Source organism: Malania oleifera, chromosome 1 (genome assembly GCF_029873635.1).
Source record: "Malania oleifera isolate guangnan ecotype guangnan chromosome 1, ASM2987363v1, whole genome shotgun sequence".
Classification (NCBI taxonomy): domain Eukaryota; kingdom Viridiplantae; phylum Streptophyta; class Magnoliopsida; order Santalales; family Ximeniaceae; genus Malania; species Malania oleifera.
This window is the reverse complement of record NC_080417.1, coordinates 125,174,524-125,246,612: the sequence shown is the minus strand read 5'-3', so window position 1 is coordinate 125,246,612 and position 72,089 is coordinate 125,174,524. Positions and strand designations below refer to the sequence as shown.

The 72,089-nt window shown below is 37.7% G+C and overlaps 3 protein-coding genes and 1 long non-coding RNA gene across 5 annotated transcripts; 2 read left to right on the top strand and 2 right to left on the bottom strand.

Moving 5' to 3' along the window:
* Nucleotides 1-3,865: 3,865 nt before the first annotated feature.
* On the bottom strand, nt 3,866-7,637 carry LOC131159141 (uncharacterized). Of its 2 annotated transcripts, XR_009137738.1 has the most exons (6): nt 6,887-7,637; nt 5,714-6,774; nt 5,209-5,297; nt 4,974-5,065; nt 4,390-4,854; nt 3,866-4,281 (listed from the first exon to the last, which is right to left on the bottom strand). It is a non-coding gene; the product is annotated as an uncharacterized LOC131159141 (long non-coding RNA). The 2 variants fall into 2 exon arrangements; XR_009137739.1 differs by having other exon boundaries at nt 5,714-7,637.
* A 15,759-nt stretch (nt 7,638-23,396) lies between these two features.
* LOC131160050 (uncharacterized) lies at nt 23,397-25,070 on the top strand. The gene is made up of 2 exons (XM_058115358.1): nt 23,397-24,451; nt 24,528-25,070. Exons 1-2 carry the CDS (start codon nt 24,122-24,124, stop codon nt 24,690-24,692), a joined length of 495 nt encoding a protein of 164 aa, XP_057971341.1. The 5' UTR covers nt 23,397-24,121; the 3' UTR covers nt 24,693-25,070.
* A 25,461-nt stretch (nt 25,071-50,531) lies between these two features.
* Nucleotides 50,532-54,365, top strand: LOC131148783 (subtilisin-like protease SBT4.15). The gene is made up of 9 exons (XM_058098704.1): nt 50,532-50,614; nt 50,923-51,020; nt 51,111-51,257; nt 51,373-51,478; nt 51,732-52,233; nt 52,325-52,425; nt 52,949-53,170; nt 53,264-53,372; nt 53,464-54,365. Exons 1-9 carry the CDS (start codon nt 50,532-50,534, stop codon nt 54,226-54,228), a joined length of 2,133 nt encoding a protein of 710 aa, XP_057954687.1. The 3' UTR covers nt 54,229-54,365.
* A 69-nt stretch (nt 54,366-54,434) lies between these two features.
* LOC131166872 (uncharacterized) lies at nt 54,435-70,148 on the bottom strand. The gene is made up of 6 exons (XM_058125486.1): nt 69,362-70,148; nt 64,619-64,783; nt 64,462-64,539; nt 56,051-56,116; nt 55,807-55,872; nt 54,435-55,738 (listed from the first exon to the last, which is right to left on the bottom strand). The coding sequence occupies exons 1-6, from the start codon at nt 70,022-70,024 to the stop codon at nt 54,824-54,826; spliced, it is 1,953 nt and encodes a 650-aa protein (XP_057981469.1). The 5' UTR covers nt 70,025-70,148; the 3' UTR covers nt 54,435-54,823.
* Nucleotides 70,149-72,089: the final 1,941 nt, after the last annotated feature.

The following is a 72,089-nucleotide window of genomic DNA, read 5'->3' as shown; positions in this document are numbered from 1 at the left end:
ATGATATGTATACGATTAACATATTGAAGAAATGAGTAAGTCTTTTGCCATGAAAGACTTAGGGCCAGCAATGAAAATCCTTGGCATGGAAATTGCATGCGATAGGAAAGCCAAAAAGTTATGGTTATCACAAGAAAAGTACATTAAGAAAGGTCTTAAAAGATTTAACATGGAGAGGGCTAAGGCAGTTAGCTCTCCTCTTGCTAATCACATCAAGTTGAGTTCCAAGTAGTGTTCTTCCACCAAGAAAAAGAAGGAAGAGATGAGAAAAGTTCCATATGATGTATGCAATGGTTTGCACGAGGCCAGACATAACTTATTCAATTGGTTTTGTTAGTTGATTTATCTCCAATCTTGGTAAAGAGTATTGGAATGCTATGAAATAGATTCTCAAGTATCTCTGAGGTACTTTTACCTTATGTGTTTGCTTTAACAGTGGAAAACCTGTATTGCTTGGTTATACAAATGCAGGCATGGTTGGAGATGTTGATATTAAAAAGTCTACATCAGGGTACTTGATTACTTTCACAAGAGGGCGATTGTCGGTTAGCAATCAAAGTTACTGATATAGCCCAAAAGTATATCACCTCATAAGTCAAGAGGAGACTAAGGCCTAGCATTGACTTGGGTAGTTACTGCCCAAGTCAATTGCTAGACCAGAGCAATTGACGCCATCGCTATGATGATTGAAGGGATTCACGCCAAACGTCATAAACACGCTTATAAATGGCAAATCTTCTAAGGGTCAAATCTCACAAATATGAAAGGGGAGCACTGCAAAAAGGTACGGAATCTCATCCTAACCCATATTTACTATTACTTACAACCTCTTTGAAGCAATCTCTTACTTAAACATCAGAGTGATCCCCGAGAGTACACACTGGGTCCTCTAAGCCACTCTTCCTTCATCTATTTTTAGGTGATCAAGATCGGAAAGTTCATCAGAGGTCATTTGACATTTTTATACCGCAATAGTAGTTACGTACAGAAATGTATTACTCTTTCTACTACTGAAACTGAGTTTATTGCTGCCACTAAAGCTTGTAAGGAAGTGTTGTGGATGAAAAGATTCTTGCAAGAGCTTGGGTCCAAGAAAAAGATATATGTGTTATATTGTGATAGTTATAGTGCGATTCATCTTTGTAAGAATCACACATTTCATTCTTGATCGAAACATATTGATGTGAAATATCATTGGATTAGAGATGCACTATATTTTGACTTGTTAGAGGTCAAAAAGATTCATATTGATGACAATGGTTCAGATATAATGACAAAATTTATATCAAGGGAAAAACATAAAACGTGTTGCATGATTGCTAGCATGATGAACTCCTCCACATAGTCAGGAGGAGGAGATTTGTTGGGTTTCTCTCCTATGTATAGGATAGTCTACATATATAAAACGATCCTCTTTGAAGTCTTGGTCAATGCCCAAGTGGAATCCATGTCCACGTGGAAGTGAAGACCTTTATGCTTAGTGTTGATTAAACTAGGGGAATGCTTATTTTTGGGTCATTGTGTTTTGGACATCACCATCATACCCCCCCACCCCCCCTTCTTCCTTAACAAATTTTGTTGTAGACAAATCAAACAATTTATCTTTACGCTATGCTTAGATAGGCTTTGAATTTGGAATAATATTTTATTTGAATAAAATATAAAATAAAATAGTATTAAAGTTTACTTAAATTCATCCAAATCCAAATTTAAGAGACGAAATTCATCCTCCCAAACACAATTTTGGAGTAAAATCTTAGAATATCTATTTTTGAGTTGATTGCTCGAGCAACAAGAAAAACTATCACTGTTTATATGTAGGATAGCACCCTACAGATTATATGTTTTCAGAAATGCTATATTTACCTCCTAAATATTACACTATTATTTATCTACTATTTTGTGTATATTATTATGTGCATGGCATAATTATATAAAATAACAGTAAAAGTATAATATATGAGTGATAAGTGTAACACTATTAATAAATTTTTAATTACTTTCTTCTCCACGTTAGTCCCCACATTTGTATCACTCTAATGCCATGCACTGACAAAATATATCAATATTATTTATTCATTGATTATAATAGTAACAAGAATAATTTTATATATTATTTAAAATTTAATAAAGTTTATGTTTGAATTATTTGCAGTTTTAAATATTGATAAATTAAAACTTCGCTTAATTTTACTTCTTTTATTCTCTCTTGGTTATTCTTATCTTTGTTTTCTTAGCTTTTTAAAAACGAGTTAAAGTGCACAAGCCTATTTGAGTAGCCATGAGTTTAAAATAATCTAACTCTATGTTTCTAGGTTAAACCTATGTTATTAATTATAATTTCTATCTAGCTTTCTTTCTTATGAATTGTATACATTTCATATTATAATCTTGAATGTCAAAATGAAAAATTTTATTTAATTATTTTTTTAATTTTATGAAAAGTAAACTTAAATTTAAAAATCTTGATTTGAAAATTTCCAATGAAATTGTTAAAAATTTTGTAATTTTGCAAATATATAAAAATTCCATTAACACAATTAATTGCAACCGCAACATTCAAATCGGATTCAGTGTCTCGACTGAGAAATGATAAATGATAGAAAATTAATTGGACTGGAAATGGATTAACCAAAGCTAACAAAGTTGCTTTCTTGTTTAATTAATTTATTTAAAATATATATATATATATATATATACTTTTTATGTCGTGTTTAGTAAAGTTTGTGTGTTTTTGGAATGTCGACCATCACCTTTCCTTTCATATTAACTTTTATTACTAAAAAACTATAACACATAAATTTACGTCATTGTATGTGTTCGATGACTCATGACGAAATAATATTCTCTACTTTCACTGTTCATTTTGAAAAATTAAAATTGTTGACCTTATAGGTCAGATCTCGTTTTGATTATGACAAATACCTTGGTACTTAATGTTTGATGAGTTTGTGTTTAAAATCAATTGGAGGTTTTTATATGATGCACATGGATTTGAAAAAATAAAAACTTGAAATATTTATCTGTTGTATTTCTATTTTAATCGGGGTTTATAATATTTAAGGCATTATGGTCTGTAATAATTAATGCATATCATGCATGATAGGGTTTAAACTCAAAAAGACCTAAATTGACCTTAAGTCCTCCATGCATGCATAAATGAGTATCCTGTTAAAATTAAATTAATTATCATATGAATAGGGACAACATTTCAAAGAGAAAAGGGTCGAAAATGCCAAATTGACATGTTCGGTTGACTAAACTCAGTTACATTGAGATCCTCAGTCAACCGAACTCCCACCGGGTCAAAAAGTTGACCGCTCGGTCGACCGACCAAGATTATACAAGCAACGCCCTAGTTGACCGAACTCTCACTTGGGAAATGTCAACCGTCCGGTTGACCGAACCAACTAGTTCTAAAAATCAAAATAATCAACTTACCCAGATTTTAGGATGGTGTCTAAGTTGACTTAAACAACAATCTATTCTGGAAGACTTGAAGAGAATCTTTTCAAGAGTAACGTGACGGCTTCTGATCGTCGAACCGGTGAAAATCGAAGCCAGAAATTTAGAGAGAAGGAGAGAGGAATGGGTTTGGAAAGAGAGAGAAGGATTTTGCATGAAAATCTTACTGAAAACTCGAATTTTGCATATTTATATAGGCGGCTTCGTCGACTAGACACGTCATTTCGTTGACGAGTCTCGGAAAGAATTTCGTCGACGAACTCCTAACTTTCGTCGACGAATTTCAGGCTCTACTATAACCTCTCTCGCTATTTTCCCGTTGATGAGACACATGGCTTCGTCAACGAAGTAAAGAAGGTGCTTCGTCAACGAAGAGAACAAATTCATCGACGAACCCTGCTTAATCTCCTTTAAATTTATCCTTCTTCTCAAATTTAATTATTAAAATTTCTGGGTCTTTACATAGCTTCTGTACCTTCTGATCCATAATCTGAACTGGTACCTCCTCGTATGCTAATGCATCAGCGATCTCTAAAGGTTCATCACCTAGCACGTGCGAAAGGTCTGGCACGTACTTCCTCATCACTGCTACGTGAAACACGTCTTGAACTCTGGAGAGTCTTGGGGGTAACATCACTCAATAAAAAAGATCAAATGTCTCAAGTGCAGGCTATAGAAGGGAAATGATCATGGTTACATGCATAATGCGAACCATTTGCCGCATGAATTTGACAATCTGGAAAGTTGTGGAACTGTCCAGCCCAGTTGATATGTCATCCATAAAAAGAGCCATTGCTGGTCCTACCAACATCGCTCCTGCACAGATTTAAGTTCAAACCCAAAATTATCAGAATGCGGGAAATAGGTTTTAATTGCTCATGATCCAGAAAAAGGGAAATGAATGTGTTTAACACATAAACGAACCAGTTGTCACACGCTTCTTCCGTCCACCAGAAATTCTTCTTCTCATTTCGTCACCAACCAGAACCAGCACAAATATCCAATTCAAGTATCAGTTAAGTTTGAGGATTTAACCATAGTTTAAACTCGGCTCCTTGTGTAAGAAGACAAATGTACCAGTTTTTGGAATTAATTCACCTTGAGAACATAATCAGTAACCAAACTGGCTTTTTGGCCTGCCGATGCTGTGGCCTTCATGAATGTATCTATCTCAGGATCTGGTTTGATTCCCTCTTGTTTCTCTCGCCTTGAGAGTTCTTCTGGCATTTAATACCTTGTGCCAACCCCCAAACAGCGTCGAGAGAAATCCAATGTCTGTCTCACTGTCATTTCTCCATAATGAAGATCACGCTGACTAATATAAGCACAGGTCCTCTGAGGGACAAATTCACTCGATTCATGACCGCAGTAGGTGACTTTTCCCATTTCCTGTTGACAGCTCCGAGTTATCAGCAGGCAAAAGTAGAAAATAAAATCTTAATGCCAATACAACTTACTACACAAACAAACAAGCATATAAAAAACTGTAACAGGAAATGGAAACACACCCTAAAGTTCTTATCAAGCTTCACTGCAAGTGCCAGCAGGCAGCAGCAATGTTGTTTTACCTGAGGATGGCGGACCCAGACGCAGGGTCATCCTGAAAATTACCAAAATATATAAATGACATCAAGGTTCAAGCAATGCTAGAAAACAAAAGCATAAGATTGTGGTTTCATTAAAAATAAACAAGTGATAGCAATGGAGAATGGCGTCAATAAAAAAAAGTTCAGAAAATGTAACCTTGATGATTTCACTACTCCACTAACATCTTGGAGAATGTGGATTTTTCTCTTCTTAGATGGGGCAAGCCGAACCAACCTGAGAACTCCCTGTTGTAAACAACAGATTATTAGAGGTGCATAATCAAGCAGCATCTTTGTGAAATTTTGCTCGGAACAATTGTCACAAATATTAAAGAAAACGTTTAGTGTTAGTTCACAACTAAATTAATAATTTCAGAAGAGGGTAGAGCTAATTTCTATGAATATTTTTTTTCAGTAAATTTGACTTTAAACAATTTTCCACCCAAAAGAACAAAGGTGTTAAATAAATAAAATTATATATTCCGGAATTTATTCAATATGCAAAAAAGAAGATTACAAGGGTATGTATATATAATAATCCATAACTGAACTTAACAACTAAGACTAACAGCTGAATTAACAACAACTAAACTGACAATTCAAGAATACACAACTGAATTAACAACTAAAATAACAACTGAATTAACAACTCTAATATTCACCATCTCCATCTTGCTATCAGAGAAACTACTTCACAGATCTTGAGAGGAAGAGTTGGCGTCGGCGCGAGAGAGACGCACATTCGACATCGGCAAGATGAGAGAGATACACAGTTGGCATCGGTGAACTAAAATCTCAGATTCCAAAATTATTATCATTGTTCAGGATCATGTTCTTAAAAAATATGTACAATACTTTCGGACGATGGTATGTTTGCAAGTCTCTTATAAAAAATACACAAAAGAAAGAAGGAACACCCAAACCTTTAACTTGTGATGGGATACTTTGTGTTGAGATTATGGGCTTTTAAAATAAGAGAAGGAAGCCAGGGTTGTGTAATCTGTAAGTTTCAATCACTGGTGGGCTTGGGCTTGGGTTTGGGCTTACAGCAGCCTGGCTTGAAATCAGAATATTGTGAGACCTAATTGGTTTGGAGTAACTGAAAACAAGAAAATGATGAGAAAGACAACTACGTCGGGAGAAACTGGAGATTGCTCTGAAACTTCGAGAAATTCAAAGTTCTCAACTCCGACGATTGAATTAAAATGTGCCGGTGAAGAAGAAAATTGCTGCGAAGTGAAGACCAAAACAATATCGCCAAGCTGAAGGCAGCAGTGAGACAAAAACGAAGGAAAAACCTGCGAAAAACTTCCTTCAAAATTCAAGAAACTCCGGCTCGTTTAGAAGGCGAGTTCTTCAATCGAACTCAACGGACTTATAACACGAAACAAGAACCATTGGAACTTGACGCTCAAGAGAAAAAGCTCGGAGTTGATCAAAGACAGCACCATCTATCAGAAAGAAATTTCTGAAGAAGAAGAAGACAAAAGCAGATCTAGATATCTGCAGTATTAACTGAAATTTATCAAGGCAAGATCTAAAGTTGCTTCAGATGAAGAGATCAACTGTCTCTGAGGAGGAGTGACGAGACACGGCATAGCCGGAGCAACACAACAGGCAATCGGAAATAAGAAAATCCGATCAAAACAAAAAAAAAAAACAAAAACACTGAAATTCAGACAAACTCAAGACGATGCGAACAAATACACGAACACCATCCTCCCTGTCAAAATCAGCGAAATTAACATATCCAAATGGACATCAGAAAACCAATAAAAGATAATCCTTTACTGGAATGATAATAAACCAAATCTTAAACAACTATTGCTACAAACCATTCCAACAAATCTGCTACTGCAAGGAGAGGAGAACTCCTTTATCACTAGCAAAAACCAATCCTATACTGGAATGAGAAATACCAGTTCGACAAGTCTGGTACTGTAAGCCGTAGCAATGTGAATCACAGCTCCTTTGTGTCATTCTTTCGAACACTTGGAGCACACACAGGTGAATCCTTTGAAATGAAACCATACGAACAGCAGATCAGACCAAATATGAGCTCCCTGTTTCTCCCCTCTCTATGTTTTCTCTTTCTTCCTGGTTCTCTGCATGAGCATAGTTCAATTCCAATCTTCGAGTCCTACAAGAGGAGAAAGAGAATGCCCAAGCTCTTCGCGTTCCATACATTTGCAGAGTCGGGCTGTCTGATCAAACCCACGGGCCCATTTCGCGACAACATTCGTCTTTTTTCTTCAAGAATGAGCCAGCAATGAAGATATCATAACTATCAACGCCGATGACGGCAGCGACACCGTCATCTTCATGTTCAACAGCCACAGTCATGACAAGATTTCAGACTTTCAACGTGCGGACTCAGCAAGCTATCATGGCAGGCTGCAAATCACGATAACCAGTTGGAGTCTCCAGTGAATCTGCATGCAACGGCGCGATGGTTTGGGTTGGAAAGAGCGGGCAGCACCGCCACCGGGGAAGGAGAGGCTCGGCGCCGTCCAATGGAGGAAGGGAGTCAGGGTCAGAGAGAGACCTAGAGCGGGTGCGGAAGGAAAATGCACTGATAGATGTTAAATAAATAAAATGATATATTCCGAAATTTATTCAACATGCAAAAGAGGAGATTACTTTTTAGCTATGTAAAATACTCATATATTTAATATCTATCAAATTTGTGTACAAGTCTATATGAGCAAATCACTTGATAGCATATGAAAACTTTAAGTCTAAAGACCTAAAAGAATTATTTTTTATTATAATTTATATTAATTTGAGTCTGTAATAGTAACATAAGAAAAATGTTTATAATAATCTTTACATATCATGTAAGTTCTAATAAGCTCAAAAGACCTTAAGTCCCTACACATCCTTGGAAATCAAATAACCTTAGATAAAACTTCAGTCGACCGACGCCGAATTTTTAGGCTAAGTTAAAATGTCTAAAACCTTAGAAAAGACCCTAGGTTCTTGCACAAATAAATAAGAATGTCCCCAAAATCACTTATAATATTAGAGGAATTAGTTGAAGTGAAAATGGACTTATAGGGCAAAACTATAAGGTTTCGGGCGACCAAACCCTTGACGAGTCAACTTGTTGACTTGGGTTTCGGACAACCGAACCATTTTGAACATACCGTCCATGGGCGATCGAACCTTGTTTTTAACTTTTCCTACCAATTCGATAGTCCGAACTTATACGTTCAAAATAGCCTCGAGCGACTGAACACATAAGTTTGGTAAACCGAACTCTAGACCAGGCACCCGAATCTTTGATAGTGTGGGAATCACCTTGGTTCGGCAAACCGAACCCATGCTTAGGTGACCGAACTTCAAAAACTGACTTTTTTCATTGTCTCTATTCGGGCGACCGAACCATGGTTCAGTCACCCGAAAATCTCAGGTTGTTTTATTTTTACCACGGTTAAGCACAATTAAACGGAGTTAATATTTCTTAATGATTTTAAAAAAATATTAATAATTCCGCCCATGTCCTTAACGGTTAAAAGTTGCCCTACTTCTATAAATAGGGCCTCATTTGTGAAGATTAGTGAGAAATTAGCAAAGTGAATAGTGAAAAATCCTCTGAAAATTTCCAAAGCCTATATTTCTCAAATTCTCCTAAATACTCTCCTACTTCATTTTCTTTGATCATCCAAGTTTAGAGAGAGTGTTTAGATTATTAATGTTTCATTCTAAATAGTCATATACTCTTATTGAAATTTGTATTGTTTGATTTTTATATAGAGAGTTTGGCTAGGGTTCTTCCCACATATTTAACTTGATAAATTTAGGGTTGGAAAACTCATTAGCTTAAGGATCTTTACATTGTCATTGCAAGGTTCCTTAAGTAATATTTTTTGTGTGCAAAATATTTTAGAAAACTTGATTTCAAACAACTCTTGTGCTTGATACAATTTGAGAAAATATTTTTGAGTTCATTTAAATATTATTGCTAACATCTTTAAAACACTAATCTGATATTGAGATTTAATATACTTTGCTTTCAAAGATTAGTTTGTTTGAACACTCTTGTGCATAATTGAGATTGTCATTGTACTGAGTGTAGATTGCACATATACACCACTGAGTTTATCGTTCTTACATATTTAGTGTGCATTGATTGTACTGTGCATATTGTAGTACATATCTAGTTGGGTAAGAAACATTTTTTTGTACAAAAATTTTCATATTCGTTGTATTCTAGACGTGAGCCTAAGGAGGGAGATTAGCCCTATTGAGTAGTCTCGGATTGGCTTTGTAAGAACCCAAACAGCGATATATGGGTTTAAATAAATAAGAGAGAGGCAAATTGGGAATTTAGCAGGATTCGTCGACGAAGCCAAAGTTCATCGATGAAGTCCATGTAACTCTCGTCGACGAAGTTCAGAGGCTCGTCGACGAGGAGAAGCTGAGAGATTTCGGGAAACGAGTGATATCAGGATTCGTCAACGAATCCATCGTCTCGTCGACGAGCTGTCTATATGACCTCGTTGACAAGGACACCATTTCGTCAATGAGGACGCCCGAGTCAAAGGGCTATAAATATCAATTCTCTTTACTTCTCAATTAAGAAAACTAAATCCTCTCTCTCTCTAGAACTCTCCCTACTCTTCATCTCTCTCGATTTCTTCGTCGTTCATCATGAGAATCATAAATCTAAAGTTACCACGAGGATAGTGGAAGGATTCTCTACAAGTTCTACGGATCGGAATCTCGTTTCGGAGATTTTCAAGTTTTGGCGTAAAATCGAGGTAAGACTTGGTTTTCAATTCTGATATGGTGGTTTTTTAGGGAACAGTCTTGTGAGTATCTTCTGTAATGTTGTTTGTAGGTTTTGGAACTTCGTTCGTTGTTTAGGGGCCTTAGAGTTCGAGATGTTAACGGGGAAAAGGTAAGGGGAATTGTGTTTATATCGATTTTTTTTGAAATTGGATTCGGTGGAAGTGTGGTCCACGGTCCTGTGTGTGTTTTGACTACTCATTTGGGGGGATCTAGCAAGGAAAATTATGGGTTTTTCATGATTACAGTTTTGGGAAAAAAGGGGGCGATGGGCTGCATCCCTGGTTTTGTTGAAAATCGAGCGTATATGTTGATTTATATTGTGTAATGGGGATGGTCGTGCCTTGACTTGTTTAAACTGTATTTGTTTGGAAAATCATGATTTTAGATTGTCAAATGGGTGTGGTTTGTTTGGTTATATGAGCATGCATGTGTGTGTGATTGGTTAAATGGCTAGTAGGAACGGGGTTCCGAATTTGTTCCAAGTACTGAGAGTGTCCAGCTCTATATCCGAGGGCATGTGTTTATCGCCTACCACGGAAGCATGAGTGTCCGGCTCTATATCCGAGGGCGTGAGCCTATCCCGGCTGATCACCGAAGGGTATGGATCCACCAGTTTAGCACTGGTACGATGCCATGGGAGTCGGGGACTAATCATGTGCTGGTGGCGCCGTGTTTACTCGGGTTGGCTACGAGCCAACGCCGTATGTCATGGGCCAGCTTCGGGCCGATGGGTGTAAGACACGTGGTAGATCATGGGCGTGCGTATACGTGTGTGTGCATGTATGCACTGTGTAAAATTAATACTGGACTGCATTTAACTGCATGTATGTTGCATCATGATAAGACTCAAATGCCACACACCGATATAACTTATATTCTTCTGAGAGGTGTATCACCCTTACTGTACGTACATTTTTAGAGGTCCTTTGAGTAATTGAAACTAGCATCCTAGTGTAGGGAGCGTAGTGACCAGTGTACTACGGTTAGCGCTTGGGTAAGTGCTAGGACTGCATTTTGATGGGTTGCCATTTTGGGATGTGTTGGGCACCCAGTTGTACGTTGTATGATAGAGCCTATTTCTGCTCTTGTATAGACTCTGGTATGGTACTATATGTATATAGTAAGACCTTATTCCGCTGCATATGTTCTATTATGTTTGGATGTGTATAGGGTGCCTGGGAACCCCACGGGGTCAAACCTTTGTCCATTGTCCTGTATTTTTGGATGTTTTGTATGGTACAGGGACTGGTTGGTTTACATTTTCACCCCCGGGTCTCATTTTTGGGTTCAGGGCGTGACAGCTTGGTATCAGAGCTAACCAGGTTGTTAGGTCTTGTAGACTTGGTTAGGCTTAGCTGTGAGTACATACTAGAGTATAGGATGTTGGATATGGGTAAAGTTGGTTCAGGGTTGTTCGATTGCTAGACCGGGATTTGTAGTTGGTATTCTGTGTTTTTCTCAGGATGACGATTCCATTAAAAGCAGGGCAGATCATTGATGACTTTCGTATTGGTGTGATAGGACAGACCTGCACTTGGCAGGGAGTAGTTAACACGATTAGTGATAGATCATTGTCTTAACTGTGTGTGTTGTAGGGATGCTGATAGATTCCTATTGTGATACAGAATGGAGCCCATGGATAATGACCTGAGAAGTGGCTTTGAGGAGACTACGAGTGATGAGTCTTCTTCTATGCCTCGAGGTTTGACGAGGCAGGTGTTACGGGAGATCAGGCAAAGTGTGAGGAGACGCAAGCGCTCTCCTACTACTGCAGGGTGCACCATTGAGAGGTTTACATGCATGCATCCTCTGACGTTCTCTGGAGGACCTGACCCAACGATAGCAGAGGACTGGGTGGAGAAGTTTGAGAGGATCTTATAGGTTCTGCACTGCATAGATAGGCAGCAAGTCCTCTATGCTACCTTCCAGCTAGCTGGGAAGGAGGGTTGATGGTGGACTGCGGTGAGTCTGCTGAAGAAGCAGAGAGTCAGCCCTGAGGAGATGTCATGGAGCTGTTTCAAGGAGGTGTTCTTTGACAGATACTTCCCAACTTTAGTACGTGATGTGAAGGCGGCTGAGTTTTTTGCTTTGACTCAGGGGAGTATGACAGTACAGGGGTATGCAACTCGATATATAGAGTTGTCCCGGTTTGCATCGTGTTTGATCTCAAACGAGTACAAGAAGACTTAGAGGTTTGAGAAGGGCCTGAGGAAGGATATCCGCAGACTAGTGGGTATGCTTCAAATCCGCGAGTTCTCGGTGTTGGTAGATAAAGCCACGGTGATTGAGACCGGTATCCGAGAGGACGAGGTGGATTAGGAATCGAGGAAGAGGACAGTACCTTCTGGTTCTCAGACAGGATCTTGTCAGGGATTATGGAAGAAGAGGAACAAGGGCTCAGGTTACCGTTAGAATACCGAGAGCCAGAGTTTGTAGGGGAGTTAGACTAGTGGACGTTGTTCCAGATGTCACAGACGGAACGAGGGTGAGTGCCGGTCATTTGGGGGAAACTGTTACAATTGTGGCCAGCCAGGTCACATGTTTCATGATTGTCATGCACCGAAGCGAGACGTGCCTACATCTAGTGTGAACGGAGGGAGCAATCAAATACCTTGGGGAACCGTTCAGACGAATACAGCCCCGGCCAGAGTATACTCTCTTACACCAGAGGACGCTGATCATGCAGGGAACGTAGTGACAAGTACCTTATTATTGCTTTCAAATAAGGCTTCTGTTTTGTTTGATTCGGGTGCAACTCATTCTTTTGTATCTGTGAATTTTATGCGACGGTGTGGGGTTGAGACCCGAGACATGAACGAGGTGTTATCTATTACTACTCCATCTGGAAATGTATCTCTCTGTAGGAAGATTTTGGTAGATTGCCCAGCAGTAATTCAGGGGAAGCTGCTACCGGCGAATCTTGTTGTATACGACATGTCAGGGTTCGATGTCATTCTGGCGATGGATTGATTTTTCTCCAGTTATATTGTGATCGACTGTCGTAGGAAAGTAGTAGTTTCTAGACCTCCTAGGGAGCAGGAGTATGAATTTGTGGGATCATGTTTGCGTTCAGCGCCACATATTCTATCAACACTGCAGGCGAGGAGGCTATTCTTGGACGGATGTCAAGGGTACCTACCTTGTGTGGAGTAACCGCAGTAGGATGAGTTGAGACTCGAGGATATTTGGGTAGTCAGCGAGTTCCCAGATGTGTTTCCAAATGATTTACACGATTTACCTCCGGATCGAGAGGTGGAGTTTGCTATAGAGTTGCTGCCTGGCAAGACACCGATCTCTAAAGCTTCGTACCAGATGGCTCAAAACAGAACTTTGAGAGTTGAAGGAGCAGTTGCAGGAATTACTGGACAAAGGTTTCATTCGACCTAGTGTTTCGCCTTGGGGAGCTCTAGTATTGTTTGTGAAGAAGAAGGATGGGTTGATGCGGATGTGCATTAATTACCGTGAGATTAACAAGGTAACTGTGAAAAATCACTATCCTTTACCTCGTATAAATGATCTCTTTGACCAATTTCAAGGAACGCGGATCTTTTCGAAGATCGACTTGCAGTGAGAATATCATCACGTGAGGGTCAGATCTGATGATGTAGCGTAGATTACTTTCCAAACCAGATATGACTACTATGAGTTTTTAGTAATGCCTTTTGGGTTAACGAATGCTCCGGAGGTGTTCATGGATTTGATGAATAGGGTTTTCCATGAGTACCTAGATCGATTCGTGGTGGTGTTCATTGACGATATTCTGGTATACTCGAGGAGTTTGGAAGAGCATGATGACCATTCGAGGTTAGTATTACAGATTCTGCGGGAGAAGAAGTTGTATGCTAAACTGAAGAAGTGTGAATTCTGGTTGAGTGAGATTGCATTCTTAGGCCATGTGGTGACTGGTGATGGTATATCAGTTGATCCTAGCAAGATTGAAGTTGTGGTCGACTGGGTGAGGCCGAAGAATGTGCAGGAGGTTCGAATTTTTCTTGGACTGGTGGGTTATTATCGTCGGTTCGTGAAGGGGTTTTCCAAACTGTTTGGGCCTCTGGCTCGATTGACCAGAAAGGGAGTGTAGTTTGAGTGGACCAGTGATTATGAGCAGTGCTTTCAGGAGTTGAAGTACTGACTAGTTACTGCTCCGATTTTGACCATTCCTTCGAGCATATGCTTCTCAGCAATTGAAAGAGTATGAGAAGAATTACCCTATGCATGATCTGGAGTTGGCTGCTGTTGTATATGCGCTGAAGATTTGGCGACACTATTTATATGGTGTGCAGTGTGAGATCTTTACCGACCCTAAGAGTCTCAGGTATTTCTTCAGGCAGAAGGAGTTGAATATGAGGCAGAGATGGTGGCTTGAGTTGATTAAGGACTACGATTGCACGATCAACTATCACCCGAGAAAAGCTAATGTGGTGGCTGATGCGTTGAGTCAGAAGTCAGAACCTGCGGCTGTATCTGCAATTGTAGTTCAACATCACATCAAACAGGATTTGGAGAGTTCAGGTACAGAGTTGGTGCATAGTGATCATTAGGCTTTCTTTGCTAGTTTGGTGGTCCAGCCGACTTTGTTTGAACATGTTAAAGTCGCGCAGGCTAATAATGCAGAGTTGGTAGAAGTTATGGAAAAGGTACGGCAGGGACTGGCTACAAAATTCAACATCTCTGAGGGAGGTGAGTTGAGGTTTGGGACCAGACTGTGTGTTCCGAACGAAAATGACCAGACTGTGTGTTCCGAACGAAAATGAGACCAGGAGGACAATTCTGGAGGAAACACATCGTTCATTGTATACGGTACATCCTAGTAGTACAAAGATGTATCGGGACTTGCGCGAGACCTTCTGGTGGTCTGGTATGAAGAGGCAGATTGCTTAGTTCATGGAGCAGTGTCTGACATGTTAGTAGGTGAAAGCTGAACATCAGAGGCCGGCAGGGCCGTTGTAGCCTTTGCCCATTCCGGTGTGGAAATGGGAGCATATTTCCATCAATTTTGTGACCGGGTTGTTGCCAGCACTTCACGGGCAGAATGCTATCTGGGTGATTGTGGATAGATTGACGGAATCTGCTCATTTCATACTAGTGAAGGTTGACTATTCTTTGAGTAGGCTAGCTGCTATGTACATGCATGAGATTGTGAGAATGCACCGAGTACTAGTGTCCATTGTGTCAGATCGAGACTTGAGGTTTACTTCTTGATTCGGGATGAGCTTGTAGGAGGCACCAGGGACGAAGCTTACTTTCAGTACAGCATTCCACCCCCAGACTGATGGATAGTCAGAGAGGATGATATAGATCTTGGAAGATATGTTGCGGGCTTGTGTGTTAGACTTTCGTGGTAGCTGGTTACAGTTTATGCTAGTGGTAGAGTTCACTTATAATAAACAGCTTCCAGTCTAGTATCAGGATGACACCGTTCGAGGCTTTATATGGTTAGAGGTGTCGATCTCCTTTGTATTGGGATGAGGTTGATGAACTTCAGGTGTTAGGACCTAAACCTTTGCAACAGGCATCTGAGAAGGTGGGTTTGATCCAGGAGAGGATTAAATCAGCTCAGATTCGGCAGAAGAGTTATGCAGATGTTCGCCACCATGATTTAGAGTTTGAGATGGGGGGCAAGGCATTTCTGTGTATCGCTCTAATGAAAGGGGTGATGAGATTTGGAAGGAAGTGTAAGCTGAGCCCGAGGTATACCAGACCATTCGAGGTACTTGAGCTGGTGGGTCCGGTAGCCTACAGGATTGCACTACCCCCAGCACTCTCGAGGGTCCACGACATGTTTCACGTGTCTATGTTGAGAAGGTATGTGCCGGATCCATCACATGTTATCAGTTATGATAAGTTGGAAATTGGGGATACTTTAGCATATGAGGAGATACCTATTCAGGTTCTCGACCGTAAAGTTCAGAAGCTTCATACCAAAGAGATACCGTTAGTGAAGGTATTGTGGTGGAACCACGAGCTTGAGAGCTTCTTGGGAACTGGAAACGGAAATATGCCGGAAGTATCCACTGTTGTTTTGAGTACTTGTACGTTATCCTACTTTGGGTTAGGATAGGTGGTTAGCCGTTGGGAGTGTGTGTATTGTGAACTCCTGAAACAATTGTATATGTAACTACGGTATTCCTCCGCCATAAGTGAGGGTATGTATGTGTATGTGTATGATGGGGTTGCGCTGTAGTAGTCGCTAGTTTTCTTCCTAGAATTGTGTATGTGTATTGTATGAATGAGAGATGGCGAATTTCGAGGACAAAATTTTTATAAGGAGGGGAGGATGTAAGAACTTGAACCATGATATATGGGTTTAAATAAATAAATGAGGGGCAAATTGGGAATTTAGCAGGATTCGTTAACGAAGTCAGAGTTCATCGACAATGTCTATGTAAGTCTCGTCGACGAAAAGAAGCTGAGAGATTTCGAGAAACGGGTGATATCAGGATTTGTGGACGAATCCATCGTCTCGTCAACGAGCTGTCTATATGACCTCGTCGACGAGAACACCATTTCGTCAATGAGGACGCCCGAGTCAAAGGGCTATAAATATCAATTCTATTTACTTCTCAACCAAGAAAACTAAATCCTCTCTCTCTCTCTCTCTCTCTCTCTCTCTCTCTCCTCTCTCTATCTCTCTCTCTCTCTCTCTCTCTCTCTCTCTCTCTCTTTTCTAGAACTCTCCTTACTCTTCATCTCTCTAGATTTCTTCGTCGTTCATCACGAGAATCATAAATATGAAGTTACCACAAGTATCGTGGAAGGATTCTCTACAAGTTCTATAAATCGAAATCCCGTTTTGGAGATTTTCAGGTTTTGGCGTAAAATCGAGGTAAGGCTCGATTTTCAATTCTGATTCTGTAGTTTTGTAGGGAACAGTCTTGTGAGTATCTTCTATACCGTTGTTTGTAGGTTTTAAAACTCGGTTAGCTGTTTAGGTGCCTTAGAGTTCGGGATTTGCTAACGGGGAAAAGGTAAGGGGAATTGTGTTTATATCGGTTATTTTTGAAATTGGATTCGATGGAACTGTGGTCCACAGTCTTGTGTGTGTTTTGGCTACTCATTTGAGGGGATCTAACGAGAAAAACTATGGGTTTTTCATGATTACAATTTTGGGAAAAAGGGGGCGACGGGCTGCATCCCTGGTTTTGTTAAAAACCGAGCGTATATGTTGATTTATACTATGTTATGGGGATGGTGGTGTCTTGACTTGTTTAAATTATATTTGTTTAGAAAACCATGATTTTAGATTACCAAATGGGTGTGATTTGTTTGGTTATATAAACATTCATGTGTATGTGATTGGTGAAATGACTAGTAGGAACGGGGTTCCAAATTTGTTCCAGGTACTGAGAGTGTCCTGTTTTATATTTGAGAGCGTGTGTTTATCGCCTGCCATGTAGGCAAGAGTGTCCAGCTCTATATTTGAGGGCATGAGCCTATCCCGGCTGATTACCAAAGGGTGTGGATCCAGCAGTTTAGCACTGGTACGATGCCATGGGAGTCGGGGACTAGCCATGTGTCGGTGGCGCTGTGTTATGCGGGTTGGCTACGGGCCAATGCCGTATGTCGTGGGCCGGCTTCGAGCTGATGGGTGTGACGACACCGGGTAGATCATGGGCATGCGTATGCTTGTGTGTGCGTGTATGCACTGTGTAAAATTAGTACTAGACTGCATTTAACTGCGTGTATGTTGTATCATGATAACACTCAAATGCCACACACCGATATAACCTGTATTCTTCCTTACTGAAAGGTGTCTCACCTCTATTGTGCGTACATTTTTACAGGTCCTTCGAGTAACCGGAACTAGCGTCCTGGTGTAGGGAGCGTAGTGATCGGTGTACGGCGGTTAGTGCTTGGATAAGTGCTAGGACTATATTTTGATGGGTTGCCAATTTGGGATGTGTTGGACACCCAGTTGTACGTTATATGATAGAACCTGTTTCTGTTCTTATATAGACTCTGGTATGGTACTGTATGTATATAGTAAGACCTTATTCTGCTGCATATGCTCTGTTATGTTTGGATGTGTATAGGGTGCCTGAAAACCCCACAGGGTCGGACCTCATCCATTGTCCTGTATCTTTGGATGTTTTGTATGGTATATGGACTAGTTGGTTTACATTTTCACCCCTAGGTCCCATTTCCGGGTTCGGAGCGTGACAAGCTTAAACCCAATTAGGAAAGTTAGGTGCACTATCTTGGTAAATGTAGGTTGAGGTCTGCCCCGTTAATTGACCTGGTTGTAAACAGTGTCGCTCCACCCGTTAAGTGAGCATTAGTAGAATCCTCGGGCTTGTAAGTTAGAGGCGGGGACATTGGCACAGTTGGCTGAACCCCGATAACATATCATGTGTGCACTTTACTTTTCCGTAATTTATTTTCTGCACATGTATGTTATTTTATGAATGTCGCGCATAATTTTATTTCCGCATATTATTTGCGCATTTGAGTTTATGTGTATATAGAAAAACCTTAGGTTGTGTAATACTACTATTGGATTAGCTAAACCTAAGATCAATTTTAAATACCCATTTCACCCCCCCTTTCAGGAATACACCAAAGCTGACAATTACAAGGGTATATATATACAATAATCTATAACTGAACTTGACAACTAAAACTAACAGCTAAATTAACAACTAAACTAACAATTCTAAACTAACAATTCAAGAATACATAACAAACTAACAACTGAATTAACAACTCTAATAAAAGGAATAAGATAAAGATCAATAAATGTTAAATTGAATTTCAGGAAATTGACAAAATGGAAGAAGATTTTTTATTTTTATTATTACTACTATTACTATTATTATCAGTATTATTATTATTGTATGTGTCCAAGGTGGTTGGCAAGAATTGGTAACTTTATACTTGGACAACAGGGTTGTATGTTGTACTTTGCCTTTAGAACTTCATTCTTTCACCATTAGTAAAATTGTTAATCTTAGATTTTCCATGGCTTGAAACCACGGGAGACCCAAAATTAAACTGCAAATAAAAACGCTGCGATTTAGCTTATTTGAAGTGGGGTTTCTCTATTTCCTTTTATTTTTTCAACATCAACCATAAAAAAACATGACAATGCGAAATGCATTTTCTTTTCATTTCCTCAATTTTCACAGAAAGCAAACAAAGGGTATAGGGAAATTCATACGAGAGAGAGAGAGAGAGAGAGAGAGAGAGAGACGCTACCTCAATTATGTTCAGGGTAACATTGAGCAAAGTGGGAAGAGCTCTCCAGGGAAATTCACACGGGGGAGAGAGAGAGAGAGAGAGACGCTACCTCAATTGTGTTCAGGTTAACATTAATCAAAGTGGGAAGAGAGAGAGAGAGAGAGAAAGAGAGAGAGATGCTGCCTCAATTGTGTTCAGGATTAAGCAAAGTGGGAAGAGCTCTCCTCCCACCATAAACATCTCCATCCACCGATAGATGTTCATACCTCACTTCAATCTTTGGAGTCTCAATTCCAACCCTGCATTCAAAAGATCAACATCAAAACCTCATAAACCCTATCAAATCCCAAATTAAAAATAATTATTAAAAATTTAAAATAATAAAATAATTAATAGATTAATAGAGATATGGACATCTATTCTGCCTCTTAGCGTCCCTAATGAACATTTCGTTGTCTTCTTCCACCAACCTCAGTATGCTCTTCATTAATACATTCGTGTTTTGCATCCCAAGTTTGGCAACATCAACCTCATCATGAACCACCCTCCCATTATCAAGAACTTGTCTCAAAATCCATTTCCTCTGCCGATCGTACGTCTGCAGCCGCTCTATCGCCGCCCACCGGAGCTCCATCTCGTCTTCCTCTCGCCGCTCATTGCAACTGAAAACGTCCGACGGCGCCACCCAGGCCTCCCGGACGCTCGCCGACGCCCAGGCGCCCAACTCCGGCTACTCGCGGACCTCGCCAGATCTTCACCCGTCAGTGCCGCCACCATTAATTGCATGAGTTATTCAAAAAGGGAAAGAACGAATGAAAATAAAAAATAAAAACCAAAAAATTAGGAAACAACTCTATGATACCATATGTATATATTTCAAATGTCAAAGATTCTATGAGTGTAATATCTTTTATTTGAACTTTAATCTTTAGGAGCATCTGTTAATCTCCCAATTGTTAGGATGTGTGGCTCGTATGTGTGTCGGTAGCCGCACCCAACTGAAATTGTTGAAGCTGAAGATGGACGACCACCAACAATTTGCCTACCATCTTTGATTTTCAGCAGCCTTGTTTGACTTCCTCCTCCTCCCATGTGTATATATATATATGTTTGTAATTGTGTGTGGTATGTGTGGTGAGTTGCAGCTGAGTGCAGCAAAGTTCCAGTGAGTGTGTGTGCATGCAGAGAGCTGCATTATGAGAGTTCAGAGAGTTGTGTTGCAGAGAGTTGTGGTGAGCTGTGTGTGAGACAGAGTGAATCGTTGTAGTGAGAATGAGAGAGGAGTTGAGGGCAGTAGCCTCCTCCTTCTCCTTGTATTTTTCTCCCGATAGTTATAGTAGATTTGTGCTCTCCAGTGGATGTAGGTCACAGTAGACCGAACCACGTAAATATGGTCTCACATTTATGTTGCGTAATTTTTTTCTTATGCGATTGTTGCTCGTTAGATTATTTCCCAACAACTGGTATTAGAGCGAGGTTGGAGCAAAATTACCGGATCGAAGCAAAATTCCCAGGTTTGAGCTTCTACCCAGTAGCTCGAAACTCGATTTTGATAGCCCCACAATATTCCTCTTATCGAGACGAAGCCAACACTAGTAATCAGAGCTCAAACGAAGCTCGGATGAAGCCGCACGTGCTCACATGCTCCACCAACGAAAAGACCGCGTTGCCACGCGCCTTCATGCGTTAGCATCTGATCGGAAGGTGTCTTCATATGCGCGCCCACGCGCTGGCGAACGTCCAGCACACGATTCAGAGGTTGAAGACGATGACATCAGCGGCCACATAAGCGCTAAGTCAGCTAGTGTCAGACCACGTCAACTGCATAGTCAAAAGCTACGTCAGCAGCCCGTACAGTGCGACATCAGCAGTCGGGACCCATAGCCACGTCAGGAGGTGGACCAGCACAGGTAGCAGCCTACATCAGCGGGGACAGCGACACATCAGTAGCTCGTATAGTGACATGTCAGCGGTCGGGACCCACAGCCACGTCAGCAGTAGGCCCCACAGGAGGTGGGCCCCTAGACATGTCAGCAGTTGGGGACCATGGCACCACGTCAGGAACGACATTAGTGGTCATTAACGCCATCAGTTATTTTTTGTTAACATAGGAATATTCCGTTAAAGTTGACCAGAGTTGACGAGGTTTGACCGAGAGTTTGACCGGGCTTTTCGGAACCCTTTCAGGTCGGTTTATCAAGCAGCTTGAACCATTTCTAAGGTTTTCGTCCGTTTCAGAGCCATTGGTGGTGTCTGTTTTGTGAGAATCAGAGTAGAATGGCAGGTATTGGCACTTCGAAGTTTGAGGTGGAGAAGTTCGATGGGCGGAACAACTTCACTTTAAGGCAGAGCACGGTGAAGGACATTTTGGTTCATCAAGGCTTGATAAAGTCGTTGATCGGGAAGAAGTCAGATAATTTCAAAGATAATGATTGGACCGAATTAGAGATGAAGACGGTCAGTACAATCCGATTGTGTCTGGCAAATGAAGTTAGGTATTCGGTGTTAGACGAAACCTCACCAATGGAACTCTAGAAGAAATTGGAGCAAAGGTATATGTCAAAGTCCCTTACCAATAAATTATTTCTGAAGAAGAAAATGTATTAACTTCAAATGAACGAGGGAAACAGTCTTTTTGATCACATAAACGATTACAACAAGATTTTGATCCAGTTGTTGAGCCTCGGCGTAAATATTGATGAAGAAGATAAGGTGCTTCTACTATTGTCGTTTATACCAGCTTCATTTGATGGTCTGGTAACTGCATTACTCGTGGGGAAGGAAACCTTAAAGTTGGATGATGTGATGGCATCACTTCAAGATTCTGAGATGTTAAGAAAGCCAATTGTGACACCTCGTGAGCAAGCTTTGGTGGCTAATAGTGAGAGACAAGGAAGAAGCAAAGATTGAAAGCTCGGAGGTAAGCAATGGTATTCAAAGTCAAGAGGACGAGATATGAGCGAGGTTGTATGTTACTGGTGTGATAAAAAGGGGCACTTTAAGAGGGACTGTGAAGATCGAAAAAGATACGAAGAAGAAAAGAAGACACGGGACGGTGTCAATGTATCGGAGCATGCCACATGGCATGGTAATGACGAGGCCTTTGTAATGGTGAGCAACTCACGTCAACAAATAAGTCGAAGAAATGTGCAACGTCGATACTGCAAGAAGCACAGCAATATGAAGAAAGAGTGCCAGAAATTGATGAAAAAGAGCATGAATGCTTATGGCAATCCAATCAATGATGGATGGGTTTTGGACTCTGGGAGTTCAGTTCATATTTGTTTTAAGAAAGAATTTTTTTATTCTTTCAAAGAAGTTTGCGGTACGGTATCACTTAGTGATGGGTCTTCATGCGATGTCAGAGGGATCGGATCTGTGAAGCTGAAGATGCCTGTTGGAGCGGTCCATATTTTAGATGACGTAAAATTCGTTCTAAGGATGCGAAGAAATTTGATCTCCCTTAGTCGGTTGGATTCTAAGGGTTGCCAAATCTCTGTTGCATGTGGAGCTACGGAGGTGACCCGACGTGACTCAATGATATTTACTGGGAAGGAGTCTTGTGGGCTGTATCAATTGATGGGAACCACGGTGGTTGGTGATTTGACCTCAGATGATGATAGCGGTATGTCGTCAGAAACGAACAGACAAGTTCGGTTTGCCAATTAAGAAGGAGGTACTCTTTGCATGGTTCATACGTTTGAACCAAGCTATGAAGACTTGCATTGATCGAGTTTATGTCAAGGTAGAGCTGTGGACTTGGGAGTTGATACTCGCCAAGGTAGAGATTATTAGGATGTGTGGCTCGTATGTGTGTCGGTAGCCGCACCCAACTGAAATTGTTGAAGCTAGAGATGGATAACCACCAACAATCTGCCTACCACCTTTGATTTTCAGTAGTCTTGTTTGACTTCCTCCCCCTCCCATGTGTGTATATATATATGTTTGTAATTGTGTGTGGTATGTGTGGTGATTTGCAGTTGAGTGCAGCAAAGTTGCAATGTGTGTGTGCATGCAGAGAGCTGCATTGTGAGAGTTCAGAATGCTGTGTTGTAGAGAGTTGTGGTGAGCTGTGTGTGAGGCAGAGTAAATCCTTGTAGTGAGAGTGAGAGAGGAGTTAAAGGCAGTAGCCTCCTCCTTCTCTTTGTGTTTTTCTCCCAACGATTATAGTGGATTTGTGCTCTCCCGTGGATGTAGGTCACAGTAGACCGAACCACGTAAATCTGGTCTCACATTTGTGTTACGTAATTTTTTTCTTATGCAATTGTTGCTTGTTGGATTATTTCCCAACACCAATCTGATCATGAAAAGCTCAATAACTCCTCGCTAGTTGAGAACCCTATTAACACGTGTATTCTTGAATTGTTAGTTTAGAGTGGTTAGTTTAGTTGTTAAGTTCATTTATGGATTATTGTATATACCCTTACAATCTCCTTTGTAATCTTCTCTTTTAAGTAATTCTGGGATATACATTTTATTTATTTAAAATGGAATCAGAGCATTCTATCTCACTCTCTCCGTTTGCGAATGGCGATTGACAAACCATTCGTCGTCGCTAGGGACGAAATCCACAAGACATGTGTTGTCATCGGCGGCTGAGGCTTCGTCGGAAGATCGCTTGTTCTCTGAATCCTTAAACTTGGAAACTGGATCTTACGAATCTCTGATTCCGCTCAGTCTCTCAAGCTTGATCCATCCGAGCGCGATTCTCCCCGCTGTTTGTTGATCGTTCTTTGCAGATCTACTTTTCGTTTCTTCTTTTTATGCCTTTTCACCTCTGAATCTTGCTAGAACGTCGAGCGTTTTTCGTTTTGGTAGTTTTTTTTGCAACGTGTAGTTGTTGGACCTTAATCTTTTGCAGATGAGTTTCCGTACGTCGCGTTTCAGTACGTCGCCAATAGTTTCCATGGCAATTCTAGACTGGGATAATCGTTCGTTTTGAGTTTGGGCCCAAGATCGTGGCTCCGTCGTCGAACTAGCTCTCTCTCAGTTTCAAGAAAGCTGAGAAGAATTCTTCCGCTGTTCCTACGAAGAGTTCTTGGTTCCACCGCCGAACGTCCTGTCGTCTTCCTCTATAGATTCTCCTATTTTCAATTCCGATGACACTCTTCAGCTCATCCTCATCTTCATTTCCTTCGGACACCACCATTCGCCGTAGCTCTAATGGGTACCGCTACCGATTCGCCCCTCGCATTCAAATCCGTCGCAATCACCGAGAACTGTGGACTTTCTTGCTTGTCAACAGTAGTGTTCTGCCTGCAAACGATATTTGCAGCCCCGATATCACCTCTCGTGGAGAACTTCACCCCTTATTTGGACACATAAATGAGAAGAGTATCGCCATTGCTGCTAAGATCCTTACATATCCTTACAAATTCAGAGTATGGCATCCTAACAATGGCTTCGTACTCTGCCTCTGGAATCCCAAGGTGCTCGTTGTCTATGTCCATCAATTTCATCTCAAAGTCTGAAATTTTTTCCTGACTCTGGCTTTCGAACATGAAGGTGACGGTTTCGCTACTGTCATCGGCGTTGATGGTTATGATATCTTCATTATTGGTGCATCGTCGCTCCATTTCGGCATTACTGTCGAGTCGGATTGGGATCGTACCCCCTGCGAGCTCGTCTCGGCTCTTAATTCGGATCAAGATCTTCCTTTGCCTCATTTGATCCTCTCGCGGCTTTGCCTCTCGGTCCTCAACTCACCAGGTCTTCCGGTGACCTCGCGCTGTCCGGCTACTTCTCCGGCACCGGTGTCCTTATTCCGCCACCCATGTTAGAATGTGGTTGCATTATCGGAGCTCGGTACCTCTGGTTTCTTTGATTTTTTAGTTGCAGTGATTAACGGTCTAGAGCCTCGCACTTCAATTTTCTGCTTTCCTGATTCTTGCTTCCACATACATTTTTTTTTTCTCTCTCCCATATTCTGCTCTGGAATTTTGGGAATTTTCTGCTCTAAAATTTTGGTCTGGAATTTTCTTGAATTCTCCTATGGAATTTTCTACTCTACGATTCTGCATATATATATTCTGCTAAATTCTGCTCTAATTTTCTGCTCTACAATTCTGCTCTAAAATTCTGCTTTGGAATGTTGCATATGTTACTCTAAAATTCTGCTTTGGAATTTTCTGCTCTGGAATTTTCTGGGCTGGAATTTTCTTGAGAATTTTCTTGAAATTTTTTGTTTCTTGCATCTTCTTTGAAAAATGACTGATTCAAATCCTCTCAATCCTCTTGTCTCTCACTGCTCCTCTTGCAGATCATCTCTCTTAACGATGCGACTGTGCATCTCTCTCCCACATGATGAAGATGTTAATGTTGGGAAAAAATTTATATATGAACAATACCCACATAAATCAATGGAGTAATGCAAATGATAAATAAAAAATAAGATATAAGAAATTTAATGTGGTTTCCTCAAATATTGAGGTATGTCCATGGGGCACGGCGGTTCAAATTTACTATCACCAAATATATTGTACAAAATGGATGCAAAAGGCATAAGCCTTACAAATACACAAGAGTGTATAAACAAATGTAATAAGATGGAAATGTCTCACCAAATGTTTTGAATAAAACTCTAAGGAACCAATCAAAATGAGTACAACCAGAAAATTCTAATATGCTAATCATACACAGCTGGAACAACAATAGGAATGGCTGCAACTTGCAGGCGAAGAAGCCGTAGCTGCTGGAGAAAGAAGACAAGCAACCCTAAGACGTGAGGAGCTGCTGTGTGTAAATACTGAACAAAGAGGCAGCTGCTGTATATAGCACTAGAAGGAGGGTTGCAGACGAGAAGAAAAAAAATGGACCAACAAATTGCCAGCAGAAAAATTAAATGCCATTGCGTGTGAGGGCTTTGAAAAAATGTAAGGCAGCAGCTGCTATGCTTCCTTAGAAGCCAACTCAATAAAAAAAAACACCTTTTCAAAAGGCATGGGCCCCACAAGGAAGGAAACCCAACAAATCTCCCCCTCCCAACTTATGGGGATAACTCCACCAATCCGACCAAAATTGACACTTCACATATTTATCTTTACTCAATGCTTTTGTCATCATATCCGAACCATTATCATTAATGTGAATTTTGTCAAGTTCTAACAATTTCTTATCCAACATATCCCAAATCCAATGATATCTAACATCAATATGTTTTGACTTTGAATGGAAGATAGAATTCTTACTCAAATGAATAACATTTTGGCTATCACAATAAAGAACATACATTTCTTGTTCCATGCCCAACTCTTTCAATAATCTATTCAACCAAAGTAATTCTTTGCAAGCTTCCATAATGACTATAAACTCGACTTCCGTAGTAGATAGAGTAACACATTTCTATAATTTAGATTGTCATGCCACAGCTTCCCTTACAAAAGTGGATTTTCTAGAATCAACATCACCGGCCATGTCGTCATCCATGAATCCATGGAGCGTAGATTTACCATTTCCAAAGCACAAACACACCTTTGAGGTGTCTCTAAAGTATCGGAGAATCCATTTTATCGCTAAACAATGCTCCTTTCCTGGATTAGAGAGAAACCGACTAACAACTCCAACAGCATAAGTTAAATCCGGTCGTGTGCAAACCATTGCATACATTAAGGAACCAACGGCCAAAGCATAAGGAATTTTCTCTCTTCCTTATCTTTCTCACTTGTAGGACTTTGTTTTGTACTAAGCTTGAAGTGACTAGGAAGTGGGCAACCAATGGGTTTTGTTTTATCTATATTGAACCTCTCAAGCACTTTTTCAGTGTAACTTTCTTGAGATAACCAAATTTGCCCTTTTTTCACGATCACGGATAATTCTCATGCCAAGAATTTGCTTTGTTGGTCCCAAGTCTTTCATAGCAAAAGACTTGCTCAACTCCAACTTCAACTTGTCAATCTTGGAGAAGTCCTATCCTCCAATAAGTATATCATCAACATAAAGTAAGAGAATAATATAAGTACCATCCGAAATTTTTTTCACAAATACACAAACATATGAAGAGGTTTTTAAGTAACCATGATCAATCATGAAAGAATCAAATTTCTTGTACCATCTCCATGGTGCTTGCTTCAACCCATACAAACTTTTCTTTAATTTGCACTCTAAATTCTCTTTCCCTTTTTTGTTTGAAGTCTTCTGGTTGTTCCATGTAAATTTCATTTTCCAAGTCATCGTGTAAGAAAGTGGTTTTCACATCTAATTGCTCAACTTCTAAATTCAAGTATGTTGTCATGCCAAGAACAACCTGAATAAATGACATCTTTACAACCAGTGAGAATATTTCTTCAAAGTCAATTCCCTTTTTCTGACCAAAGCCTTTTACCACAAGCCTAACCATATACCGAAGATTTTTTCCATTATTTTTCAGCCTAAACACCCATTCATTTTTCAAAACTTTCTTTCTAGGAGAAAGTTTAACCAAATTATAAGTGTGATTGTCAACTATGGAATTCATTTCCTCTTGCATTGCCTCCATTCATTCAACTTTATTTTCATGGTTCATGGCTTCTTGATAGCTTTCGGGCTCCCCTTGATCTGTTAGAGTAATATAATCACTTGATGGATATTTAGTTGAAGGTCTTGGCTCTCTTGAAGACCTTTTCAATTGAGCTTGCTCTTGAACTTGTTGCTCCCCCTCATTTTTATCTTCCACATCACTAGGAATTTCATCATTTCCAACATCTTCAAGAGGCGGAAGGACATCTTCTAAATTTTCATCATGTGCCAAAGGTGGAGAAGGTAAGTCTAAGTCAACAAAATCATTCCCATTCGATTGTGGTTGCTCAACTGTGCCAAAATCTTCAATTGTTTGATCTTCAAAAAATACAACATCTCAGCTTCTAACAATTTTCTTGTCAACCGGATCCCACAATTTGTATCCAAATTCATCATGCCCATAGCTAAGAAAAATACATTGCATTGTCTTGTCATCAAGTTTGAATCTTCATCTTTTAGAATGTGAACAAATGCACGACAACCAAACACTTTCAAGTGATCATAAGTGACATCCTTACTTTATTCGGAACTTCACCAAGTAAAAGAGTTGAATGAGACAAATTAAATATTTCTCAATCAATTCAACATACATACTGCAATATCCCATTACTAGAACTGACTCTAATGTTTTTTATCCCCTTATTTTTTTAATCTTTAGGTCTCCTTCTCTCTTTTAATCGACCCCTTCTTATCTCCTTTCTTCTTCTCTTATAATATAAATCCTTTCACCTGACTATCCTTCTCCTTCCTTCTACAATTTTGATGAATTTTACAATTTTATCCAAACTCCTTATTCCACAAAGCATCTTCATGCAACAGGACAAGATTCTTACCCCTCTAACGAAAGCTAGCATAATAAGTCTATTTCGACCTATCTCAATCGTATCATTACTATCCCTTCAAAAATGTTTGATTTTTTATCAAATAGATTGAAAACAGAATTCAATACAAAGAGAGGACTATATGTCCACACTCATTAAATGCCCAGCATATTTTAAAATTTATTGCATTCATCTTTTTTCTTTTATATTGTCCAATGTAACTTTCTTTGATTTATCTATGTCAAAAAAAAATTTGGGTAAAGAAACAAATCATGTATTATTAAATCACATTATTACGCGCACCCAAAGTAATTGCAAGTTAGTTAAAACTAATCATACTTAATCATTCATCTGATTAAAGGATAATAGATCATATTTAAATATTCTCCAACATATTAACTTTGAATCTACTTCAATTAGAATATATTTAACAAAAAATAACCGTTCATTTTTCCCTGTTTTTGGCCTCTATTTATTTTGTTTTTGTCCATTTTGTTTGATCTTCCTAGGGGGGTATAAGCAATGAAGTTACAAATTTAGATTAATGGTTAACTTATCATACGATTGTAAGCCAATTATGGGCGACTAGATATAAATACATTTTTTTTTTCTAAATATGTATTTTGAGACATAAATGATAAATCTTTAGTTTATACTTAGCTTGTGAAATGCAAGAGATTAAGATTGGAATCTAACGACAATATAGGTGTCATATTGCAAAGCCCCGACTCGCCACGTGGGCCCGGAGTGCTACTTTAGTGACGTCTGTGTACTTGATACCATATCATCATAAATAAATGCAACGGAAATAATGAAACATTCTCCAAACATACATTACCAGAGTTCTAAATTTCCTTTATACATAAAGGTTTCTAAACATCCATATTACAACCTGATCGAAAAAAGGACAACTAACTCAATCCATACAACCATAATACGAGTCCAGTGACTTACAACATGACTTACATACGCCAGAGTTTATACAGATACTCGCAAAAGAGACTATTCTAACTTCCACCCCCTTATCCTGCTAAAGCACAATCCCTGGTATTTCCTCAAAAGATGATTTGTATATTGGGGTGTGACATTTCTCAGTAAAGAAGATTAAGCTAACATCAGTGTGTGGTCAGCATGCATTTAGAGTTTACAGAAAACATTCATCCTTCATTTAATCGAAAATAGCTATTTTACGTTGTACTCATTTTATACAATTGAGAATATTCATCTCGTTTCCATAGTATAAACAGTTCAGTAAATAAATAGTATCATTTACATAAATCTATAGATATGCATAAAAGACATTTCTTGGGACAAAACATCATTTACTTCCCCCATGGTACGGGTTATGCGACCCAAAGGTTGGACTAAGCCTAGGGTGATCAATCCAAATAAAGTCAAATCATACGTCTACATCTAACTCCGACTACGCAAGCATCCGCAACTTGCTTGCGGGATTTCAATTGCCCTACCACATCCTGAAAGTCCGGTCTTCTAGGGAAGGTACACCATCTACTGAGGCTAATCGACTGAAACCACCCTACGCTTTCATCTAGAATAGTGTGGGCGCACATAGCTAAATACTGAATCTCTACTAACGATACCGTGCTCATAACATAAATGGTTGAAATTAGGAATAGCTTCCCAAGAGAGGGGGTGAATTGGATTCTAAAAATTTCTTTTGATTCCTTTTAAAATACCTTAAACTTTTTTTATTTCTTTTAACCAATTTTTGACTTGTTTTTTTAATTCTTTAATCAATCAAAAACTTAGTTCTTTTATCCAATCAATTAAACACAATCTTCAAACCAAATAATCAATTTATTTGCCAAGTACAAGTTAAACAACAAACAACCAAACCAAGATATAAAGTATTCAGCACTTTGGTAATATAAGATCTTAAGATAGTTTGTTTGTTTATATAAACTCTGTGATTATGAATTATAATTTATGTTTACTGAAGTAAAGCCCTGTATAAATAAATCCAATCACTCTTTCCAAATATTTAGAATTCAAATAAACTCTTGGCAAATTTATCTTTGGGGTGTTAACCAAGTAACGTACTCCCGTATGGTTTCCGCAAGATATGGTGTAACCAACGTACTCCCTTTCGGTTTCCGCAACCCAAATCAAAATTAGATTTTAAGTTTACTTGATTTCCAAATATGCGTAGTATGTATAATTTAGATATTTAAATCATCCACGCAGTTGTATATGAACTGAAAATAAAGAATAGGGAAAGAGAGAGTGAGACAGAGATTTCTACGAGGTTCGGCTTATACCCAGCCTACGTCCTCGCCTTTGGCAAACTACCAAAGGATTCACTAAACCTGTTCCGTTGACGGATGGAACAAAACCGATTACAACATTCCTTGGTTAAGGTTAGAGCCTCCCTTCTCCAAACGATATTCCCTCGTTCGGTCACTCCTTACATAGGCTAGAGTCCGCCTCTCTAAGCAATATCCCCTTGCTTAGCCAACGATCCAAACACCTTGGAATGTCAATGAACTACAAGAAACATAAGATAAAATTTGCGTACAAGTATACTCTCTCAAAGAGCAAGTTAGTACAATTTCAGCACTATATATTTCAATGTAAAATATCAATAGGAAATAGAATGAAGCTCAAGTGTAGAATTCACCAATATCCTTCTTAGAAGAGGATTAGTAGTAGAAATTCAAAAAAAAGAAAGATCAACACTTCAGAGTTCTCAGCAAAAGAATTTTTCAATGAGTGGGCAAGAGAACTTAGGAAGAACAAGAGTACTTTCAGTTTCTCAAAACAGATTTTTCAATTTTTCTTTTTTGATTTGCGAAACCATGTATTTATAGGTTTTCAAACTTGCAAAAGTTTCCTTAAAGAGTCTTCCTATTTATTATAATATTTAAGGTTCAAACGGTTATAATTTAAAACATTAGAATTTTAAAAATTTGCCTGTTGAACAGTTTTTAAATGTTTGACAACAGTGACCCCATTTCAGTGTTTTGGTCATAACTTCTTTTGTGTAACTCCAAATTAGGTGTTCTTGGTGTCAAAAGAAATCTAATAGAAAATCCTACAACTTCCATGTTTACCACTCTTTAAAATAATTAGTGTTTGATAGAGAAAAATTCACCTCAATGCGGCTATATAAAAACTGACAGCATTTGGGAAAAACTCTTTTTGGTGCTCTTTATTCCAAAGATGATTCTAACCTTTTTAAAATAATTTTTGACCTTATAAAAATATTTTTCAAGTATTTTAAAAAGTATTTAGGTCTAAAAAATTAACCTAAGAGCTTCAAAATATTTCAAACGATATTTTAAACATTAAAGCACTTACATGAGACTTCTAAAATATTAACATTATAAGTTCTTGAGTCTTCATGCTTTGTCCTTGGATTGAATCCATCTTTTCTTCAAACTTCCATATTCTTTGAACTTTCTTACTTTGCCTTTCTTTGGCTCTTTTGAATTTAATATGCCTTGACTTTCAACAACTCATTCATGTCCTCATATTCTTCAATAAGTAATTCATGTCTTGGCTCATTTAAGCTTCATTTGACCCTTGTGAGCACTTTGACCTTGCTTCCATCATATTTGATCCTTGTGGGCACTTTGACCTTACTTTCACATATATGAACCCTGAAGTATCATTACTTATACAAATACATTAAATTTCACTTGTTTGTTAGCATCAAAACAAGATAACAAGATTTTAAGCCTTGTAAGGCCAACACTGGTCCTTAGGGTTCCTAAAGTACATCATGCAATTTAAGTAATAAAAATTGTATTTTCTCTCATTTCATATAAAATATGTCATATTATAAAACTCGGCCCCCGACCATCATATACCTCTCGGCTCACAACCGCTATATCAAATCCCGACTCTCGTGGTCGTCGTATAAAACTCGAGTCATAGTTGCTATATCAAATCCCAGCTCTCACGGCCGTCATATAAAACTCCTTGTGTTTTCACATACAGTTCCAGTATTGCACAAGCAGTTCCAGTATTTCACAAACAGATCCATAAATTCAGTTATACAATAACCCTGAAATTAATATCCATTTGCCACACAATTTTAGTATTTTAAACATAGCCTGTAGGCAACCAAGAACACAGTATATTTAGTTTATAAGGTCAACCAAACTTCCCACCATTCATTTTATTCAAAATAGCATAACATATATCCCAGGTTTGAAAAAGGTTCATTTTGAACAATCGGTTTTCGAAGCAACAATTGAAAACATAAATATACTTACACTAAAAACATTTCAATTGGTTCAAACTCGTTAAAAAGCTAACTTAACTTAATCCCCTTACCTATTTCTGAAAAAGAAACTGAAATGGATGGAAAAATCAAAATGTAACACCCCGACCCTGAGGGGTCTGAGATATTAACTTTTTACTATTGATTTACAGCGGAAGCAAATAAACTCAATTTTTATTAAACCAAAGTGCTAATTATCCATATTACAATCATTTATTTTAAAAGAAGAAAAATTATACAAACATAAATATCTGAAACCATACTAATATTTCTAATCAATCTTTATTTTTCTAATCCCCACGCGCATGCTTGCTAAGCCTGATTTCCGATATGTCCTTCAGAGTTATCTGAAATAAAATATGATTGGGGTGAAACGACGCTCAGTAAGTAAATAAGATTATTATTAGTGTGTGGCCAAAATGAGTTTTTAAAGAATTTTGTAAAACAATATTTAATACTATAACTTCAAGACTGCTTTTAGAATAAATATAAATTTAAAAATTTCTGCATAAAACTTTTGTCATCAATTTCAACAGTAAATTTTTATAATCATATACTATAACTGCTAAATTAAAATTTTAACTTTAAAACTGTAAAAATATTTAATGATAAGCGTACATATACTTTTCTTTATACGTTTTCCTTAGGTCGTCATTTAAGCACCAGAATGATCATTTTCACGTAAACTTACACTTTTCCTTCAAATCATCAGTAACTTTGTACACGTAATTAAATATGTATAAACATATATTATAAAAAAAAAAATCACCCTTAGACCTGTTTGTCGTAAGTCATGTTTACCCCCATGACTGGGTTGTGCGGTCCGAAAAACTGGACTTAACTGGTTGGCCGACCAAACTAAATCAACGTACATAAACTTTAAGTGAGATTTTCCTTATTAAGTCCTGGTCCGAAACCAGGTGTGCACTTAGGAGAAATCCATTAACATAAATAACCACTTTGTAAACAATGTGGGTGCACTCTAATCCGTATAAACTTTAAGCTGTGGTACCGAACATCTGTAACTTTGAACTTTCGTTGCCATAAGGGATTTTAAAATCATCTTATTATAATTTATGTAATTTAAAATAATATCATGAAAATCTCATATTCACTCATATTTTCATAAAAAAAAAAAAATGTAACGTAGAAATAAACTCATGCCACACAATTTTTGTGTTAAAAATATATATAATTTTATTTTTGAATAGAAAGAAATACTGAAAATTTATCCGAGGGGATTAGAACATTTCTTAACCCAAAAATAGATGCAAGTATATTAAAGATATAACTGATATAATTAAATATGCGTAAAAATAAACTCATGAAAATTTTGTGGAACTAATTAACATAATTGAAATTTAATTATAAAATAAACTCAGGTATGAATTTTAAATTAAAAAAAAACTAATATAATCAAAATTTACTTACCTTCTTCCTTACGAACACTGTAACTATCTCTAAGAAATGAGATCGGAAAGAGTGGGTGATTGAGAACTTACTCAAAAATTTTCTCTCCACCACAATTTCTTTCACTCACTAATTCTTCTCTTCCTTGAAAAATTGTTGTGAAAAATGAAGGTTGAGAGCTCCCTATTTATAGGAAAATTTTGGGGAAGAAATGAAATTTATAAAAGTGTGGGGAGATGAGTGAAATTATAATTTTTAAAAATTAAAGAATGAGCAAGAGATGAGCAAGTCATGGGTTGAGTATGGGATGGGGATGGAGGTCATGTAGGAGTGCTTGCCACCATTCCCATTAAATAAATTTTTAATTAATCACTTACCTAATTAATTAATCAATTAGTTAATTTATTAATTTATTAATTTATTATTTTTATTAATCATTATTATCGTTATTATTAATTTTGAACCATTTTTAGTATTTATTTATTTTATTATTTATTTTTGAATAAGAATTAAATTTAAATTTTGAAAACTCATGTGGGCCCCACATGGTCTTGTGGGCCCCACACCACTTCGAGATCCAAACGGATCCTACGTAACTCCAATAATCCTCATACGATTTTATGAGCCCTACACAGTTTCGAGACTTGTGTAAACCTCCACACGGCTTCGGGACTCATGTGGGCCCCACACAGTCTTGTGGGCCCCGCATAGGATACCTATATTATTATTATTTTATCATATATTTCTGCAAATTATGTCAGTCAAAATATTATTTTATGTACTTATTTACGTGTACAAACAGTGTCTATCCTATTTATTCTATGATATTCCATTTTGACAAGGCCGACCTCCAGGGAGTGACTGAGCCGCAATGGTCTCTGAGCACTCGCTAAGACAAGATCTTTCTTAGGCATCAAACATGGAATCAAGGATCCTACAGAAAAACACTTCTGTATTGATATTAACTTAATGACCATTTTTATTATTTTATTATTATTGTGCTTTAATCATATATATATATATATATATATATATATATATATTTTGGGTCATCACACGAAACCCTAGCTTTTCAAACTAGTAGAAACTCAAGATCCTACAAGCCGATGAGAGAGAGAGAGAGAGAGAGAGAAGAGAGAGAGAGAGAGAGAGTGAGTGAGTGATCCGGGAGTAAGAGAGAACCCATAGGAGCCTTTTAGTGAAAAAAAAATTGAAACCCTAGCAGAGCCCAATAAGAGAGGATTTTCAAATTTCAATAAAAAAAATGAGCCGACTTCTATTTATAGGTGGGCAGCCCAGGAGAAAACCATCAACAGTATTCCCTATATCCAAAAAACCATCTACGATTTTATGGTTGACTCGCCCAGTTGACCCAAAATCGGCAACGGTTTTTCTCCTACCTTCTAAAAATGTTGACGGTTTTGGCCCTACCACACCCAGCTCCTTCCTTTTCTTTTATTTTCCTTTATTTTTATTTATTTCTCCCTTTATATATATTTTCTTTTATTTTTCGGGTTTGAGTTCCTATAATCTCCCTCCTTATAAGAATTTTGTCCTCGAAACTTGCTAACTGTTATTGAACACATCCTAACTCATGACCCATCTTTACAGAAGAGTCGGTAGCCACCCACATGGCGGCCCCATCCCAAATTTATTAACTACCCTCACTTATGGTTGAGAAATATCGTGGTTACACATAATGTCTCGAGAGGTTACAATATTATACACAACACTCTCAGAGACCATCCATATACTAAAACTTTAAACAATTGATAAACTAACACACTTACCTTACATGACCTACAAATAAAACTACCACTTACCTGTGTAATCGTACTGGTCTATGTAACACTGATCCTCTCTGAAAAGCTATGGGTATTTCTAACGTATTTTTGTCTCTAACTCCCAAGAAGTCTCCTCTACTGCATGATTCCACCACAACACTTTCACTAATAGTATTTCCTTAGTATGCAGTTCCTGTATTTTTCGATCCAAAATCTGAACCCATACCTCATCGTAAGCCAAAACAACCCCAATATCTAAGGGTTCATAGCTTATCACGTGCGAAGGATCTGACACTTACTTCCTCTATACTGATACGTGGAAGATGTTATAAACTCTAGACAATGTTGGGGGTAATGCCACTCGATAGGCAACTGGGTCAATCCTTTCCAAGATCTCAAATGTCCCAATGTATCGAAGGCTCAGCTTGCCTTTCTTTCCGCACCTCATCATTCCCTTCGTCGAAGCAATTCTCATGAATATCATATCCCCAATCTCAAAACTCTAGCTCCCATCGGCAAGTATCTGTATAACACTTCTACCAACTCTGTGCTGCTTTTATTATCTCCCTGATAAGCTCGACCTTTACAGAGATCTGCTGAACTAATTCCGACCCCAAAATCTGTCATTTGCCTACCTCATCCCAGTACAACAGAGATCGGCACCGGCGACCATACAAAGCCTCATATTGTGTCATCTCGATACTAGGCTGATAACTATTATTATATACGAACTTAACTAACGGCAGATATCTAATCCAACTACCACCGAAATCCAGTACGCACGTCTGCAGCATATCCTCCAGAATTTGAATGGTCCTCTTGACCTGCCCATCTGTCTGCAGATGAAATGCGATACTGAAGGTGAGTTGAGATCTCAAGGCGTCTTGCAAACTCTTCCAAAAATGTGAGGTGAACCATGGATCTAGATCTGAAACTATAGAAACTGAAACGCCATGAAGTCGTACTATCTCCTATAAATAAAGCTCTGCCAGCCTATTCATAGAGTAACTGACTGTGATCGGAACGAAATGTGCGCAGTATTCGTCAACCGATCCATAATGACCCAAATGGCATTCTACCTATGCACCGCCGAAGGCAACCCTGATACAAAGTCCATCGAGATATGCTCACATTTCCACTTAGGCATGTCAAGTGGTTAAAGTGGTCCTACTGGCCTTTGGTGTTCTGCTTTAACCTGCTGACATGTCAGGCACTGCCCTACAAATCTAGCAATTTCTCTTTTCATGTAACTTTACCAGAACAATTCTCGCAAATCTCTATACATCTTCGTGCTCCCTGGATGAACAATATAGAGAGAGTGATGAGCTTCCTCCAAAATCTTCCTCTTAATCTCCGTATTGTCAGGCACACACAACCTGATGTGAAATCTGAGAACTCCATCCTAAAAAACATTGAAGTCTGTATGTGGCTCACTTCGTACTTTTTCCACAATTTCCACCAACTCTGCGCCTCTCATCTGAGCGGCTTTAATTTTCTCCTGTAAGGTTGGCTGAATGATCAAACTGACCATGATCTCATGTGGATCCCCGTCCACTACTTCTACCCCCAATCTCTCTAGGTCCATTCTGATTTGATGTTGTACAACAACCGTTGAAATTGACGCACCCACCGACTTACGAATCAAAGCATCGGCTACCACGTTAGCTTTTCTTAGGTGGTAACTAATGGTATAGTCGTAGTCCTTTATCAATTCAAGCCACCTGCGTTGCCTCATATTCAACTCCTTCTGAGTGAAGAAGTATTTGAGACTCTTATGATCTGTAAAGATCTCGCACCTTTCACCGCATAGATAGTGCCACCAGATCTTTAGTGCAAACACCACTATTGCCAGCTCCAAGTCATGTGTAGGATAGTTCTTCTTGTACACCTTAAGTTGGCGAGAAGCATATACAATAACTTTTCCCTGTTGCATCAAAACACACTCAAGTCCGTTCTGGGATGCGTCACTATAGATCACGTAACCACCATCCCTTGATGGAATGGTCAACACTGGGGCCGTGTGTAACGCCCCAAAAAATAATTATGTTTGGGAGTGTAAAAAATAATAATAAAATGAAATAATAAATAAAAATAAAAATAAAAATAAATTAATTAATTAAGATTTAAAATTAAATTGAATAATAAATTAAATAATTAAATAATAAGAATTATGAATTAAGTAATATAGTATATATGTTAAAAGTTATTACTATTTTATATATATATATATATATATATATATATATGTAAAGGTTAAAAGTTATTATTATTATTATTATTATTATTATTATTATTATTATTATTATTATAAGATATAAGTTTACCTGAAGCTTCAAAGAAGCTTCAGGATTACAAAACAAAATTTGAAGGAAGCAAAACACCTTCTGCTTTCCCTCTCATGCTTTCTCTGACTCACCTCCATCTCTCTCTCACTTCCTTCAATTTCTCAACTGATTTTTGCCTGATCGAAAATCAGAAAATATCGCTAGACTCCATTCTCCGCTACCGATATTTCTACTGGAGCAGATTTGTCATAGGAGCGGTGTAGGCACCATTCCTAGGGTAAGGTAATCTTTCCCTATTTTCTCAATTTTTCTTTAGATCTTCAACCAAATCGACGATCGGACATTACCACGAGGTCCTAATCATGATCGTCATCATTTTGGTTAGAGTAAATTTTTAATTTGGGTTTCCTAGGCACCATCCCAAAGCGAAAGTGTGATTTAGGGAATTAAGTAAATTGGTTATATTTGAGAGTATAATTATTTATTTGAAATTTATGGGTTTAGGAAATATTAAAATAATATTTTTATTTAGGATTGATTTAATGGAATTATGATTGTTGATTCAGGGTTCAGGTGAGCGCCGTAGGCATCAGTTTGGGATTCCTATTGGCGTAATTCAAGAAACCAGGTAAGAGAATAAATTAAGTCAGAATTTTCATGGAAATACTTATTATTCTACAGCATTTTGTTTTAAAAATTATGTATGATATAAAATTATGTTTAGAAAAATTACTGCTGTTTATAGGGAATGATATATATATATTATAAGGGAAAATGGTTTAATTTGTGTGGCATGGGTATAAAATCTTAAGATTTATGTGATGACAAAATGTTATGTTTTCAAAACCTTCATGCTCTTATTATTTTCGAGAAATGGATAAACAGTACAGGAATTATATTTTTTGTAATTTATGTGAAACAACGCAAATGTCGTAATTTATAAAAATGACGCAAGGGCCGTAATTTATGTGAAATGGCGCAAGGGTCATAATTTATATAAAATGGCGTAAAAGCCATTAATTTATTTGATATGATATGAAATGTCGGCGCAAGGGTCGTAATGAAAGATATGTTATTTTATGAAGATATTATTATGTTAGATATTATGGTGAAACGGTTATACCCAATATATGAAATACAGTATATGATATCAGTACTCGGATGACTTAGTTTAGTTCAATTCAGCAGCACGGTACCATAGCTATATACATATTCAGATTATGTTAGTGCTACCACATGCCACAAGGGGCTATGAGAGATTGGTAGTTGATGTGGCTTCAGTGCAGAGTTGTAGACGTCCCCTTGGCAGTTCGGACTAGGATGGGGCGAGCCCATCATATCTACAGACTTATATTGATCTAGCATGATCAGCTAGCCAATGCTAGGTCCTGCCTTCAGGCTGCACAACTCAGTTATGTGGGGGTAATACATGGCATCAGCTAGCTATCCATCTTGGGATTTATTTCACATATTATGCAGTGATATAAAATGTTTTACACGTACCAATATATAGCATGACATGTATGCTAATTTCAAATATGTTTATTCAGTATTTATCAAACAGATTTCTCAGATATGATTTATGTACAGTATATGCTTATGACACGTGAAATACCCATATTGCCACACACTGATATTAGTTTATTTCCCTTATTGAGAGGTGTCTCACCCTAGTTTTAAAATATTTTAGGGAATCCAGGTAGTGGAGCGAATAGAGTTCCGCAGCGATAATGACCGAATGATCTACCCTGCCGGAAGGGTAAGTCATTCCACTAGGGTCAGTTGGATTTTGGGGTAGTGATCCTAGAGAACTTTATGTTCATGTTGGGATGTGTGTATTTGAATATGATAGATTTTTGTATAACTTTAGTATTGGGTTTGTTGGACTATTTGATATGTATATGTTGTAAACTTCCGTTGCTAGGGTGTCAGGTTCATATGACAGGTTTATTTCCCAGCACCCACGAGTCTAGGTGGATTATGTGTGTGGTAGTTATGATTATGGGTAGGCTAATATGTAATATATATATATATATATATATATGTGTGTGTGTGTGTGTGTGTGTGTGTGTGTGTGTGTGTGTGTGTGTGTGTGTGTGTGTGTGGAAATTAGATAGGTCGTTACACCGTGACTAACCGTCGCTTAAGTTCCTAGTCACTCCGCTTGCATTCCCCAGTCCCCTCAAACTTACTGTTTTTCTTTGCAAGCTACGTCAGAGGACTTGACAATCTAGAGAAACCTTCAATGAATAGGCGATAGTATCCTACAAGACCTAAGAAACTTCTAATTTCATGCACGTTCTTTGGTCTCGCTCAATCAACTACCGCCTCTACTTTGCTTGGGTCCACTGAACCCCCCTCCCTGGACACTACATGTCCTATAAATGCAACATGTTCCAGTCAGAACTCACATTTCTTGAATTTAGAAAATAACCTCTTCTCTCTGAGTACCTGAAGTACCAGCCTCATATGAGTTTCATGCTCGGCAGGACTCTTCGAATAAACTAGGATGTCATCGATGAACACCACCACGAACTGCTCTAAGTACTCATGGAATACTCTGTTCATCAGGTCCATAAATGTTGTTGACACATTCGTCAAACCGAATGGCATAACCAGGAATTCATAATGGTCATATCGAGTTTAGAAAGCTGTTTTCAATTCATCCTCTGATTTCACCTTCAACTGATGATACTCGGATCGCAGATCGATCTTAGAGAAAATTTGAGTGCCCTTCAATTGGTCAAACAGATTGTCTATACGAGGTAACGAGTACTTGTTCTTCACTGACACCTTATAAATTTTCCCGTAGTCGATGCACATCTTCATCGACCCATCCTTCTTCTTTATGAACAACACTAACGCTTCCCAGGGTGATATGCTCAGTCTGATGAACCCCTTGTCAAGAAGTTTCTATAACTGCTCCTTTAATTCAACTGGAGTCATTCGGTATGGACTCTTGGAAATTGGCGCCGTCCTTGGAGTTAACTCAATGGCGAATTCCACCTCACGATTTGGAGGTATTCCTGGTAAATCCTCAGGAAACACATCTGAGAACTCCCTTATCACTGGAATATCCTCTAGCTTCAGTCCTTCCTTTGGTGCTTCTTTCACATATGCAAGGTACCCTTGACAACCCTCCAGAATTAACCTTCTTGCGTGAATTGCCGAAAGGATCTGTGGTGCAGAGCGCACGCATGACCCGAATAAATTAAATTCCTACTCCCCTGGAGGTCTGAACACCACTTCCTTCCTGTGGCAGTATATTCTCGCATAGCTATGCTAGCTAATCCATCCCAAAAATAATGTCGAATACATGCATATAAAAAACGATTAGACTAGCGGGCAGCCTCCTCCTCTGAATCTCCACTAGATAGTTTCTAATTACCTTGTTTCACACTACCACCGACCTTGTCGGTGTGACTACTGCTAACTCGACATCTAATGGTCGTGTTTCTACCCTGTACGTTTAATAAATCCCCGAGACACAAAAGAGTGCATCGCACCTGAATCAAAGAGTACAACAACTTTATTTGAAAGCACAAAATATTACTTGTAACTACATCTCCTGCATGCTCAGCATCACCTGGAGTTATAAAACACACACGTGCCTGAGCAGTGCCCCTCTAGTGACCACCTCAAGATGCCTGATTACCTCTCCCATATTGATGTTGTGGAGGTGCGTAATTCACTATCACATAACAGTCCCGCGCCTAATGTCCTACGCCACCGCACCGATAATAGCCATTTGTTCCAGCCCTACACTAACCCCAATGCCCCTTATGGCATCTAAGACAAATAGGATGCTGAGAATTCCCTTGACGGGCTCGAGATTTCATCTCTTGTCACTGGCTTGTGAAATTATTAGGCTGCCTTGATGAACTCTGGCTAGAGCTGGACTGAAAACCTTGAGGCAAGGGTCTCTTCCTCTAATTTGCTACTCTCTCCCCTTTCTAAATGCTGGCCTCGACTGTCATGGCCCTATCCACCAACTTAGAGAAAATCTAAGTCAATAACGCTACTACCTGTGATCCTACACCCTGTCTCAAACCTCTCTCAAACATTTGATCCTTCTTTGGCACATCTGGGACCATGTGTGGAGCGAAACAAGACAAATCCACAAACCTGACCACATACTGCTGCACAGTCATGGGTCCCTGGATCAGATGTAGAAACTCCTCTGCCTTCGCCTATCTGGTGGCAATAGGGAAGTATCTACCGAATAAGACCTCCCTAAAACGGCTCCAGGTAATAGATGTGTACCTTGGATGCTATTCCTCCACTAGTTTAGCCGATCTCCACCATCTATTTACTTCCCCCACCAGTTTAAAGGTGGCAAACTGCACCTTCTGTTCCTCTGTGCAATCCAGCACACCCAACAGCTCCTTCATCTCCTAAGCCCAGTCTTCAGTCGCAATCAGGTTCGATCCTCCGAAAAATACAAACGAATTCCTTTGAGTAAACTACTGGAACGTGCAGCCTCTATCAGCCACTAGCTAACCCTGCTCTCGAGAATCCCTCAAAGTTTCCTTCCTAGCCTGCCATGCTATACTGCGCAGCACTGTCGAGGCATTGGCGTCATCTTCACTGGAGGTACTCACATGATTATTCCCTCCATCCATGATATCCTTTCCCCTAGAATCCATTCTGAAGATAGGATAAAAACTGACTTAGAATTCCACATTTATCATGGTTGATGCAAGTATGGAACAACAAAATAATATAACATTTAAGTTCGCAGTTATAGAAATTATTTATACACTTCTAATACAAAACTGTCAAGGTATTGGCCTTTAATCATAATACCGACACCGCACACGTACTCGACTATCCTACATCCCAATCTAGATTCTCGAGCTCTAGTCTCTCAATGTAGAAAAGAAACCATCGATGGATTTTCCATGGTTTTCCTGAAATCGTCATTTTAGGAAAAACACAGAAGACCATCAACGAATCTCCATCTCTAAGCTTCCAGACTAAAACCCAACCTAACCTACTCATTCCTATCCTTAACTTATCTCAACCTATACTCTGGTAATCTTTAATCATCCAAGTCTACAGAACCTAGCAACCTAGGCTCTGATACCACCTGTAACGCCCCGACCCACCACTTGGGCCCGGAGTGCTATTTTAGTGAAGTCTGTGTACCTGATACCACATCATCATAAATAAGTGCAGTGGAAATAATGAAACATTCTCCAAACATACATTACCAGAGTTCTAAATTTCCTTTATACATAAAGGTTTCCAAACATCCATATTACAACCTAACTGAAAAATGACAACTAACTTAGTCCATGCAACCATAATACGAGTCCAGTGACTTACAACATGACTTACATACACCAAAGTTCATACAGATACTCGCAAAAGAGACTATTCTAACTTGCACCCCCTTATCTTGCTAAGCACGATCCCTAGTATTTCTTGAAAAGATGATTTGTATATTGGGGTAAGACACTTCTCAGTAAGAAAGATTAAGTTAACATTAGTGTGTGGTTAGCATGCATTTAGAGTTTGCAAAAAAAAAAATTCATCCTTCATTTAACCTAAGAATAGCTATTTTACATTGTACTCACTTTATACAGTTGAAAATATTCATCTTGTTTCCATCGTATAAACAGTTCAGTAAATAAATAATATCATTTACATAAAACTACAGATATGCATAAAAGACACTCCTTGGGACTAAATACCATTTACTTCCCCCATGATATGGATTGTGCGGCCCGAAGGCTGTACTAAGCCTGAGGTGATCAACCTAAACAAAATCAAATCATACGTCTACATCTAACTCTGACTACGCAGGCATCCGCAACTTGTTTGCGGAATTCCGATTGCCCTACCACATCCTGAAAGTCCAGTCTTCCAGGGAAGGTACACCCTTTACTGAGGCTAATCGGATGAGAACACCCTACACTTTCATCTAGAATAGTGTGGGCGCACATGACCAAATCCTGAATCTCTAGCAACGGTACTGTAACGACCTGATTTTCATGCCATTTTTATTGTGTGTGTGTGTGTGTCTATATATATATATAAACTGTAAAATTTCACTGCTCTGATACCTTATATTATAAATCAAATCATCATCACGGACCAGATAAGTACCGTGGAATCTGGAACTCAATAAACTACCTATGCAGTAGAAAGCAGAATACATATAACCACGTCAATATATACAATACTAAAGTGTCAGAATTTTTCAAAATATGCATACATAGTCATTCCCAAAATGGCCTCACCTAGACCTAGGGACTACTCAAAAATGACTTCCCAAAAACACTCACCTTACAAACAAGGCAAGACTATAGTCCTCTCTATCTGCGAGCCTGATCTACTCGCCTAACTGGATCATCTGAAAATTGTTAAATCACTGGGATGAAACAATGCTAAGTAAGATGAAATATTCTATTACTAGTGTATGGCAGATGAGTTTACATAATTGTAAAATCTGATTTAGAAATACCGTAAATAACTGAATCTAAGAAAACACTTTTAATTAATACACAGTATAACTTATACCTATGTTACTTAACATAAACCGTTTTTCTGAATATTCTATTCATAATACTTCTAATAATCATAGGTATGTCTACGATTTCTATAGATCTGAATATATATATATATATATATATATATATGTATATATATAAATATAATAACTGAGAAAATTTTCCTGGATGGATAACTGAAAGTCATGATTTAACCCCTCATGAAAGGATTGTGCGGCCCCCAGGTGGGACCTTTTACTGGCTGGTCGATTAAGATAAGTCAACTGAACTCTGAAAGTCAAATCAGCCTTCTCAACCCTAACTGACGGGGAGCCTATCCACAACATAGGCGCAATCGACTACTGAAAATTCACATACTATCTGAGTTATGTGGTTGTACTATGAATTGAAAATAGTTACAGTACCATGCTTTGAAACTGATCTGGTCCATCGGGGTTTGATACTATATATATGTAACTAATATTTCTATATTATTGTTTTACCATGATTCTGATATAACTGAAATAACCATAACATAAAATAACTGATCTAAATATGTTGTGTAATCTGAATAACTGTATATCTGAATACTGAATATCTGAAGTGTTATGGTTCTGCAATCTGAAAATCAAGGTATACTGAAAATGTTATATATTTTTTTGAATATATTCCATAAATTATGATTCTGTAAAATCTGAAAATATCTTTCTATCTATAGATATGTATACATGTATAAATGTCATACATCATGATATTCTGAAATACGTATAAATTCTGTATAACAATATTTTTTGCTAAGATACTGTAAATCGTGATATCTAGAAACTGTATAAATATTGTACTAATTTGATACTAACTCATGTCATAAAACTAAATAAAAGCTCATGTATTAAAATCTGTATAAATCTATATTCTGACATATTCAAATCACACCTTGTACTCATATTCAAATATTATAATCGATACTGATAAAAAATTCCTGAATTTGGTAGCATAGCATATTTCCCTTACCTTATTATCTGAGCACTAAATGCTATTTACAATCTCACACGTGTGGCATTCATAATTTCAACATCCTGAGATAACACACATATAATTTCTCAATCAAACAACTGAATTCACCTAGATAATTATCACATACATATTCTCCCCAAATCCATTTATGCATAATTTCTAAACTATAAACGATATATCATTTTACCTAGGTTCCTGAAATATCACCCACTGGGGTCCCCAAAACACCATATTCATGAAAATATTATACCTGATTTTACTTCACAAAACTCCAGTATATTCTCATATAATACAAAATTTAGGCTCAAATAAACTTTGTAATACTAACAATATCTAAATAATTTACTTACCCTGGTTTTGGGATGGTTCTCAAACTTCTCAAATCAACATTTTGCTCCGGTTATGTTGTAGAGAATCTCCCTAGGATCATTGTGGTAGCTTCTGATCATCGAATCAGGGAGAGACGGAATCGGAAATCTAGAGAGAAATGAGAGAAAATGTGTTCTAGAGAGAGAGAGAGAGAGAGAGAGAGAATTCTGCTTGAAATTCTCGTAGGAAAAATGATTTCCATCCTTATATAGAAAGCTTGCCCACATGGCCTCGTCGACGAGCCACGATACCTCGTCGACGAGTCAATGAAGAAAGTTAGTCGACGAGCACTTAATCCTCGTCGACGAGTTTCAGACCCTAGAAACAGGCATTTCAGTAAGTTCTTGTCGACAAGACGCATGTCCACGTTGACGAGCCCAAGAAGGATGCTCGTCGACGAGAGCCCTGCATTCGTCGACGAGACCCTGTAAGCCCCCTTTTCAAAATTTTCCTGTTTCTCTCTTTTCTTTTATTATTTAATTACCATAATTCTGCGGGTCTCTACAAGTACCGTGCTCATAACATAACTAATCCTCAGGGTTCCTAAAGAATATCATGCAATTTAAGTAATTAAAATTGTATTTCCACTCATTTCATATAAAACCTGCCATATTATAAAACTCAGCCCTCGACCGTCATATACCTTTTGGCTCACAGCCGCTATATTAAATCTCGGCCCTCGTGCCCGTCATACTAAACTCCCTGTGTTTTCACAAACAGTTCCAGTATTGCACATGCAGTTCTAGTATTTCACAAACAGTTCCATAAATTCGATTATACTATAACCCTGAAATTAATATCCATATGCCACACAATTTCAATATTTTAAACATAGCCCGTAGACAACCAAGAACACAGTATATTTAGTTTATAAGGTCAACCAAACTTCCCACCGTTCATTTTATTCAAAATAGCATAACATATATCCTAGGTTTGAAAAAGGTTCATTTTGAACTGTCGGTTTTCGAAGCAACAACTGAAAACATAAATATACTTACACTAAAAACATTTCAATCGGTTCAAACTCATTAAAAAGCTGACTTAACTTAATCCCTTTACCTGTTTCGGAAAAAAAAAATCGAAATGGACTGAAAAATCGAAACCTAGCTTTTCGAACCAGTAGAGACTCAAGATCCTACAAGCCAGTAAGAGAGAGAGTGATTCGGGAGTAAAAGAGAACCCTTAGGAGCCTTTTTAGTGAAAAAAAAAAATCAAACCCTAGCTGAGCCCAAGAAGAGAGGATTTTCAAATTTCAATAAAAAACTAGCTCACTTCTATTTATAGGTGAGCAGCCTAGAAGAAAATCGTCGACGGTTTTCCCTGCATTTAGAAAACTGTCTACGATTTTATGGTTGACTCGCCCAGTTGACCCAAAACCGGCGACAGTTTTTCTCCTGCCTTTTGAAATCGTCGACGATTTTGGCCCTGCCACACCCAACTCCTTCCTTTTCTTTTATTTTTCCTTTTTATACATATTTTCTTTTATTTTTTGGGTGCGGGTTCCTTCACATACCTGATGCATCTTATATTTTCTCAATAATTTGCATCTAAAGAAATAATAGCCTATAAAATATATTCTCATCAAAAAGAAAACAGCTAAGCATTTTATAACATATGAAAAAGAGAATGAATTAATATGTATTTTCAAAAATTTTGTGAGTAAATATAACATGAAATTTTTTATTAATCTATAACATTTGGGGTTAATTAAGAATTTGTTAGCATTTTCAAATTTCATTGAGCGAATATCTCTACTATTCTTATTATTGAATGCGGTAACATGATTTTGTGTGCATGAGCATTTTTTTTTTCTATAAATGACTCTGTGTGTGTCTATATATATATATATTCTACTTTCAGACTATTATGCTTCACAAAAACTTAATATTTATAAGAGGCTACTAGAATTTTTTTGGCAATAATGTATGTTTCTTTCTTACATTTTTTTTTCATTTTAGAATTATAAATATTGCCTCCACATTACTTTTCACACTGCAAATATATTTTACATTTTTAAAAATTCATATTTATTATTATTTCTCCATAATTAATTTTGATTTTTAATATAAAAAATTATTTCTAGAAAATTGTGTTAGAATGTGGCCCTATTGTGCCCAAAATTATGTTTTGAAACTAGGAATAACCACTAGAAAATTATTTTAATTATATATACGCACGAACTAGCATGTTCGAAGCTTTAAATTTAAATTTAGGTTTTTAAATTTTTACATAAAAAAAAAATACAAAATTATATTAAACTTATGCAATCGAACAAAGTTCAAATTCAATTGACAAGATCTCTATGCTTCTAAACAAAATCTTAATTTTCACTTGAGTAGTGTTAGAAGCATTGATTTCAGATTTAGATTTGGTCTGTGATTTTGGAACAAAATCAATAAATTTTAGCATTATTTTTTATCCGTATTTTCACTCATCAAAATATGTAGTTTGAACTTCATGCTCCTAATAATGCAAGTCAAAAAAAATAAAAAATGTTTGATATCCATAAACAAATTAAAACATTTGTTGTCCTAAACCCCAATCCCGAGCACACACAGGGTCCAAGTGTAACCCACATCCATGGATCCTATGTATGCTCGTGAAATTTCTAGGATATATATTTCGTTTGTTATTTCTTTGTCCTTAGATAAATGTTCGAACCTTGTGTTTGGGAGCATGAATTTCAAGATTGAATTTAGATTCGTGTATATTTAAGCAAAATTTAGTATAGAAATTTATTAAATTTCTTCTAAATTGACAAAACACTCAATTCGAAACCTCGAAATTCATACTCCAAAACACTACAGAGAATCACACTAAGGTATTTGAACTTTATGCAAATACATAAAGTTCAATTTAACAAACAAACTCTATATGCTTCCAAACGAAATCTTAATTTACACTCAAGTAGGTTAGATGTTGCATGGATTTCCGACTTCAATTTGGTATGCCGATTTGGAACAAAATTAATTAAATTTTATATTATTATTTGTCCGCAAAGACAAAACCCACAAAATATTTGATATTCATAAACGAATTAAAACATTTGTTCTCCTAAAATACCAAGCACACAAAGGGTCCAAGTGTGTCCCACATACATGGATCTTGATAATTTTAAGAAATGAGTTTTGTAAATTATAATTTTACCCTTTTATAAATGTTCAAATAGAAGTATAAATTTTGGGATTTGAATAATAAATTTGAATAAAATATATTGAATTTCATAAAAATTTAAATCGAAATATCGAAAAGAGAAGGTCATTGGGTGAAGTCCTGGTGGTGGCAAATCGAAAGAGGGAGGAGGAGACGGGAAAGAACAAGTCAGCAGATGAATCTCTTGGCTCGAAGACACTCAATACCCAATGATTCAAGATCCATAATTCAAGCCACCCCTCTCTCTCTCTCTCTCTCTCTCTCTCTCTCTCTCTTCACGTTGTTCCATGTCTTGAGAGAGAGAGAAGCAGTTTGTAGTATATAAGATTGGAAACATTGACAGTTACGTACTCCCTCCATCTATCATTCACGTAAAAAATCACTGCTGCTTTTTTTTCCCTTTCGTTTTTCAATTACAGAGAGAGAGAGAGAGAGAGAGAAATGAAGATTTCAGAGAATAATAAAGGAGCAGTAGCACTGGTGGCGGTCGTCTTCAACCTCTGTCTCCTACCCACACTGGTTCCTGGTGACGTCGCCTCCAATCAGAATGATGAGAGAAAGGTACTTCGTAAAATCAATTCCATCCTGAGTCTTCAAATTCGCTTTTCCATTTTAATTCAAACTGCTTTCCTTGCTTTCAGAAGCATTTTTATTCTCAAAGCAGATCAAAAACATTTTATGACTTTAATTCTCTCACAATCAAGCTACTAAAGTGCTTCAACACAATTTTCTGTGATCACTTCAACACACAGACTCACTTTTATTTCATTTATGTTAACTTTATTAATTAGTTATATATATATATATATATATATATATATATATTTCTAAATTTTGTGATTCATTAGTAATTATGGACGAGATAGATATGGGTGTAGTATGTTTAATTTTATTAATAATTCAACTAAATTCTTAATTTTTGTATCATAAAGTTTACTCTCAAATATATTCAAGTAACAGTAAAATTTCTTTAATTATTGACAACAAAAATAGAGTTATACTTCAAAAAGTGTCTTCATTTATTTTATATTATTCTTACATTTTATGCCAATTTATAAATTAATAAAATTATTTTTCTAAGTCTCTAGCATTTATTATTAGCTTTTCCATTCACCCAATTTTTTTATGAAAACAGTTAAGAGAAATAAAAATGATAGCAAAATAAGAGAATCAATTCTTACGATAGATATAGATGCATATAGCGTCCGCTTGGATCAAGGATTTTGATTGGAGAAAGAAAATAAAAGAAAAAAAAAGGAGAAAACTCATACAAAAAATAAGAAATTATTTTAATATAATTGAAAATTAGATGATGAGTAAACTCATAGTCTCGTTCATTGATTTGGTATAACTTTTTACTCTGGTACGAGTATTGATGATGAGCTAACACGAGATTGTTTATAATTTTTCTCTTGTATAAAATAGGCATACATCGTATATATGGGAGACCTACGAAGGGAGGCCGAGGCTACAACTCCGGCAGGAGACCACCACCACCATTTGCTCTCGTCCACCATCGGAGAGTAATTGATCACATTCTTTTTTGTTTGGAGTCTAATTATATTGTTGTAATTGATTTGAGGCCTTCAAAAGAATGTATAACTTTCATTTTCTCTCTTTGAGCGAAGCAAACCTTATAAGAATCAATTCCATTGTGCAAAATAATTTTCATATTCAACGTTTTTTTTTTTTTTCCAAAATTTTACATTGTTTTTGGCTTCCCAATTTTATAATTTTCAAAGATTTTAAAGAAAAAAAATTAGTTTCTGCAATCAAATAAATTCTTTAATGAATATATATTAAATAGATTTTCCATTTTTCATGGGTGCAGTGAGGATTTAGCTCGGGAATTGAAGATCCATAGTTACGGAAAGAGCTTCAACGGATTTGCAGCGAGGCTGTTGCCGGACGAAGCGAAGATTCTGGCGGGTGCGTGCGTGGAATTAAGAATTCCAAGAATCAGAATCCTTTCTCCAAATCTTAATTAATTTTGTGATGCGTTTCTGGTGTTTGGTGCAGAAAGAGAAGGGGTTGTATCAGTGTTTCCAAACAGACAGCTCAAACTTCACACAACTAGATCATGGGACTTCTTAGGAATGACGGAAGATTTGGTGAAGAGAAATGCTAAAGCAGAGAGCGATATCATAGTGGGTGTGTTGGATACAGGTACTTCTTCTATCTCAACCGTTTGGATGAAAGTTTCTGATTAAATTATTTTATCATGATTTTTTAAAAAACAAAAAAACTATTTTCTTTTTCTACCTAATTATTTGTCATTTAGGAATTTGTTTGGAGGCTCCAAGTTTTAGCGACAAAGGCTATGGGCCTCCCCCTAAGAAATGGAAGGGCAAATGTGACAAAGGCGCCAACTTCACCGGCTGCAACAAGTGAGTCTCTCTCCTCTCTCTATTTTTTTTTTAAATAAATAAATATTTAAGTGCAAACAAATAATTATTTATAATTAATTCTTTTTTAAAAAAACTTTTATCGGTCTACCATCTTTACGTAAATTTTAATATTGCAATAAATATATAAATTTATTACGAAATATAAATTATCTTTAGAGATTCAGGGGGAAAATAAAAAATATAATTTGTTCGAGTCGTCATGCTAAAAATGGCTAACAATGAACATGGGCAGGAAGGTCATCGGCGCAAGATACTACAACCTGGACCACGTCGACACCAACCCAACTCCGGCAGACACCGACGGCCACGGCACCCACACTGCCTCCACGGCCGCCGGCGCACCAGTCGCGGGAGCCAGCTTCTACGGCTTGGCGGCGGGCACCGCTCGCGGAGGCGTGCCAGCGGCGCGCATCGCCGTCTACAAAGTGTGCTGGCCCGCGGGGTGCTCCGACATGGACCTCTTGGCGGCTTTCGACGACGCCATCGCGGACGGCGTCGACGTCATATCGGTGTCCATCGGCGGGACTTCTAGGGATTTCTTCAACGACCCCATCGCCATCGGAGCATTCCACGCCATGAAGAGGGGAATCCTCACGTCCTGCTCCGCCGGAAACGAGGGGCCTTCGGAGTCCACCGTACAAAACGTGGCGCCGTGGATATTGACGGTGGCAGCCACCAGCACCGACCGCCAGTTCAGGACGGCGATTAAGTTGGGGAATGGCGAGAGAATTCCGGTGAGTCTCTGTGCTTGTTAATTAATTTGAAGAACAAAATTCAGAATTATTTCTGAGAGTGAATGAATGGGAATGGGAATGGGAGCGATAGGGAATTGCAGTGAACACATTTTCGCCAAAGAAAGGGATGTATCCTTTAATAAGCGGGGCAATGGCGGCCAATGGCAGTGGAGACAGTTACGGAAATGTCAGGTATGTTACATTCAAATTGGAATTATCAAAAAATTTTTTTTTTTATAATATCATATCAAGTTTAATCTAATTTTTATAAATTATATATTATTTTTATATTATATAAATGATATAGTAAACTTTTTTTTATATGTAAATGTAATAATATAGTGTTTGAGTACAGTTTAAATCTAAGTTATGAAATTTGAGATAAAAGAGTGTTGGTAATTTGTACTTTAAAAACTATAAATTTATTAATATATATTTTGATTCTAACTTAATATTTTTATTTATTAATTTGTAATTTAATTTTAATTTAAACTTTATTCTGTCCACTAGAACCATCTCTCATCGTATATTCTTTCCTCTAAATCTTTCAAAGCAAAGAAGCCTAAACCATAATATCTCCTAGAGGACATGATAAATTTAAATGCCTTTTAACCATCATATTAACTAATTGTTTAATTAGCCTGTTGTCATGCAATAAGAAATGGAGAATAATATATAATGTATAATGTATGGGATGATTGAAATGGAAGAGCAGTGCATGTGACGTTGGGAGTCTAAGCGAGGAGAAGGTGAAGGGACGCATAGTGTACTGCCTGGGAAGAAGCGGGCAGGACTACACCATTAGAGACATGGGGGGAGCTGGAGCCATCATGGTCACTGACGAACTCGCCGACATTGCCTACACCTTTGTCCTCCCCGGTGCCTCCGTCTCCATCCGTCAGGGCTCCCGCATTGACCACTACATCAACTCCACCAAGTATACCCATCATCCCCTTCCTCCCACCTCTCTTCATTTCATCATATCTTTCAATTCCCTCTCATCACCATTTTGCTTACTCTTCTGTTTCAGAAATGCCCAGGCTGTCATCTACAAGTCAAGAACCGCTCGAACACCTGCCCCCTTCATCGCTTCTTTCTCTTCCAGAGGACCCCAATTGATCAATCGCAACATTCTCAAGGCATGCTCTCTCTCTCTCTCTCTCTCTCTCTCTCTCTCTCTCTCTCTCCCTGATTACATGTACTGATGAATTTTTCCTGTGGATGATACAGCCAGACGTTGCTGCACCAGGGCTGGACATACTGGCGGCCTACTCAACTTTGAGGTCAGTGACGGGGGATCCAGGTGACAACCGGATTGCAAAATTTAACATTATATCAGGAACATCAATGGCTTGCCCGCATGTATCGGCAGCAGCTGCCTATGTCAAGACCTTCCGTCCCACATGGTCTCCTGCAGCTATCAAGTCTGCTCTCATGACCACAGCCACGCCCATGAAGATCAAGGAACCAGATGCCGAGCTTGGCTCTGGTTCTGGCCAAATAAACCCAGTCCAGGCAGTGCACCCTGGCCTGGTTTACGACATTCCCATCAGCTCCTACATCCGCTTTCTGTGCAAGGAAGGCTACAACAGCACCACCATCCGCCTGCTCACTGGGGGCAAGAAGCAATTCAACTGCTCCCAGTTCAAACCAGCATGGGGAACTGATGGCCTCAACTACCCCACCATGCATCTCCAGTTGACGGATGCAAACTCCTCCACATATTCAGCAGTCTTCCACCGGACAGTGACGCATGTTGAAACTGGGAAGTCAGTATACAAGGCCAAGGTTACATCGCCAAAGGGTCTTTCAGTGACGGTATTCCCCAACACTTTATCATTCGACGGATTGAATAAAAAGAGGTCTTTCAAGGTAACAGTTAAGGGCACACCAGGCAGTACGTCTGGAATTTTATCAGCATTGCTGGAGTGGACAGACTCTAAGCACAGTGTTAGAAGTCCCATCCTCATTTATAAGATCACAACAATGGCTTAAAAGAGTTTTTTCACTTCAGGGTTCTGAAGCCGGGTCAGTTTTGTTTTGGTTTATTTATGTTTTGTTTTTTCTTCACACTTGTTTCTGAATTCTTTTGTATTCTAACTTCATAGAATCAATAATACAACAGTCAAGAAGTAGCGCAGTTACACATAGAAAAACAGACATGTCTATGTAGGAAAGCACACAGCACTTACACATATATAGAAAAACAGACATGTCTATTTAGGAAAAAGCACATGATTAAGTTACCTATCAAAACTTCTAGGCACCAGCCACCTCCAAAAACAAATAAAAGATCTCTGAACTTGAATTTAGATTTATGTAATTTTAGACAAAATTCAATACAATTTTTATATTGCATTCGTCCAAATCAATATACCTAAATCCAAGCTCCCAAACGCAGAGTAAACCTTCATATAACATTAAAAGCTTGTTTCTGTTCTCTCAAAGAAAGGATCTCTATGGTTTTGGATCTTTTGGTAGATTACTCTACACAAAACACAAGGGGAAAAAGGGGGATCCGATTGCAAGTACTGGGTGAACTCTTAAAGAAACTGTTAGAACACAACTATTTCATTTCAGAAAATAGAACTCAACAGTTCGTCCTAAACTGACGGCCATGGATGTTCTTCAACTTTGTGACTTCCTTTCTCCTCCTACGGGCCTCTGCGGCAGCAATGGCATCCACCAGTTTCTTATTGGGGTACATGGTGGTGGTTTCTTGATTTCTTTTGGGTAGAGCACTGACAAAATGACTCATTGAGGAAGACAAAGCTAAACTCCCTGCTTGGAGCCCATTCTTATGACAGGCACTAACTGGTGGTCTTACAGAACTTAAGGGTGCAGCCATAAGGACCATACCTCCAGGGTGAGGTACCATATAATGACCACCTCCATCAGGTAGGAACCCAAACGGGATCTCTTGAAGGTTACTAGAGGGTTTGGCTTCTAGCGAATTTGAAACTTCTGTCTTAATATTCATGGATAAAGATGAATGAGGGTTTTCTATGTGTGTTGTAATTTTTGAAGAGGAGCTAGCAATGTGCTGGTTGTTAACCGAAGTTTCATCTTTATCCTTCGGACTAGAAGGGGGCGGAGTGTAGAGGCCACTCCTGATCTCAGGATGATGGAAATACCAAGGACATGGCAGTACATATAAAGGAGTTCTTGGGCCATTGACACTTAACTGACTTTTTTGCTCCTGACATAATTCAGACTTGCAAAGGGTTGGCACAGGGACTTCAGATGAAACAGCAGTGGAATTTTGAAGCCCATCCCAGGGTTGGACACTGGTTGGAGATTGACTGACCGGAGGCCATGGAAATGGTGTGAGCTGGGAATTTTTATGTGAAAGTGTGGATGAATAAGCAGATAACTCAACAGGGGCTAACTTGAATTCTTCTGAAGCTTCCTCCACCTCTGCCTTAATTGTCTTGGCCACCTGGACAGCAGAAGGTGATAATTCTTCTGAAGTTTCATCCACCTCAGCTTTCATTGTCTTTGCTACCTGGAAAATTAGCCATGTCAGAAACTCTCCAAAGATAAAGCATCTAACCCATGTAAATCGTATTCCACCTGTGCTTTCAAGTGTTCATTTGTGCTCTTCAAAGTCTCATACACTTTCACAGCCAAATTCTTTTCCTGTACATATGAATTGTTACGGAAAAGAAAAGTCACAATTCATGTTGTTACGAAGTTAAAGAACTTGTATACAAAATACGGGGATAAAAAAATGGGACGCAAAAACAAGAATAATTTTTTAGCTCAATCCCCAAACGCAATTATTCAAGGAGTTCATATTCATGGATCTACAATATACCTTCTTCAAATTTTCATTCTCCCGTTCTAGATCAGCAGCTTTCCTAGTCAACTCCTCACACAAAGCCTGGAGCAGAAGAAAATAATATGTGCTCAAAAATAGAGGGCAAGCAATCAATCTCCAGTTTTGCGCCAGTGCTAGATCATAATATTCAAACAAATATATGGCAAAAGAAATGGGATCATAATAATTTAAAATATCTTGTTGGATACCAGGTCTTAGTCTATGATTTGATGATTATGCTGTATAAATGCTCAATTACAAGTGTTTATCATTAGAGCCCAACATGTATTATAAATGCTTAATTACGAGTGTTTAAATTATGGCTAAACATATCTTCCCCCTACTAGCAGGGATAAATTTTGTCTTTATGGTAGTTCCACATAAAGACATACACAGACACAATCAAGAAGATAATCAATCTCCAGTTTTGAGCTAGTACCAGATCATAATGTTCAAACAAATATATGGCAAAAGAAATGGAGATCATAATGATTTAAAATATCTTGTTGGATACCAGGTCTCAGTCTATGATTTGATGATTATGCTGTATAAATGCTCAATTACTAGTGTTTATCATTTGAGCCCAACATGTATTATAAATGCTCAATTACAAGTGTTTAAATTATGGCTACACGTATCTTCCCCCTACTAGCAGGGATAAATTGTCTTTATGGTAGTTCCACATAAAGACATACACAGACACGAACAAGAAGATAAAAGTGCATCTGCACAGCATAAATATATTGATAACATAAATACATTGATGTAGTAGGCATATCCACGTGTTTCGAGTGTGGGCTATCGCCCCCACAATTGACATAAACTCCTTAATCCCTATATTCCTAATATTATATATGTAAAGAAGCTTAAAGCAACACAGTTTGGGGGGAGGGGGGGGATTGCACCCACCCACTCAACTTGCTGCCACAGAGTCTTAAGTCCAACTAAACAAAATTCTGGGGCTACTTCAAAATTTAAAAGAGAGAGAGATAGAAGAAAATCCAATGTAGTGAAAAGTTAATCTTTTTTATTAGTACTCTAAATTCTAATGCTATGTCTACATTAATATTATAATAATAAAATATACTAACCCTATATTTGGGAACATGGATTTCAGGCGTTGGATTTGGATTTACTAGGATTTGAACAAAACTTAGTATAAAATTGTATTAAGTTTCTTTGAAATCCACACAAATCTAAATCCAAGGCTTGAAGTTCATACTCCCAAACACTAGGTATCACACGAAAATTATCATGAGAAATTTTCACAAGTGATGTGAAATCCCATAATTAGTTGTAATTTATTGTGTGTGAAAAAATCAACTCATTCTAACAAGTCATGGAATTCTACATCACTTGTGAAATTTCTTGCAATTATTTTCTTGTGATGAATAGAAAAATTTGTAATAATTTATGATTGTAAATGAATAATTGCACAAAAAAAAAATCACATAAAAATTAAAAATTAAAAAAATGCATTATATATTAGAGCCTTAGCTCCCACTAATCAGACGGTCCTAGATCTGCCACCCATAATGGGTTACCATGACTAATGAACCATATTATTATTATTATTATTATTATTATTATTATTATTATTATTATTTTTTAAGAAAAAAGGGCAGCCGGATGCCACATTCAAAAATATGAAGGCCAACTTAGAGACGCATCCCACAAACATAAGGTGCCAAGGATCTTTGACAATTTCCTATACTCATCACAATCTAGTGATCTTCAATGCAATCAACATAAAGGTCAGTTGGACTTAATAGTTGGTTTGAGTAACTGCAGTCATGACTTTCATAAATCCATCATCCAAACAACAAAAATGTTATTCAGGAGCTTTGCTAAGATTCTTTTCTTTTACTTTAATAAATAAGGGTTAGTAAGAAATAATTTCATTTATATTCTGCACCACCTCTCCCACCTTCCCCTGTGATGTGTAATAAGCTGTCTCTCACCCTTTAAAAACAATGCAGCCATTGATTTCTTATCCAGGCTCCAGAGTCTCTTTTTCATTTTCAACTTTTCATTGTATAGATCATAATGCTATGGGAATTTTAAATTCCAACTTAATATGAAAAAATATCATTTTCAATTGCAAACTAAGAACTTTTTCTTCAAATTTTTTTACTTGCCTCTCAAGAACATTGTGTTTCATGGAAACTATTTTACCTGCTTTACATTTTTCTTACTGAAAAAAGGAAGAAAAAAAAAGCAATGTACATGAGAAGACAATCATAATTTCCATACATGTGCAAGAAAATCCAAAGCAGTTCTTCTAACAAATTAACATATTCGAAGCAGAACATGATCACATAATCTTCCCAATGCATCACAAACTTGACGTCCCAAGACTATTAATAGGCCCATCTAATTAATTCACTGCAAAAAAGTAAATAAAAGGTTTTACAAACGCACGTGACAAAGTCAGTTTTGGCACATCTAAATTCTAAAGTTGGGCATAAAAACCAAATTCTGTGCAGTAACTTGACAAAATAAACTCTTTAACTAAGGTATAAATGAAATCAGAATAGGTTTTTTGTATTTCTTGAATAATACCTTTGTACTAGCCAATACATTGTACTTATAATACAATCGGGTATGCTAAAGATGGAAACAATCTCCTAAAATAATCTCTCTTAATAATAGACAATTCTCTACATAAATATCTCCTAAATCACTCCAAGACACTCGGGATTTCTACACTCCCCCTCAAGTTGGATCATATCCAACTTGCAGATGAAATCATCAAAACTCTGTCGGGCTAACTCTTTGGTAAAGATGTCTACTATATGTTCCTTGGTAGGAACATAAGTCATACAAATGGTTCCTTCTTCAACCTTTTCGTTGATAAAGTATCGGTCCACTTCTACATGCTTAGTCCTGTCATGTTGAACTGGACTGAGAAAGATACTAATGGCTGCTTTGTTATCACAGTAGAGTTTGATAGGGAATTTCATCGTGATCTGTAGTTCTTCCAAAAGTTTCCGTAACCACAGTCCTTCACATATCCCTTGTGCAACTGTCCTGAACTCACCTTCAGCACTACTTCGAGCCACTACATTCTATTTTTAACTCTTCCAAGTCACCAAATTTCCCCATAAAAAGGTGCAATATCCGATGGTAGACCTTTTAACTTCCGCTGATCCTGCCCAATCAACATCTATGAAAACTTCTACTTCCTAACTTTCACACTTCTTGAAGAAGAGTCCTTTGCCCAAAGAACCCTTGAGATACCTGAGAATCTTGTACACAACCTCTAGGTGAGTCTTCTTTGGTGAATGCATGTGTTGGCTTACCACACTTACTGCAAATGTGATGTCGGGTCTAGTATGTGATAGATAGATTAGTTTACCAACCAATCTCTGATACCTCTCCTTTTCAACCTATATTCCGCAATCTTCAACTCTCTTTACTGCTTCAATGGGGGTTTCACTAGGTTTGCATCCAAGCATGCCAGTTTCGGTTAGGAGATCAAGAATATACTTTCGCTGAGAGACACCGATACCCTTTTTTGATCTAGCAACTTCCATTCCCAAGAAGTACCACATTCGTCCCAGGTCTTTAACTTCAAACTCAACAGCTAGGACTTTCTTCAATCTTTCCATCTCCACTGTATCATCTCCAGTTAGGATTATATCATCAACATACACAATTAGAATTGTTTTCTTCCCACTTTTAGACTGTTGGAAAAACATAGTGTGATCTGATTGCCCTTATCGATATCCTTGGTTCTTTATCACCTTCGCAAATCTGTCGAACCATGCTTTAGGAGATTGCTTGAGTCCATCAGGGACTTCTTGAGTTTACATACTTGGTTTTCTTCACCTTTCTTACTGAAACCTGGTGGTATCGTCATGTAGACTTCTTCTTATAACTTGCCATTTAGAAATGTATTCTTAATTTCGAGTTGCTAAAGTGGTCAATCCAAGTTGACTGCAAAGGATAGGAAAACACGAACTATATTCAATTTTGCCACCGGTGCAAACGTCTCCGTGTAGTCAATGCCATAGGTCTATGTAAACCCTTTTGCAACAAGACAAACTTTATACCGTTCAACTATCCCATCAGCTCTATATTTCACTGTGAAGAACCATTTGCAGCCTATTGGCTTCTTCCCTCTCGGCAAATTCATAACATCCCAAGTTCCATTCTTTTCCAGGGCCCGCATTTCCTCCATGACAGCTTCCCTCCATTTAGGAGTCTCTAAGGCTTCCTTGATATTCTTTGGAATTTTTATCTTGTCAAGGTTAGAGGTAAAAGCACGACACCCTGTAGACAGAGTTTTATAAGACATGTATTTTGACTAGGGATGGAGAGTACATAACCTAGTTTGTTTTCTGAGAGCAATGGGTAAATTGATGTCTTTAGGTGCATACTTATCAGAAGGAAGTTCATGGCCATTTGGATTTATTACTTGATCGGGCGTGAACTCATGGTTGCTCAGAGCTATCACCGGTTTCAACTCTCTTGGTGCCTCAGGTTTGAGATTCTTCCTGTTCTTTGATTTTGGCTTCCTTGAGTAAACAAGTATCTCCTTGTTATTTTATTTTTCTGCATCTCCCCCTGAGTTTAAGTGGTCTTTTGTACATGACAGATCAAGGAATGGTGTAGTGGTGTTGACAGACTCAGTGTATGGCATAGATTCATCAACAGAGAAATCAAAGAACTGAATTCACTCCAATTCACCCCTTGAAGAAAGGGCTTTTGGAAGTAAGGAGTGGTTTCAAAGAACGTGACATCAAGACTAACAAACAATTTTTTTGTGACGAGATCATAACATTTGCAGTCTTTCTGAGTAGAAGAGTAACCAATAAAAACACACTTAATGGCACAAGGTTCCAATTTATCACTATTGTGAGCATGAACATGTACAAATGCAGTACATCCAAAAATTTTTAGGGAGAGATTGGAGTGGAGCCGAGAGTTGGGAAAACATTCTTGGAATTTTTGGAGAGGAGTGGCAAAAGAAAGAACTCGACTAGGCATTCTGTTAATAAGATATGTAGCTGTTAAAATGGCATCATCCCAAAAATATTTTTTCATATTTGTAGTGAACATCAATGCCCGAGCTACTTCAAGAATATGTCTATTTTTGCGTTCAGCAAACCCATTTTATTAAGGGGTATCCACACAAGAACTTTGGTGGATGATTCCATTTTTTTTAAGATAATTTCCCAAGATATTATTGAAATATTTTGTACCATTATCAGTACGCAAGATTTGAATGTGAGTTTGGAATTGTGTTTGAATCATGGAGTGGAAATTGATTAAAATAGAACGAACTTCAGTTTATCTTTCAACAAGTAAACCCAACAAATACGAGTGTGATCATCAATAAAAGTAACAAACTATTTCGTGCGAACGCGATTAAGAAAGCATGAGGGCCCCCATAAATCACTGTGAATCATAGGAAAAGGTTTGGATGGTTTGTATGTGAATTTTGGAAAGGAATTACGTTGGTGTTTTGCAAGTTCACAAATCTCACACTGAAAATCGGAAGACGTCCTATTTGAACAAATAGAAGAAAATAAACATCTTAAGTATTGAAAATTTGGATGACCCATCCTAGAATGTCATAACAAATTTCACTATCCCTAGAAATAGATGCAAAATCACAAATAGCAGTTTGATATTATTCACTTATATTCGCCTCCCCAAAGTAGTAGAGTCCATCACACTCCTTAGCACTGCCAATCATCTTTCCCGATGATAGGTCCTTAAAAACACAGTGAGAGGAAATGAATTTTGCAGAGGAAATGGAATCTTTTGTCAACTGGCTAATGGATAACAAATTGCAAGACAACCCAAGGACGTGTAGGATAGATTCTAGAGTTATAGAGTCAAAGATTCGAATACTCCTTTGCCTGCAACAGATGAGAGCGATCCATCTGCAATTGTAACTTTCAAATTTCCAGCACAAGGTGAATAGGATGAGAACAGATGATAAGAATCGGTCATATGATCAGAGGCACCAAAATCAATTATCCATGATGATTTGTAATGAGAGATGCTATTTAAGGCTGTCAAAAAATTACCTTGGTGGGCTAAAGAACCAGAAGGAATACGTGTGGAAGACTGACCCGATGCTTGAATGGTAAAGAACATTTTATAGAGTTGCTCCAACTATTATGGACTGAATGCACCACTTGAAGTGGAATTATTATTTTTCTCACCTTGTGGCTTCTCGGCTGGGTTATCAATAGCAGCTTGGTAGCCATGATTTTTGGGATTATGTCTCGACTTCCAATATGTAGGCTTCCCATGTATTTCCTAGCAATTATCTTTTGAGTGGCCTGGCTTGCGGTAGTGCTCACACCAGGGTCTTCCTTTCTGCGTTTTTTGGCTTGTCCCAGCAGGAGTTCCTCTTGAAATGAGGGCAGACATTTTGGGCTCATTGTTTCCGATCAGAACCGGCTCCTTCAACATCACTTTGCGACGGTTCTCCTCTCGCCTCACCTCCAAGAAAACTTCCCGAATTGAAGGCAGAGGACGTTGGCCGAGAATCCTCCCTTGCACCTCGTCCAAGTCTCAGTTGAGTCTGGCCAAAAATTCAAAGACTCGTTCATTCTCGAGTCTTTTCTTGTATCGGGCACTCTCTCCAGGGCATTCCCATTCTTCCTCAATGCTCAGGTCGAGTTCTTGCCAGAGATTCATCATCTCCATATAGTAGTCTATGACTTCTCTTTCTCCTTGCTGCATCTGCCATAGCCGAGTTTTGATCTCAAAGATTTGAGAGTAGCTTTCAACGTCTGAGTATGTCTCTCAGACAGTATCCCAAACATCCTTCGCTGTCGATAGGAACAAATAGGTCTTACCGATTGAAGGTTTCATGGAGTTCACCAACCACGCAGTCACCATGGAGTTCTCGGATTTCCACTTCTGCAGAGCTGCAGCGTCAGTTGAGGCGGGCTTCTTCTTCTCGCAGGTAAGGTAGCCTAACTTTCCTTTGCCATCAATCACAAGTTTGATTTCACAAAAAAATTTTCCGTTCACTCTCCACCGAGAGTGGGAAGGACGAGCTGTCTAGCCCATTCGAATTCAAGGTGGAGGTGGATGCAGTCTCGTCGTCGAGAGCTTCAGAGGTGCTTGACCCTCTGCTGTTGACGGCTCCTTCTGCCATCATTAACTAGGATTATAGAAACCCTAACTCTGATACCATGAAATCAGAATAGGTTTTATGTATTTCTTGAATAATACCTTTGTACAAGCTGATACATTATGCTTATAATACAATCAAGTATGCTAAAGATGGAAACAATCTCCTAAAATAATCTCTCTTAATAATAGACAATTCTCTACATTAATATCCCCTAAATCACTCCAAGACACTCGGGATTTCTACAATAAATTTAGATTTTTTCTTTGGTTTCTCCTGCACAACTAAGTAATAGCAACCAAGAGTATTTTGAGTAGGATAAGGGAGTTTGCATGCCAACTATTCCAAAAGTTACTCTTTTGTGTTTTAGGCATATACAAGAGACCACAGCTGCATGCCAAGTGCAAATAACTCATCTTAGTAGCAACACCCTCACATACATGTCATTGATCAAAATGCATCTCAGCATCCTAATTGCACATAACCCACATATGCTACATCTATACCACATTCACTCTAACAACCATACAGAGACAGGCCATTGACTTTGATGACCTATTACTTTAGAGGAAAGAAGCAACACACACCACATATAAGCAGCGAGTGCATGTAGATGATAAGAAATCAAGTAATCTGCTACAAGATGTCGTGAATTATAAATAGAAACAATGATTGCCTGTAGTAATATTCATGCTTGGCCCATTCAACATGGTAAAAGAAATGACAGTTATTAATGCTGTTTGATAAACAGTTACTGCCTTTCCACCACTACAAATGGACACAAGATCCAGAGTTTCCCCACCAATTTGTTCAATTGCCCTATGCATTATGACCAATAAGACAATAGGTATTGAAATAAGTTTAGAGTTCCCCTACCAACTTGTTCATCAGTTGATTGTATGGCCAGCAGCTATAAAATAAAATAATATAAGCACCTCGCTCGCAAATAAATTGAGCACGTAACTTTAAAATTAAAAGCCAGTCATACAATCACAGAAAGTGCCCTGCCCATATTTGAATAAAAGGAGCATTGTTAATGCAGAAACAAGGAAGTGCATAATGGAGGATGGTTCCAAAAAAACCCAGTACACAAGGCTCCAATGCCATGTCATGGGTTTGGGGAAGGCATGGTGAACACAGATTGCCTCCACTTTGGAGAGGCTAATTCCATGACTTGAACATGTGACCTTCAAGTTTGAATGCAACACCCTTATTGTTAGGTCAATGCTCGCCTCATAATGGAAAAATGAAGTTGAAACTGAAGGAATAGCAAGAATATGCACTGAAATGACCGAGTGTAGCTTACCTGCCTGCGGCGTATTGTTTGCCTAGCAGATTCTCGGTTAGCCAATACCCTACGTAGTCTTCGGGCTTCCTTCTCAGCCTGCATACCAAGGCTTCAGTAGAATACGTAATGAGCCTCATTAGAACAACATTTCAAAGAAGTCAAAAATTTTCAATACCTCAGACGAATTTTGCTTTGACCTGCCACCACCAAATGGTGCATAATTGGTAGTTATCGTCAAAGGCGGTTTAGTCAATTCAATGTCCTGCTCTTCCTTAACTGATTTTGTCATTGAATTTGCACTCATCTTTGTAAACTGAAACTGATCTACAACTGCCCGACACTGCAACAAATAAAAACATTTCTCAAGTCTATAAATCACTTCAGAGACATCCAGTGAAATTGAAACAAAAACATTTCTCATGTCCTGCACATTATGCTCTAACCCAAAATATTTGACATAACCAAATAGGCAATGGCATCAGGGCAAATTCAGTTGCCTGCCATGGTCAATCTGATTATAGAAAAAAAAAATGATGGGTTGAACAACTTTGAAATACAACGTGCTTTTCTTGAATGACACTACTCACAGTGAGTCCTCAATGTGTGAGAAGCATTCTCAAAATTCTTTGAAGATAAAGAGTTACAAGAAGCAAAAGAGAATAATAGCATAAGCAGAGACAAGGAAATCAAAAACATAGCTTAACAAAAACAACAGTAGATTTTGTTAGATAAAGGTCAGAGTGCTTAGAAACTATAAGATCATATGCCCTGTAATGTCTAAAAATATTTCACATTGGGTGCAGCTCCACACTATAATTTGGTTATGGACACTAATGGTTAAAAATGAACTTAAATCTGACTACCTTCCATTTTCAGCTAGACAAATTCATTCAATAATCAATAAAAGGAAATCATGTACCATACATGAGAAGGAATAAAACTACCTGGAACCAAATAGCTGTCAAGAAAAGGTATATGGCAACCTAAGGATAGAATAGGTAAGATCTTGAAGAAATAAATTGTTGGGTAGTACTGTGCAATCATCAGAGAGGGGGGGAGGGAGGGAGGGGGGGAACTTTCAGCTTAAGTAAGATCTTGAAGATTTATACCTGCAGTTTTGAAGGCAAAATTAAGGCTCGCCTCAACACAAAGCATACCAAAATTGCACGGGGGCTTAGTTTGAAATACCTAATTCCCAAAAAGCAAATGCTTTTGTAAGCAGGGTTTGCGCCTCAACACAAAGATGCGTGCATTTTATGCCATTTTGACAAAGCATGCGCTGACAAGATCCCTACTTTTGAACCGTCTATTCTAACATCACGTGACACTTAAAAAGATGTGCAGTTCATTTACATTTTAAAAAAGCATAAAATTTATTGTATATTTGTCTTTTATTATTATTATAGACTCAACTTATAAGTGTGCACTCTTTCCATATTTTTATTCTATTTTTAATTAACTACAACTATTCTTTTCAAATTATTGAATAATACACTTATTATTATTATTATTATTATTATTGCTACATCATAATTTATTGTTATTAATGTATTATAGACTCGACTTACATGTGTGCACTCTTTCATATTTTATTTTCTATTTTTTATTAACTACAACTATTTCTTTTCAAATAATTGTACAACACACTAATTATTATTATTATTATTATTATTATTATTATTATTATTATTATTGCTACATTATAATTCATGTTATTAATGTATTATAGACTCGACTTACAAGTGTGCACTCTTTCCATATTTTTATTTTCTATTTTTTTAATATTCTACTAATGTTCATTACTATTCTATTAATGAACCATGAAAATAATTATCTTAGCATGGTTATTCATTCAAGCTTAAGTTCGTTACCTTAGAATGACCTACAAATAGTGTTTGGGAAAAATTATATTGCCATTGGTTTTGAATTTTTTTGGCCATGATGATTCTACACTGAAATGCACTAATTTTCTTTAATATTTCAAATATATATATGTAGCCCATATTTATATATTTTCAACAAGAAATAGATTTGCAAAGGTTTATGCCTAAACGCTTTGAGGCTTACACCTCGCCTTGCACCTTTCTAAACCACGCAATAAATTCAAGCAATTTTGATTGACAAACATTACTAGTAGTGCAAACTTTGTTCATTCTGGTGGGATATTGAAAATATGTTTTAACATAAGCTTCAGCTTCCATTCATAGAGATGCTCAAAATGGGACTAAATTTTAACTCCAAACTTAAAAAAAAAAAAAAAAAAAACCATAAAATTTCTCTCTGATATAAGACATAGAATGTACAAAGTATCTTTGAAACTGATTTATTTAACCTAATATGTAGATTATATCAACTATGTTTAAAAATGAATTAGTTCATCTTAGTTAGAATTTATGCAAGATTTTTAAGAAGACTAAATCAACATTAAATTTTCTACAAATTTCTTATTTTCTAATAAAACTGAACCTTTTTTCTAGGAACCCCCCCCCCCCCCTCTCTCCCTCTAGAGTGATGTTGTATACCACGGGCCCATAAACATCAAAGACACTGTGGGACAAGTAGAGAGGAGAATACACATGGATCCCGTGTTGTGTGTTCCTGCCTGCTTGTGCCTCACATGCCGGTGATGTCACAGGCCCGTGACTAAGGGTTTCCCAATGGAATATCAATTCAGCTAAAATTTTATTTATTTATTGATCTTGTAATACATAGGAAGTGAATGCCATCATTAAAAAGGGGCAATCATTAATCCAAAAAAATTATCACATACTCAATTATGGTTGGCAAAAAGTAGCCTTTTACATATTTGATTTTTCATTTCTCCATATATCCTTTGAATTTCAAAAGGGAATGGCAGCATTGCAATTCACAAAGGATGTCCTAGATCTATAGAACAGCAAAAAAGCATTCACATAGGCAATCACACCTACCTGAACACACAGATATGTAAGAAAAACATCTCAAGTGCACGGTTAGAGCTGTAAACAACTATAACACCACTAATGTGGGATTACAACTATAAAATAATTTCTTCCATTTTTACTTTTTTTTTTTCCCCATTTTGCTTTTTGGTTGGTGGATTGGCTGGTCCAATCTCATCTCTAATAACCATTAGTAGTTTAGAAAAGGAATACTCAAGTTTATGCTATCGACCTCACTTAACAAGCTTTTAAGCGAATTAGTATTGAAGCCTCCTTGCCCAAAAGGTTTATATTTTTTTACAACATATGCTAGACCTGTCTTTTATCAACTTTTGTGCATGGAGGCATGTTAGGTAAATCAAAACCATTCATGAAGCCTTGAATAACAAGGTTTTTGATGAATGGCTTATTTTACATATGTTAGTTATTATTGTAATGTATCAAGAAGAATTCAGACTTATGCAAGGCTTTAGATGCATTGCTTATTTTACATCTGCTAGGTATCACCATAAAATATCAAGAAGAATTAACTAGGCCTAAATGTCATACCGTGCATAGGTTATGCAATCCAGCTAGTGCACAAACAGGAGGAAAATTTTAATTGGAAAAAAATAAATAAATAAATAAATAAAGAGCCTCACAGAAAACAAAATTGTGCAGCATTAACGTCAATGGACCAATTAACCAAATGAATATTACAATTAAGTCTGGTGTGACAATCCAATTTATTGCAAAGGGCATCACCATCCGACACAAGCCGAACGTGCATAATTTAAATTTGAAAACATGATGCAGTACCTTGTCGTCATATGCACATCCATACAAAGTTCCTTTTGGTTCAGAAATTCAATTAAAGCTCGTTTAGCACTTAAAATATTGGAAAAAGGAGAGGAAAATAAGAAAGATCACACTTTTTATGTTTGGTTATCAAGGAAAGTGAGAATGAAAATTTACCAAATCAATGAACAAAATTTTAATTTTATAGATCATTAACATTTTATTTTTCTTAATTTTTAATTATATTATAACAATTTTTCATTTTAAATGATATTTGACATAAATAGAAAATATAGTGGCAATTCCTTTTCTTTTTCCTTTTCCTTAGCAAAATCCTTAATCCAAACTAACACCTTAGGCTCCTTTGGAACTTAAAAATTGTGAAAGGGTAGGAAATGAAATTATGATCTTCATGTTTGGATAATGGGGAAAATGAGCGGGAAAATAAAATATAAAATGAATCAATGAACCATAGTTTTCCTACTCATCATTAACCTTTGATTTACTTAAGGTTTAGTTGGGTTTGATTAATTTTCACTCTTAATAGTATCTTAGATACACACACACTAATGAAAAATTAATTTTCTTCCTACATTCCTATTCTTTCCTTTCTTCTCAAAAAGTCCTTAACTAAAAAGAGCCTTAATTAATTTTAGACAGTGATTTTTGCCAGTAAATTAATAATTTAAAAATCATTGTTTTTTCAATATTTACATCAATCTTCAAGGAACTAAACTATTATTTATGATTAAATCAGGGAGAAGCCCAAAATTTGTCACTTCCAACCTCCTTCACTGCCACTGTTGAGCGACTGCTGAAATTTCCTGGCATGAACTATTATCAAAACTCTGCAAATGTATCTAAGGCAGCTTCAATTTACTTTCTATAAGCAGTTCCCAAGCTTTATATTTTTAGAAATTCAAATCAAATCATCACTTTAAACTTCAATTATTTTGGGTTGATTTCCAATTAATGCATCAACAACTGCATTGCAAAAATTTTAAAAATAAAATAAAATAAACATAAAAAAGCATAAAAACAAGATAATGCAGTGGCACATGAACTAGCCCATCATGCCCTATAAACGGTAAAGGACAAGCCCTTCCAATTCATCCAATATAAATCTCTATTTTCCAGTCAAAATAAAACTAGGACGAAAACAAATAAATATAAGGAAAAAACAAAAAACAAAAACAAAAGAAAGAAAAAGGAAAACTAACCACAGAGAGATCCGAACACCTGGGCGCGGAGCAATTGGGGGTATTCCCCGAGTCCGCCGGCGGCGATCGAGTCTTGACTCGTGGACTCGCCCGCTTCCCTTTGCTCCCCCATTTCCCGCCAGACTCACACGAACTAGTCACACCCTGGCGCGTCCCCGAACGCGCCATACCCGCTAGTACTTCGGCCGCCTCCATCTCCATCCTCTCCATCCGATCCCCTCCGCACTCCAAATCTTCGCCGCGAAATCTCCCCGCCGCCGCCGCCGCCGCAGCAGCAGCCGCCACCGCCGCGGACAACGAAGAAGAAGAAGAAGAGGATGCTGGCGAAACGCGTAACGTCGAATCAGAGCACCTCACGGCCACCATGTTGAGGAGAGACAAGAGAGCGAGTGAGATGGACAATCTGCGAACTATTTCAACGGAGCAGGGCGGAGAGAGAGAGAGAGAGGTGGGGAGAGGGAGAGCGAGGGGAGAAGGGGGAGAGAGGGCAGGGAGTGCGTTAGGGTGCCACGTGTCATGCCATATCACGCCTCGACATCTTGCTAACTGGAGCCTCATGTATGCGCGCGGTTGCCACGTTTTGTGTCGGTCCCACATCGGGTGCTCCTTCGCACGTGCGAAGGTTCCCAAGAGTTCGCATGTGCACCGGAGGAGTAGAAACATTAGGGTAGCATGGGAAAGCACGTGGAACCTCTAATGGCCACGTATATTTGTCTTCCCATTCTTTTTTGCTTTTTTTTTTTTTTCTTTTCTTTTATTTAGGTTAATGTCATTTTGCCTCTTCTTCGGCTAATGGACATTTTTTTGCTTTGTCCAAAAATGGAAAAAGGATTTTATAGTTCTTATTTTAAATAAAATATTCATTTCATTATTTCATTTAGAGGCAGATTTTTCATGTAATAAAAGGACAATAGATCTCTTCAACATTCAACTTAGTTGAGTATAGTAAAAATAGTATATATCAAAAGAGTTAAAGAGTAAATTAGGATAATAGGAAACTATATAACTCTTACATTATAATAAATGTGTACGCATAAATCTTTCAGGAGTTTAAGCATCAGTACATAATAATTTTTAATAAATAATTATTTATTAGTATTTTCTTTATGATATTAAGGGTTCTAATAAGGAGGAAATTCATTTTCTCTTATATTTTCCTTCTCTATTAAATATTATCAAAAAATAAAAATTATTTTAATATGATCAAAATTTAAGAAAAATTAAATATTAATAATGTGTACAATCAATTTTTTGTTTATGGATTTGGTATATTTTTTTATTTTTTTTCACTTTTCTCGATAACCAAACATAAAAATATAGATTTTTTAATATTCTTTTTTTTTTCTTAATATTTTTTAAAGTTTTGGAATAGCTTAGGGGGTTCTTCAATTAGGTACATGGAAGGGCACTTACTTCAACTAAGTCTTATGGTATATAGATTGGGTCCTTGCTAGTTGATTAGGCTCTTAAATAAATTAGGAGTTAGCGATGCACTCATAGAAGGAAAAGCTCACTAACCTAGTGAAAATTAGAATTTTAAATAAAATTTTCTAATTAAGAGCACTAAGCATGAAGAAGAAAAGAAAAAAATTGTGCTAAACCTAGAGAAACTCAAAGACAACATAAAATTTTCTAAGGACAATAAGCTTGAAGAGGAAAGCAGTACTATTTTGGGGTGGATTTAGAAGCAACAATCACACACGTGGTTCGACCAAATTGACCTACGTGGAGCACACACCAATTCATTATAATCGGAAGAATTACAAGGAGGAGGAGGAAGCTACTGCCCTCAACTCTCAACTCTCTCTCTCTCTCTCTGCACACATAACTCTACACAACACTGCAACTCACTCCGCGCACATATATATATATACATAGATGGGGGTTAAAATTCAAAAGAGGTGGCTGCAATTTTAGCATGGTCGAAAAGGTTGGTGGTCGCCAGTCTCCAACGTCAACGAATGCAACTGGGTTGGTGCGATTACCGACGACTCCACACCTGCAATCTCAACAATCTCCCACTTGGAGATGAAGGCAGCATCTCAACCAATGTATAGGCAAATGATGTGCTCATGTCTGTCTTCAAGCATGAAGACCAACTGAAGTTGAGCACAGTTTCAGCTTCTTTGTAGTCACCACTTTCATCAACATGTCTGCTGGATTCCTGCCACCTTGAATCTTTTCAAGTGCCAGCACTCCATCATCTAATAAAGATCTGATGAAGTGATAACACAATCCAATGTGTTTGGTTCTAGAATGAAATGCAAGTTCTTTGCCGTATGTATTGCACTCTGACTTTCGTTGTACAAAACATTCCTCTCCTACTTTAATTCAAGCTCTGTCAACAAACCTTGAAGCCAAATCATTTCTTTACTAGCTTCTGTCACTGCAACATACTCAACTTCTATAGTGGATAGGGCAACAATCTTTTGTATCTCCGACATCCAACTAACAGATATTGTTCCAATAGTGAATACATATCAGGTGGTGCTTCTGCGGTGATCAACTTCACCAACAAAATCGGCATCTACATACCCTTTATCTTTCAAGTCTCCTTTGCCAAAATATAAGCACTTATCAATAGTGCCTCTAAGGTACCTCAAGATCCACTTCACTGCTTCCCAGTGAGTCTTCCCTGGATTTGACATTAACCTGCTGACTGCTCACATTACTTGGCCAATGTCTGGTCTGGTACAAACCATGGCGTACATAAAACTTCCAATGGCTA

Bases quoted from the DNA above. Each gene is read 5' to 3' on its own strand.
- LOC131160050 (XM_058115358.1), top strand. From the start codon at position 24,122: ATGACACTCTTCAGCTCATCCTCATCTTCATTTCCTTCGGACACCACC. The intron at 24,452-24,527 runs GTGCTCGTTGTC...TCGAACATGAAG, and splicing joins TCTGCCTCTGGAATCCCAAG to GTGACGGTTTCGCTACTGTC.
- LOC131148783 (XM_058098704.1), top strand. From the start codon at position 50,532: ATGGGAGACCTACGAAGGGAGGCCGAGGCTACAACTCCGGCAGGAGAC. The intron at 50,615-50,922 runs GTAATTGATCAC...TCATGGGTGCAG, and splicing joins CTCTCGTCCACCATCGGAGA to TGAGGATTTAGCTCGGGAAT. The intron at 51,021-51,110 runs GTGCGTGCGTGG...TGTTTGGTGCAG, and splicing joins CGAAGCGAAGATTCTGGCGG to AAAGAGAAGGGGTTGTATCA.
- LOC131166872 (XM_058125486.1), bottom strand. From the start codon at position 70,024: ATGTTTCTACTCCTCCGGTGCACATGCGAACTCTTGGGAACCTTCGCA. The intron at 64,784-69,361 runs GTTAGTTTTCCT...TATTTGTTGCAG, and splicing joins GGTGTTCGGATCTCTCTGTG to TGTCGGGCAGTTGTAGATCA. The intron at 64,540-64,618 runs GTATTGAAAATT...CTTGGTATGCAG, and splicing joins CAAAGCAAAATTCGTCTGAG to GCTGAGAAGGAAGCCCGAAG.